Source organism: Peromyscus leucopus, chromosome 13 (genome assembly GCF_004664715.2).
Source record: "Peromyscus leucopus breed LL Stock chromosome 13, UCI_PerLeu_2.1, whole genome shotgun sequence".
In the NCBI taxonomy this organism is placed as follows: domain Eukaryota; kingdom Metazoa; phylum Chordata; class Mammalia; order Rodentia; family Cricetidae; genus Peromyscus; species Peromyscus leucopus.
The window spans coordinates 29,415,109-29,487,197 of record NC_051074.1 but is presented as its reverse complement, the minus strand read 5'-3'; the positions used below and the strand labels follow the sequence as shown (position 1 = coordinate 29,487,197).

At 39.4% G+C, this 72,089-nt stretch overlaps 1 protein-coding gene across 2 annotated transcripts; it reads right to left on the bottom strand.

The window, feature by feature from the left end:
- Positions 1 to 37,071: 37,071 nt before the first annotated feature.
- On the bottom strand, positions 37,072 to 64,825 carry LOC114696426 (zinc finger protein 431-like). Of its 2 annotated transcripts, XM_028874097.2 has the most exons (4): positions 64,674 to 64,824; positions 40,146 to 40,272; positions 39,861 to 39,921; positions 37,072 to 38,716 (listed from the first exon to the last, which is right to left on the bottom strand). In XM_028874097.2, the coding sequence occupies exons 1-4, from the start codon at positions 64,722 to 64,724 to the stop codon at positions 37,420 to 37,422; spliced, it is 1,536 nt and encodes a 511-aa protein (XP_028729930.2). In that variant the 5' UTR covers positions 64,725 to 64,824; the 3' UTR covers positions 37,072 to 37,419. The 2 variants fall into 2 exon arrangements, with proteins under 2 accessions (XP_028729930.2, XP_037066095.1); XM_037210200.1 differs by lacking the exon at positions 39,861 to 39,921 and having other exon boundaries at positions 38,366 to 38,716; positions 64,674 to 64,825.
- Positions 64,826 to 72,089: the final 7,264 nt, after the last annotated feature.

The window sequence follows — 72,089 nt, the reverse complement described above, 5'->3', positions numbered from 1 at the left end:
CATATGGATTTTTAAAAATTTGTCATATCTTAAAATCCTTTTACTCTTTGAATTATACACCACAGATATATGAACATTTTACACAATGTTGTGTCACAAAATAACTGCTACGTTTAATAAATTCTTTCCAGTGCTTCAAAAATCCTTACTTTTCATAGGTGCTCACAGATAGGGCACTATGCCCTCAGAGAACAAAAGGAGTTTATTTCAGATTCGAATGTCAACTCTTCACAGAGAGTTAGCGTTTTCTTATGACTTTTCCCTTTCCCCGTGCAAAGCTTTCCACTATCGTTCTCCCTGTCCATTTGTTATCCTTTCCTGAGCATGTTGCACTCATGGAGAAAACACATGGGGAAACATCAGTCAGGCTGTATTGTCGCACTCCACTGACAGATGTGCACGCAGCTCAGAGGGCTGTTATAAGCATCACGTGCTGGGATGAATAATTTCCCTTCCTTTCTGCTCTTCAGAATCTTCCATGAGAGCCAAGAAAACAGAAACCCTAGTTGTAAGATTTGAATCTCTTGTAATTAAAAAAAAAAAAAAAAAAAAAAAAGGAAAATTGGGCTGGAGAGATAGCTCAGCGGTTAAGGGCACTGGCTGCTCTTCCAGAGGTCCTGAGTTCAGTTCCCAGCAACCACAAGGTGGCTCACAACCATCTGTAATGAGATCGATCGGTGCCCTCTTCTGGCCTGTGGGTAAACAAGCAGGCATAACACTGTATACATAATAAATAAATAAATCTTAAAAAGATAATAAAAAAGGAAGATTATCTTTAGTATCAGAAGATGAGAGAGAGAGAGAGAGAGAGAGAGAGAGAGAGAGAGAGAGAGAGAGATGGGTGGGGTGGGGTTGGGGGAGATATATTTCCTATACTTCCAACCTGCTCTTGGTGTCTTCTCCATAGCAATTGCTAACAAAAAAATTGAAATTGGAAGAGTCACAAATACATGCTTTCTATTTGTGTTGTCTGGGCCCCTGGTGTTAGACTATTTATTTTCTGAGGGGTTTTTTTTATAGCCAATTTAACAGTTTCTTACCCACATGGTATTTTTTTTCTTTTCATTTTGTTTCACTGCTAATCAATCCTCAGGCTTCCTTGTGCTCCTTTGTAAGAAAATAGCAAACAAGATTGCTCCCAGGGAACAAAAGTAATGGATGGTTGTAGCAAATATGAGCAGAAAAAATAAAATCAGCTCTAAACTGAGGCATTTTTAGCAGTTTTAGCCTACATGATTTTATTTCACATTTTTCATTACACAAATATAGTATGGATTCAGAACAGCTAGTTTTACCTGTCTACAAATCAAAATAATTTGGACAGAAAGAAAAAATAATTTAAAACTACATTTCCTGAAATAGCTAGTTACCAGTCAGGGCAGTGTGCAAAATTGGTGACAAATATAGCTAGAGGTCTTTGGAGAAGTGTGTGTGTGTGTGTGTGTGTGTGTGTGTGTGTGTGTGTGTATCAGTGTGTAACAGCAAGTGTGTGATGGTGTGTGCATATAAAATGCATGTTTATATGATGAATTTGCATGTGAGAGCTGTGTATAATGGTGTGCATGTGTGCATGTGAGATGTGTGTGTGTGTGTGTGGTATGTGTGTGTACAGGTGTGTGCCAGCATATTGGTGTGATAGAGTATGTATGTGCAATGTGAGGGGTGTATGTGTATCTGCAAATGCTCACTCTAATATTCTGCAAAATATATAAGCACAACTATATACGGCCATCTGCATTTAACAATCTTCAGAACGCAGCAAGGCTTTCACACAAGTAGAACGGCAAACTCAAATATAAACTGATGTGTATCAGGGCAAGAAAATATCCAGACTGTCAGTGGGAACAATAGTGTGATGTGACGATTTAGGGCTTATGTGAATGTAAGAATGATAGGGATTTTATTTTTTTAAAGAAAAGAAGCTAAATATAATTTTTAAATTTGGAATGTGTATGTATATCATTTTTAACTTTCTATTTATTCTTTGTGTCATTTGCATCGTGCCTCCTGATCCCACCCATCCCCCCCCCACCCCAGAAAAAAATAAAATTTAAGAGAAAAAAGGAAGGAAGAGAAAATCTTGTCATGGGAACAGCAGTGTGACACAGTGAGTCACCCAGTATAACTCTTTATCTATACATTTTCACATGCAGGCCAAGGATTTTACATGCATTGCAAAGGATCTTTGGTCTGGTTTGAGGTCCCTGGTCTCTGCTACACCACCGACACTGGGTCCTCACTGGGTCACTTCCTGCACATCCTGTTGCTGCCTCATGTTGTGGTGATCCTGCAGCCCTGGGTCCACAGAACCAACTCCCCCATAGCACTCCAGGAGGTCATAGAGTTTGTAGATATCGGGGTGAGCCAACATGTAACCCTGGTTCTGTGCCTGAATAGTTGCAGGGTCGGTCAGCCCACCAGCTCTCCCCCCCGTCTTCACCACTAGGGTGAGCTCTCCAACATTGTCCTGACTAGTTCATCCCTTGCAGGCATGAGCAACGGGCAGGGCCAGTTCTGCTTTCATGTCCTCAGGGTCTCAGGGTCGGCTCTCCCACACTAACACCTTCAGGGCCAGCTCTACTGTGCTGTCCAGTTGAGGCATAGGGGCCGCTCTCCCAAGTGCTGCAGCTGATGAGGGGCAGGGACAGCTCTCCCGCTCTTACGACCTTAGGGCCGGCTCTCCCACCTGTCTCAGGCGTGGGTAGCGGCGCATCTCTCCCCTACCCATGTCACCACAAGAAAAACGAGTGGGGACAGTTTCCCCCCATGTTCACAACTCCGGGGCTGGCTCACCAGCCAACAGGGTCAGCTCTACTGTGCAGGTGAAGTTCAGGGTCGAGTGCTGCCGCTAGTAAAGGGTAGGGTCAGCTCCCTCACCCACCATAGGCGGTAGGGGCAAGGAGGGAGAGCATCTTTCCTTTGTCCTCACCACCACATGACAGATGAGGGGTGCGTGGCCAGCTAGCCCACTCTCGCACACTCAGGGCTATATCACCTGTGCCTCTGCCGACATGGTCAGCTCTACTGCATTGCCCAGGTGGTGAGCAGGGCCGGCTTTCCTGAGTGCTGAAGACGGCAAGGGGGAGGGTCCGCTCTCTCGGCTGTCACAGGTAGTGAGGGGTGGAGGAGTAAGGGGGCATTTTTCCTCCACCCACACATGACAGGCACATAGTGGGCACAGCTCTCCCATGCTTGCAACTTTCGGGGCTGGCTCCCTCACACCTCCACCAACAGGGTTGGCTCTCTCGTGCTGCCCAGGTGAGGTGCAGGGCCTGCTTTCCTGAACGTTGCAGCTAGTGGGGGACAGGGGCAGCAATCTCTTATGACCTGAAGCATTGATGAAAGCAGGGGAGGGCATCCCTCCCCTGCCCATGCCTCCATGTGGCAGATGAGGGGTGGGGCTAAGTCTCCCAGGCTAATGTTCTCAGGGATGGCTCACCTGTGCCCTCATCAACAGGTTCAGGTCCGCTGTGCTGCCCAGAGAAGGTGCAGGGCCGCTTTCCTGAGTGTTGCACCTGATAAAGGCGTCTACTCCCTGGCCAGCTGGAGGTGAGAAGGGCAAGGGCATCTTTCCCTCGTCCCCACCACCACACCACAGACAAGGGATGCGGTACCACCTATGCCCCTCTCAAGCCCTCAGGGCTGACTCACCCACTCAGGGTCAACTCTACTCTACTGCTCACGTGAGGTGGAAGGCTCATTCTCCCGAGGGATGCAGCTGATGAAGGGCTGAATCAAGTCCCCCACCTGCTGCAGATGTCCAGGGGTGAGTGGAGGAGGGCATCTTTCCCTCACCCATGCTACCACACGGCAGAGGAGAGGGTTGCGACCTGCTCTCCCATTCTGACACCCTCAGGGCCAGCTCACCTATGCCCCTGCGAACAGGGTCAGCTCTATTGTGCTGCTCAGGTGAGGTGTAGGGCTTTCTTTCCTGAGTGCTTCAGCTGGTAAGGGGTGGTGCCAACTCTGTACATCCCTGTCCTTTCTGCCTTCATCATAGTCACGGACCAAGTCATGGTTCTTGGCAGGAGCTCAGACACAGACATCTAGCCCTGGTTGTCAATAGCGCATCTGCATCAGCCCATTCCTTAACCGCCTTCGCATCTTCAGATCTGCCTTTCTCCTATACACATGACTCATTCTCTCTCTCTCTCTCTCTCTCTCTCTCTCTCTCTCTCTCTCTCTCTCTCTCTCTCTCTCTCCTATATCACCATCCTGTACTCACTCACTCCTAGTTGAGTCTTGCCCCTGCCAGCTACATGGTATGGTGTGGAGCTGTTGCTGTATGCTAGCCCTGGGCTTGGTTGAGAACTTCCCCCCCAGCAGCCACATGACATGGTAGAAGGCTGTTGCTATTATTGTGTCGCAGCCTGGAGCTGGAGTCCCTGGGCCAAGCTAAACACTATTAAAGGATCATTTATTTACTGAACACTATCGTACAAAAATATCCAGAACAAATTTTTTTTTCTGCTCAGAATGAAAATAGCAAGGTCTGTGACCTTTTTCATTGTGTGTGCTGGACCAGAGCATCTTGTGAAATGCATTCGAGGAAAGGCTGGAGGAACAGAAAGCAGTTTAATGGAAAGCCCTCCAGACTGGTGTGTGTGCTCTGTGTTCTAGGTCAGTAGAGCCCAGGGTGAGAACTGAGTCATGACAAAGAACAGAGTCCTCAAGGGTCAGGAGTCACTGATTCTCACAATGCCAGCAGCTCAGATTGGGGAGCAGCCTCAGAGCAGCATGGATGCCTGTGATCTCAGCATGGGCAGCTGGGATGTTAGGTGCTCTTTTCACTTAGGATGAAACAAACATTTTCTTAGGCGTGCCAAAGCAAAATGAGAACCTGCAATGAAAATGCTTCTGAAGAGTGACAGCAGCCGTCCCTGACGTCCACGGGGAAGAACCCATGCTATAAAAAAATACTTTGCAGTCGGAGAGATAAAATTATAATCAGTATTATGATTACCACAATATTATGATTTGCTGATATACATTTTGGGGACAGCCAAAGCCTCCCAAAATCTCCAGGGACTTTGGGTCAAATGTGGCCCAGGAAATTATACACAGCAGGCTGATAATAAAAAGAAAGAAGAGGCTCATTTTCCATATGATGCAGAGAGAGGAGCTTGGGGACAACTCTATTAAACTTAATAAGATGGTTAATCCAGAGAAACATAGCGGCATCCTCTGTGGCCCACGGTTGTCATGTTTTGGTGTTAATAACTGGCCTGGTTGTAACAGCTATCCCATGTTGTACTCTTTTTGGAAGTAAGTAATCTCAATAAGTATCACATCAGGCAAGCCCACTCTACAACTGTGATAAAGTGAATCAAAAAGGGACCACAAACAAACCCAGGTTATGCACTCTGCAGACCACCAAAGCACCAATTACCCATTTCTACTGACTACCATGAGTCGTAGTCTTCGCCTTGCTAAAGTCTGTCCCTGTGAATATCATTTATCAAGGTTTCTAATCATAGAACTCTCCATTTTCTGACATCAGCTGATTGGTACAAAAATCTTTGCTTCCCTATACTGGCCACAAAATGACCCATCACCTGTTTGAATCCAATAGTTAATCTGTCCTGAAGAAGACCCTCTCTTATAACATTTATGGGCACCCATTTCCTTCACTGCGTCAAATAGCAAACTCAACTTATTAACTCACATGGAGTCCAGGTGGGCTAAGGTTTGTGTACATGACTGACATTCTTACACCAGTGATGAAGATGGTACTGCTAGGTGCACAAGCAACCTCAGAAGGAACTTCCCTGAGTTGATGTTAAGAGAGTCTAGTGCATAAGCTAGTCCTCAATAAATGTCCTTTGAAAGAATGAAGCTGCTTTCAGTCTAATGATGTTTACAGAAAGTAATGCATGCACAGCTCTCAGTAGAGAATGCACGGTGTTCACATCCAACAATAACCCCCTTATCAGGTGGTACTTAAGGAATAATATCGTACACCTGTGTAGGTTGAGTGTTTACCCTCTGAGGCTGACACAAACCTTTGCATTCAGTCTTTACAACATCTTCGTACCCAAGGCTCTTTAATTCTTCAACATGTTATAAGGTCACATTTTAGTGCAGGGAGTCTCAAATCTTCCCTCTGGGTTCTGACTGTACTCTGGATTTCCTGGGGGTTTAGAATTATTTACCACTGAGCCCACTTTTCCATGCACTTGAAATAACATCCATCCCCTTCTTGGTTATGTTTAGGAATCATGGTTATAATTGCCCTTCTGGGTAGACTTCCTCCTAAGCAAAATAAATCACCCTTTCTTCTCTTGACTGAGGAAAATGTATTCATATGTTTTCTGCTTCAGTAAGCATGTTATGTTATGGTAACTAGTGTACCTCTTTACCATCCACAGCAACACAAGTTTGACATGAAATGGAAGTGAGTTCTTCTATTTCTGTTTCTATTACTATCAATTTGGAGTCATGTTTGTGTTCAACTTATGGTAAATAAATTTTTAGTCTTATGATTGTGGTTAACTAACTCTACCCCTTGACCTTCTCAAACTTTTAATGAGTTCCTCATTATAAGATAAAATACACTTTTTTCTGCTTGGCCTCTGAGCTAGGTAAAATACTCTCTTTAATTGCATTTCAATTACATTTCCTCTTACTCCTTTTTTGAATGAACTGCTTTTTAAGAAATTAGATTCCATATATTTATTTGCTCAGTTATTCATCATTGTTTGCTTGTCCAGCATGCTTTTATTTCCTTCTACTTAGCCATGACATATTTCATCTAAATTTCTCAACACATCATCACCTGGAATATTAGTTGCCATAATTATTGATATATCTTCACCTATATGAGGGTAGAGTATGTATCTTGTAATACAAATTCTTAATAAAAGTCTTGTGGTAATGATGTTGAGATCAGTGCCCACAAAGAACTCCGAGGGTGAAGAAAGGAAGTTTCTATACAAAATCAGAACCTATGCTACTAGGTGAGACAGAAAGGAAACTGACTGACAGGTAGTGTGGTAAGTCCCTGGACACTGCATGGGAAGGAAATTTCAATTCGTGACCCAGTAGAGGGAACCAAATGGACATTCACTTACTGTAAAATTTGAAGCACCAGACAGTGGATAAAAATATTCTATCCACAGGATGGAGGTTACTACAAACAAAAAATAGCATTTTGATACTTTCTGAGATAGACTCAATGGGCGTCCACCCTAGAAGGAACAAATCTAATACAGATCAAAATGTTAAACTAGAAATAAGGATGCCATGTAAGAAAAGTGCCCTGAAAAGATATTGGTTCCACATGAGAAGACAGAAGTTAGAATTCTGATAAAGAAAATTTAATGCTACCTTCAGAATGAGATGGAAGAGGGAAGTCCAGATGTATCCTTTAGCCTAAATCTCTCGAAGGAAATTGCGACTCTTATCTACAAGAGCTTTATGAAGGCCTGTCATCATTTTAACATGTGGCAAGCTAATTGGGCATGTACTGTTACATCTCTCACCTAGATGTTTGCTGAGGTGGTGGAATGATGCAGGCAGCAAGTGTTTCAATGTGTTAAGCTTGTTCCTCAGCTCATGTTAATAAATCCAAACAACTTTTGTTTGAATATTTCCATGTCACTTTTTAGGAAAATGCTGATCTTTCAAATTATCCTCACAGTAGCAAAGGCGAATATAGAAATGGGTTTTTAAATATTGCTTCATGTGAGTGGCAGAGCATGGGAAATAATTCTTTTCTGAGGAAAGAGTAAACAAAATGATATTAACATTTCTCCAAACTAGAAACAGTGTAATAGAACTTAAAGGATAGTATCAGGTACATGTGAAAACACAGATGTCACACCTATATTTTATACCTGAAAAGCCTTCCATGACTCATCTTCCTAACTGCAGTACTGTTTCTCTTGATTGTCTGCCTTTAATTCTCCTTTAATTTTCCTTATGTTTCTGGAAACAGATGATGTTACTAGAAAACACAGTGCTGTCTCCTGACAAAATTCCCTGTTTTAATCACATTGGTAAATAGAGTTCAAAGAGAAGATACCCCTTTATTGAAAACACAGTGTGTTTCTTGTAAGTGAACTCACTATTATATTTACATTCTTAAGCACAGTTGAAAAAAGATGTTCCTTCTTTCCTTAGAAACAATAGTATATCGTTTGACTGCTACAGTGACTTTGCTTCTGAGAAGAGCGGCCCTATTTCTAGGCAAAGATGCAAAATGTCTTTCAACTGCATTTATGAATGTGAAATACAACTTGCCTCTGTTACTAGCAAGTACAGTGCACTGGATTTAAGAAAAACCATTGTTCTTCTCACATTCCTAAGCAAAGTTGAAAGAGTAATGGCCCCTATGTTACCAGAAAACAGAGTGATTTTTTCCTGAGCAAGTCCCTGTTCTAGTCACACTCATAAATGCAGTTAAAAGAGAAGACACCTGTTTATTGAAAACAGTGTGTTTCTTGCACGAGAAATCACTGTTGTATTCACAACCATAAAACAAGTTGAAAGACATATTGACTCTTTTTTTTATAAACAACAGTGTTTTTCATTTAAGCAAAGTCGCTGTTCCAGTCACATTCATATACACAGTTGAAAGAAAATTTACCTCTGTTACTAGCAAGTAGAGTACATTGGATCAAATGAAATCTACTGTTCTTATCACATTCCTAAGAAAAGTTGAAAGAGAATTCACATCTCTTAGTAGAAACCACGTTGCTTTCTCCTGAGCACACTACCTGTTTAGTTACATTGTAAATGCAGATAAAAGAAAAGTCACCTGTTTATTGAAAACACAGTGTGTTTCTTATAAATGAACAAACTATTGTATGTACAATCATAAAAGCAGTTGAAAGACATGTTGCCTTCTTTCTTAGAAATATCACTGCTTTTGCTAGAAACAAGGAGACTGCTCTAGTGACATTCACATAAACAATTGAAAGAAAACTTGCCTGTTACTAGCAAGTAAGTACAGGGCATTGGATGTAAGAAAACCCACTGTTTTTATGATGTTCATAAGCAAAGTTGAAAGTGAAATCACCTTTGTTTATAGAAAACACAGTGCTTTTCTCTTGAGCATACTTTCTGTTCCAGTCACATTGGGAAATAGAATTGAAACAGAAGTCACCTCTTTATTGAAAACACAGTGTGCTTGTTGGAAGGGAACTCTGTTGTATTCACATTCACAAATGCAGTTGAAAGACACATTATTTCTTTGCTTAGAAACAATAGTACTTTTCCTTGAAGCCAAGTCACTGTTGCAGTAACATTCATATACACAGTTGAAAGACAACTTAACTCTGTTAATAGCAAGTACAGTGTATTGGATCTAAGAAAACCCAATGTTCTTATCACGTTCCTATGCAAAGTTGAAAGAAAAATCACATCAAGCCGGGCGGTGGTGGCACACGCCTTTAATCCCAGCACTTGGGAGGCAGAGCCAGGTGGATATCTATGAGTTCGAGGCCAGCCTGGGCTACCAAGTGAGTTCCAGGAGAGGCACAAAGCTACACAGAGAAACCCTGTCTCAAAAAAAAAAAAAAAAAATCACATCAATTACTTGAAAACACAGTGCTTTCCTCCTGAGCAAACACACTTTTCTAGTCACATTGGTAAATGGAGTTAAAAGAGTAATCACCTATTTATTGAAAACACAGTGTGATACTTGGAAGGGAACTCACTATTTTATTCATATTCACAAAAAGCAGTTGAAAGAGATGTCACCTTTTTTCTTATATACAACAGTGCTTTTCTTGGAAACAAAGTCACTATTCTAGTCACATTCATATACACAGTTAAAAACAACTCCCCTCTGTTACTAGCAAGTATAGGGTATTGGAACTAAGAAAACCAACTATTCTTATGTTCCTAAGCAAAGTAGAAAGAGAAGTAATCTCTGTTACTAGAAAACACACTGTTTTTCTTCTGAGCTAACTCCCTGTTCTAGTCACATTGTAAATTCAATAAAAAGTATAGTCACCTCTTTATTGAAAACACAGTATGTTTCTTGTAAGGAAACTCACTGTTTTATTCAAATTCAAAAATGCAGATGAAAGAGATGTTGCCTCTTTACTTAGAAACAACACTGGTTTTATTGAAAGCAAAGACACTGTTTTAGTCACAGTCATAAACACAGTAGAAGCCAACTCGCCTCTATTACTAGCAATTACAGGGAATTTGGATCTAAGAAAACCCATTGTTCTTATCACATTCCTAAGCATAGTTGAAAGAGAAATCACCTCTGTTAATAGAAATAACAGTGCTCCTCTCCTGAGCAAAATTTCTGTTCAAGTCACATTGTTAACTGTAGTTGAAACAGAAGATGCCTCCTTATTGCAAACACAGTGTGTTTCTTGTAAGGGAACTTACTGTTGTATTCACATAGAGAAATGCAGTTGATGGAGATGTTGCTTCTTTGTTTTAGAAACAACAGTGCCATTCTTGGAAGCAAAGACACTGTTGAAATCACATTCATATACACATTTGAAAGATAGATCACCTGTTACTAGCAAGTACAGTGCACTGGATCTCAGAAAATTCATTGTTCTTATCACATTCCTAAGCAAAGTTGAAAGACAAATCTCCTCTTTTACTAAAAAACACAGTGCTTCCCTCCTGAGTAAATTCCTTGTTCATGTAACATTGGTAAATGCTGTTGAAACATAAGTCACCTCTTTAGTGAAAACACAGTGTGTTTACTGTAAGGGAACTCACTGTTGTATTGACTTTCATAGACGAAGTTGATAGAGATATTTCCTTTTTCTTAGAAACAATGGTGCTTTTTTGGATTCAAAGTCACTGACTTTGATCAGTCAGTGACTGATCCACTTTCATATACAAAGCTGAAAACAACTTGCCTTTGTAACTAGCAAGTACAGGGATCTAAGAAAACCAAATGCTCTTATCATGTTCCTAAAAAAATTTAAAAGAGAAACTACTTCTGTTAATAGAAAACACAATGTTTTCCTCCTAAGGAAACTCCCTGTTTAAATCACATTGTAATTACAGTTAAAAGAGAAGTAGCCTCTTTATTGAAAACATAGTGTTCTTGTAATGGAACTGAGTCTTGTATTCACATTCATAAACACTGTTGATAGATATTTTGCTGCTTTTCTTAGAAAGAACAGTGTTTTCTTGGAATCAAAGTCACTTTTCTAGTCACATTCATATACACAGTTGAAAGACTATTTGCCTCTGTTAATACTATGTAAACTGTACTGGATCTAAGAAAACCCATTGTTCTTATCCTGTTCCTTAGCCAGGTTGCAAGAGAAATCAATCCTGTTACTCGAAAATACAGGGCTTTTCTTCTCAGGCAACTCCATGTTCAAGACAAACTCATATATACAGTTGAAAACAACTCCCCTCTGTTACTAGCAAGTATAGGGCATTGGACCTTAGAAAACTGACACTTCTTATCATATTCCAAAGCAAAGTTGAAAGAGAAATCACCTCTGTTAATAAAAAACACTCTGCTTTTCTCCTGAGCAATGTTCTAGTAACATTGGTAAAAGCAGTTGAAATGGAAGTTGCCTTTTTATTGAAAACACAGAGTGTTTGTTGTAAGGAACTCTGTTGTATTCATATCCATAAATGCAGTTGAAAGACATGTTGCTTCTTTGCTTGGAAACAATAGTAAATTTCTTGGGAGCAAAGTCACTGTTCTAGTCACATTTATATACACAGCTGAAAACATCTAGCCTCTGTTACTAGCAATTACAGGGCATTGAATCTAAGAACACCAACTATTCTTACCATGTTCCTAAGCAAAATTAAAGAGAAATTGTCTCTGTTACTAGAAAACACAGTGTTTTTCTCCTGAGCTAACTCCCTGTTCTAGTCACATTGTAAATGCAATTAAAAGAGAAGTTGCCTCTTTACTGAAAAAACAGTGTCTTTCTTGTAAGGGAACTCACTGTTTTATTCACACTCATAAAATGCAGTTGAAAGAGAACTTTCTACTTAGAAATAAAAGTGCTTTTCTTGGAAGCAAAGTCCCTGTTCCAGTCACATTTTTCTTAATCACAGTAGAAAACAACTCTCCTCCGAAACTAGCAAGTATAGGGCACTGGATTTAAGTAAACCAACTGTTCTTATGATGTTCATAAGCAATATTAAAAGAGATATTAACTTCTTAATAGAAAACACCGTGCTTTTCTCCCGAGCAAACTCCCTGACCTGCTAACATTGGAAATGCAGTCGGAAGAGAAGTAGCCTCTTTATTGAGAACACATTGTTTGTTGTAAGGGAACTCTGTTGCATTCACATTCATAAACACAGTTGAAAGACATGATACTTCTTTGCTCTGAGAAAATAGCACTTTTCTTGGAAGCAAAGTCACTGTTCTAGGCACATTCATATACAGAGTTGAAAACAAGCCTCTGTTACTAGCAATTACAGGGCATTGAATCTAAGAACACCAACTATTCTTACCACATTCCTAAGCAAAATTGAAAGAGAAATTGCCTCTTTTACTTCAAAACACAGTACTTTTCTCTGAGTAAATTAACTGTTCTAGTCACATTGATACATGAAGTTGTAACAGTGGTCACCCCTTTATGGAAAACTGTGTTTCTTGTAAGGGAACTCACTGTTGCGTTCACATTCATAAACACGGTTGATTAGATGTTGTCACTTTTCTTAGAATCAACAGTGCTTTTCTTGGAAAGCAATATGACTGTTGCCATCCATTCATATACACAGTTGAAAGACAACTCACCTCTGTTGCTAGCAAGTACAGTGAACTGTATCTAAAAAAACCTGCTGCTCTTACCGTGTTTCTAAGCAAAGTAGAAAGAGAAATCACCTCTGCCACTAGAAAACACATTTCTTTTCTCCTGAACAAATTCCTTGTTCTAGACACATTGGTAAATGCAGTTTAGAATAATCACTTTTTTTATTGAAAACAGTGTGTTTCTTGTAAGGAAATTCACTGTTGTATTCACATTCCTAAATGAGTTGTTGCCTCTTTTCTTAACAACAGGGCTTTTCTTACAAGTGAAGTCAATGTTCCAGGCACACTCATATACCCAGTTGATAACAACTCCCTTCTGTTACTAGCAAGCACAGGGCATTGGATCTGAGAAAACCATCTGTTCTTATCACATTCCTAAGCAAAGATGAAAGGAAATCGGTTCTGATAAAAGAAAACAATGTGCTTTTCTCCTGAACAAACTCTCTGTTCAATTGGTAAATGCAGGTGAAACAGAAGTCACCACTTCATTGAAAACACAGTGTGTTTCTTGTAATGGAACTTACTGTTGTATTCACATTCATGAATGCAGTTTGATGCAGATGTGGTCTCTTAGAAACAGCAGTGCTTTTGTTGGAAGCAAAGTCACTGTTGCAGTGACATTCATATACACCATTGAAAGACAACTTGCCTCTGTTAATAGTACAGTGCATTGGATCTAAGAAAATCAACTGTTCTAATCTTTTTTCTAAGCAAAGTTGAAAGATTAACCACCTCTGTTACCAGAAAAAAAAAACAGTGTTTTTCTCCTGATCTAACTCCCTGTTCTAGTCATACTGTAAATTCAATTAAAAGAGAAATTGTCACTCTATTGCAAACACAGTATGTTTCTTGTAAGGGAACTCAGTGTTGTGTTCAAAATCATAAAATGTAGCTGAAAGAGATGTTACCTATTTACTTTTAAACAACACTGGTTTTATTGAAGGCAAAGTCACTGTTCTAGTCACAGTCATATACACAGTTGAAAGCAAACTCTCCTGCCTTACTAGCAAGTACATGGCATTGGATCTAAGAAAAATCCCTGTTCTTTTCATGTTTCTTGGCAGAATTGAAAGAGAAATCACCTGTTAATGGAAAACACAGTGCTTTTCTCCTGAGAAAACTCCCTGTTCAAGTCACCTTGTTAAATGCAGTTGAAACAGAATTTTCAGCTCTTTATTGAAAATATACTGTGTTTCTTGTAAGGGAACTCACTGATGTATTCACAATCATAAAAGCAGTTCAAAGAAATGTTGCCTCTTTTCTTAGAAACAAGGGTGTTTTTCTAGCTACATTCATATACAAAGTTCAAATACACTTGCCTTTGTTACAAGCAAGTACAGTGTTCTAGACTTGAGAAAACCAACTGTTATTATCCCATTCCTAAGGAAAGACAAAAGAGAAATTGCATCTGTTACTAGAAAACACAGTTCTATTCTCCTGAGCAAACTCCCTGTTCTAGTCTCATTATAAATAAATGTGAAAGAGAAGTCACCTCTTTATTGAAAACACAGTGTGTTTCTTGTAAGGGAACTCATTCTTGTATTCATATTCATAAAACGCAGTTGAAAGAGTTCTTTTTGTAGCTGAAGTTTTCTCCAGTCCTGCCCAGCCCCATGAACCCCCGTTAACTGCTTATAAAATAATCACTCAGAAGCTTATATTAATTAAACTGCTCGGCCATTAGCTCATGCCTACCACTGTCTAGCTCTTACACTTAAACTCAGCCCATTTCTGTTCATCTGTATGTCGCCATGTACTCCATGGCTTTACCTGTTGCCTTTACATGCTGCTCCCTAAACAGCAAGCTGGTGTCTCCTCTCAGCCTTCCTGTTCCCACAATTCTCTTCTCTGCTTGTCCCAACTATACTTCCTGCCTGGCTACTGGCCAATCAGTATTTTATTTATACAGAGTGATATCCATAGAAACAACTATACTTTTCTTAGAAGCAAGATCCCTGATCCAGGCACAATCACACACACAACTGAAAACAGCTCAGCTCTGCAACTAGCAAATATGTGGCATTGGATCTAAGAAAACCCACTGTACTCACCATGATCCTTAGCAATGTTGAATAAGAAATTGCCTCTTTTAATAGGAAACACAGTGCTTTTCTCTGGAGCAAACTCTGTTCAAGTCACATTGTTAAATACAGTTGAAACAGAAGTCACCTCTTTATTGAAAACATGGCATGACCTTGTAAGGGAACTCACTCTTGTATTCACATTCACAAACCCTGTTGATAGAGATATTGCCTCTTAGAAACAACAGTGCTTTCTTGCAAACAAAATCACTGTTGTGGCCATATTCATATACACAGTCGAAAGAATATTCACCTCTGTTACTAATAAGTACAGTGTACTAGATCAAAGAAAACCCACTGTTCTTATCATGTTACATAGCAGAGTTGAATGAGAAATAACAGAAAACAGAGTGATTTTCTCCTGAGCAAATTCCCTGTTCAAGTCACATTATTAAATACCGTTGAAACAGAAGTTACCTTTTTATTGAAAACACAGTGTGTTTGTTGTAAGGGAACCCTGTTGTATTCAATTCACAAAAGCAGTTGACAGATACATTCCTTCTTTTCTTAGAAACAACTGTGATTTTCTTGTAAACAAAGTTTCTGTTCTAATCACATTAGTAAATGCAGTTAAACGAGTTATCATCTATTTATTGAAAACACAGTGTGTTTCTTATAAGGGATCCCAGTGTTGTATTCACATTCATAAAAGCAGTTGAAAGTGATGTTGCCTCTTTTCTTAAAAACAACAGCACTTTTCTTGGAAACAAAGTCATTGTTCTAGACAAGTTCATAAACACAGTTCAAAGACAACTCCTCTCTTTTACTAGAAAGTACAGTGTATTGGATCTGAGAAAACTGACATTCTTATGAAGTTCATAAGAAAAGTCGAAAGAGAAATTGCCTATTTTACTAGAAAACATAGTGTTTTTCTCTTGAGCTAACTCCCTTTCTAGTCATATTGAAAATTCAATTAAAAAGAAGTTGTCTCTTTATTGAAAACATAGTGTTTATTATAAGGGAATTCACACTTGTATTCACATTCATAAAATGCAGTTGAAGAAGATGTTACCTGTTTTCTTAGAAACACTTGTTTTATTGGAAGCAAAGTCACTGTTCTAGACACAGCCATATACACAGTTGAAAGCCAACTTTCTACTGTTACTAGCAAGTACAGAGCACTGGATCTAAGAAAACCCACTGTTCTTATCATGTTCCTTAGCAAAGTTGAAAGAAAAATTGACTCTGTTAATAGAAAACAGTGCTTTTCTCCTGAGCAAACTCCATGTTCAAGTCACATTGTTAAATGCAGTTGAAAGAGAAGTCACCTCTTTACTAAAAACACAGTGTGTTTCTTATAAGGTAACTGACTAATGTATTCACAGGCTTAAATGCAGTTGAAAGAGTTGCCACTTTTCTTAGAAATAATTGCCATTTTCTCAGAAGGTTGTCACTGTTCTAGTCACATTCATACACAGAGTTGAAATACAATTTTCCTCTGTTACAAACATGTACAGTGCATTAGACTTTAGAAAACCCACTGTTCTTTTCAGGTTCCTAAGGAAAGTTGAAAAAGAAATTGCCTCTGTTCCTAGAAAACACAGTTCTTTTCTCCTGACCAAACTCCCTGTTCTAGTCACATTGGTAAATGCAAATAAAAGAGTAATCACCTTATTTTTTTAAAACACAGTGTTTATCTTGGAATGGAACTCACTGTTGTATTCACATTCATAAACAGAGTTGATAGAGAGGTTGCCTATTTTCTTAGAAACAGCACCGGTTTACTTGGAAGCAAAGTCACTGTTCTAGTCTCAGTCATATACACAGTTGAAAGACAACTTGCCCCTGTAACCAGCAAGTAGAGGGCATTTGATCTAAGAAAACCAACAGTTCTTATCATGTTCCTAAGCAAATTTGAAAGAAAAATTGCCTCTGTTAATCAAAAACAGTGCTTTTCTCCTGAGCAACTCCCTGTTGTAGTAACATTGGAAATGCAGGTAAAGAGAAGTCACCTCTTCGTTGAAAACACAGTGTGTTTGTTGTAAGGGAACTCTGTTGTATTCACATTCATAAACACAATTGAAAGACACTTTGTTTCTTTGCTTAGACAAGAAGTACTTTCTTGGAAGAAAAGTCATTGTTCTATTCACTTTCATATACACAGTTGAAAACAACATATCTCTGTTACTAGCATGTATAGTGCACTGTATCTAAGAAACCCCACTGTTCTTATCTCGTTCCTAAGCAAAGTTGAAAGAGAAATCGCCTCTTTTACTAGAAAACACAGTGGCTTTCTCCTGAGCCAACTCCCTGTCCTAGTCACATTGAAAATGCAGTTAAAAGGGAAGTTGTCCTTTATTGAAAACACAGTATGTTTCTTTAAACATAGAACTCACTGTTGAATTCACAATCATTAACACAGTTGAAAGACATATTGCCTCTTTCCTTGGAAACAACAGTGCTTTTCTTAGAAACAATGTCACTGTTCTAGTCACATTTATATACACAGCTGAAAACTACTCACTTCGGTTACTAGCAGGTACAGGGCATTGCCTACCCTTTTTCTTCTCTTTCCCAAGCCCACACCTTTTTAAAATATATTATAACCCATTTAGAGGCCTTTTTGTCTGAATTTGTTTTTATTGTATATTTTTAATCCTTTTTGTCTGTATGAGCAAAAGCCCTAAACTTGCTGCATGCTCTGTATCACAGACTGTGTGTGACTGCAGAAATTTGTGCTGTGGCAGCAAGGGGGTGAGTCTCTGCATTGTGGCCCACCTGAGGGACATGAACTATGAAGCTGCTCTTGGCTCCATTTCTTTGTGTCTAGAACCCCCATTTAAAGCTTTCTCAGTTTTTATGTGGATGTGTGTGTGGCTTTTGGAATGTCATATGAAGTTTGCTTTCAATTTGTGGCGAGGCTAGTCATGTGGGCAAGAAACTGCTCTTGCCTGGACTGCTTGACAGTATGCTCTATCAACTGGACCTACAGGACCCACAGGAAAGTGACCACTAAACTTTGCCAGAACAAGGCAAGATGGTCCTTCAGGGTTACTGCTCCATAGATGAAACTGCCAGACATTCTGCAGGACCCAGAGGAAAGCAACTGATGGACTTTCACAATATAAGTGGGACAGTCTTTCAAATTTCCTGCTTCAATAAAAGTCTGCCAGATACTCTTAGGCCTATAGCCTGAAGATGGATGCCCCAACATTACAGAAGAACTTTGGGTTCCAGGCAGCCACATGTCTCTGTCATTTCTAGAGTTTTAGAAGTTGCTTGAATTGCACTTCCTGTTTACTCAGGTAATATTATATCCTTCTTGGGTCTTTGATAGAGTTGAAGACTAGATAGTTATAGTTTTCTATAGTCATGATAAAAGGTAAATTAGGTAGATATAAAACTTTAAACTCACAAAGATAGGATGGATGATAGAGTATTTTCTTTAATTTTGCCAAATAAGAATAGAATGGCTATTGTAACTGATTCTTACTTGGTAACTGTTTTTGTAACTGTATATAATTTTACTATGTTAAAGTTAAAACCTTCCTTTTTGATTAGACAGAAAAGGGAAATGCTGTGGGATGTTCTTCTGTATGTTATGAATGTGTGTTGCTCTCATTGGTTGATAATAGAGCTTTGGCCTATGGCAATGGAAGATATGGTTGGGCAGTAGAATCAAACTAAGGATGGGAAGAAGAAGGGCAGAGTCAGGGCAGATGCCAGCAGCTGCCCAAGGAGCAAGATGCCAGTGCACTGGTAAGCCATGGGCCATGTGGTGATGCAGAGATTAATAGAAATGGGTTAATTTAAATGTAAGAGCTAGTTAGTAAAGAGCCTGAGCCATTGGCCAAACATTCATAGTTAATATAAGTCTCTGTGTGGTAATTTGAGAAATGACTGCTGGGTATAATCAGGTGGATGGGGCAGACAGCTCTATCTCCATTTACAGTCTACAATTCCTGAATCACAATGAAGACTCTGATCCCAAAGGCAGAAAATAAAAGGTCCCATTAACTTTTATGGGATATTATTTCCAGATCCTGAATTGAAAAACATAACATAGGCTTACACAGAACTTTTGGCCCTATGCAAACTGATAAATGATAAGCTCTCAGGTGATTAATGGAAGATCAACTTTCAATCTTGTATAACACACTAAGATGTCTCAAGAGAACGTTTGATGTCAACATCTGTAGTAAACAACTAAATGAAAAGAGGTTTTTTTGTTTTTGTTTTTCTGTTTCTTTTACAATTAATGTTTCTTATGGATCTGGAAGTAAAAACACAGAAAAAGAAAAGGGCATTTTTGGGGCATATAATCAGAATTCATGGGAAATCAAGACTATGTGTAAAATATTTCCTAAAATATTTTCCACAAGTAATGTCAGTGTATGATATCTTGGAAACCTTTAAAATTATGTATGTATGCATGTATACAGAGCACATGTGCACCTGGTGGACACAGAGCCAAGAAGAGGCTGTGATATCCCCTGGATTTAGAGTTGGGGAAGTTTGAAAGCCATTAGGCTGAGAATGGAACCAGGGTCATCAGAAAGAGGAGCCAGAGATCCTAACCACTGAATCATCTCTCCAGACACATGCAATATATAATTTAATATGAATATATGTTACATTCCTGTGATGGTCTAGAATGTAGTGAGCAGAAAACACACTGGTGAAACTAGACCATGCACTTATAAAGGTCTCTAATGAGAAGGCAGAGATGCTGGGCTCATGGCTAGTAATGAGAGTTCAAAGTTCCTGTGTTACTTAAAAAAGTCATTGTATTTGTGAACTGGAAAATGACTCATAGACATGAAAGCTAAACCTGACCCAGGCTACTCTGCCTTCTTATAGTTGAGAATAATGAATTCAGACAGCTTTATGGAAATACCAATGTCATATATTCAGTAGGTGAAGTATCATTAACTATTCCATGATAATATGTTAGGACAGAAATAACCCACAGGCATAACACACACACACACACACACACACACACACACACACACACACACACACACACACTTCTTATGACTGGTATCATGCAGAAACTCAAGCTGTATTCTATGCTAGCTTGGACACAATGATGTAGCTGAGGCTTTCTTCCAAGCCATGGCTATTAAACTGTTCCAGCCATCCAAGTGGAGGGATTATAGACATGAGGCAACACACGTGAGAAGTGCTTCTGCTTATAAAGTGACTCTACATGTAAGAAATGAAGAAGCTTCTGGTCACAAGTCATCATTTCAGTGGATAATCTCATAAAGACAAGATAATATACCTCTCCTAATATATTGCCTTTTCTGCTGTTTCCCAAATGATCAGGGTATCATTACCTTTGGATAGTACATGGTTTTTTGCCCTGAAATCTTTGATCAGGAATATCAAACCATTTTTCATATAGATTAGAGCAGAGTAAGCTTCCTTGAATATTTTGAAGAAAATCCTTAAATACATTAAAAAACAAGAATTATAATGGTCAATATATATTAGAGATATTATTGAGAAGTGTTTTTGCTGAACAATATCAGTTTAGACTCCACTTCCTTCAACATTGCACAAGCTATCACCCATCCATAATCTAGCTTAAACACTACTGACCTTGGCACTCAGAAGTAGGAGCTTTGATTTTCCTACCTAAAACTGGAGTCAAAGGAACAGAGTTCTGGACATAGCAGGGAAGGAGTAAACTAACTCTCTATTCAATACAATCTTCCTGGACATAATAAACTACCAAAATCAGACAGGGCCAGAGAATACCTCATGCTAATTCTACATCATATTGAAGGCACAGTTGGAGTAGGGCCAAATATTTTCACATGGAATTCCTGAGTTAAACGTGAGGAATTCTCAGTTTCACATTCATTCTCTCAACTGTGGGAAAATTCAGCTCTAAATTGTTAGCAGTAGCTAGATGGGTGGACATGTAAATCCCTGTATTTGACATCTTCAAACCCCATTGTTTGATCACATACACACATACACTTGAATTTCAAAAGTCTAGACCTTTTGAAATGTGTGCAGTTTAGTATATACCAGGAATATCAAAACTCAATATTATGCAATAAAGTCTGAGTTCAGAGGATAGAGTAGATTTCAAATACAAAGAAGTCTCAAAATAAAAATATATAAATAAGAATAATTATAAAAGGTATTTTGTCAAGAAAAATAGCAAGATGTCAAATTACCTTATTTTCTTCAAATGCACATTTTCTATTTTGAAACAGAAACAGTTTGAAACAGTTCAGTATTAACTAGTTCAGGAGGTACTACAATCAACTTTCATGTTTATAACCTCATAAAGGTTGGCTTCTTTCAATAATTTCTCAGCTGCTGTAAGTAAGGGTCAGGCATGGCTTGAAGCATCAAGGACAGAGAAATGTGAAAAGTGAAACAAGCCAAGTCTTGTAAAATTAAGTGCTACTGTTACATATGGCAGCCTTCAGTTTGTTCCTTATGGTGTGGTCCCAATTTTCTAGCAACAGAGCAAGCAAGACTTGGCAAGCTCCCAGAGTCAAGGAGGATCAAGTGATACATTTACCTGATGTCACAGAGCTCTGGTCTCAGAGCACTGTCTCTTCTCTGCATGTCTGGGACCACAGCTCCACAATCTACTGCATGGTGAACTCAGAGAACATGCCCCAAGTAAACCTATGGAATTTTCTGTAAAGCCACTGCTTATACATAGCTTCCTGGCAAATTCAATGTGGTAGACAATTTATGAGTGGGTCAGGCTAACTGTTGATTATTTGATTATTTGCAAGCCAACATCTGGAAAATGTAAAAGCATTTAAGTTTATTTTTTGCTACAAAATGAAATCGATTTCATCGGTGTACTGGACAGATGGTAATATCTAACTCTCCTTTAACCCATAACATGTCAGTGGTAGACTAGCCGTGCTGAACCCTTATTATTTATGGATAATATTTGCTTGGGTATTCATCCATTAAGCCATGTGTTTTGCACTTCACATTTTTAACACTATTGTACTTTAATTTTGTTATTACTCTACACAGTGTAGTCAGAGGTGAAATCAATTAAGTGGTTTGCAATGGCAAACCAAATCACACATAACATACAGGTATGTTAACTTCCAGACTTTTATCTACCATGCCTCATCTCATCAGATTGTCATGTTGAAGGAAAATATTATCAGTTTAGCTCAAGGAAGGAAATGACTCATGCATTGCTACAGGGATGTGAAATATGGATTATGCCAAACTCTCTCTGCCTTTAAGACAGATTCCTTGCACAAATTCAGTTCTTCTCCAGAATCGAGCTTTGTTTTTAGAGATCCATGTGATATATTGGCTGCTGATCTAAAAATTCCCTGTTTCTGGTCCTTTTTTATTGATAATAGACAGAATATTTTATGTGGGAGTAAGACAAGCTTCTATCTTTACAATTCTATACGTTTGAAGCACACCAGTATGCCTCTTACTGTGAAACAGAGCAATGGCAAATTAAGGAAACTCAGAATTTTTTTTCTTTTTTTCCCACCTCTAATATATTTTCTTCCCTAAACTACTTTTCCCAGTTTGAACACTAGAGTTTTATTTGGATCAGACACTCCTCAGCAGTGAGTTGATTTAAAATCATACTCCTGTGTCTTTTAGATAATGATCTTCTCTTACTACTTCCTTCTCTACAATGAATATCTTCCCAAGCATTCTCAGTTGCTGTTGGAATACCACCTTTTCAGTGACCCAAATGCTATTCATATCTCCTCTCTGTCCTGAAATCTTTTATTAGTTTTTAAATCTGTGTTCTCTAGGAAGGTTTTTCTAATTTACTTTTTTGAAAGTAACTTTCATATCCTTCTGCTCTGACCTCTTATTTTCAACTTTCCGTGTAGAAAGATGCTGTCAGAGTCAAGAACCAACACATGGAAATTGCACTCCCTCTTCCATTTTTGCACTATATAAAAATGACTACCATGCACAAGCTAAGAATAATTTTCTTTATTTCATTTGACGAGTGGGTTGATGATAATTTTGGTCACCAGAAAATTTGCTATAAAATATCAAGTTATTGGCAGTAATTATCATATATATGACTTGCTTTTTTTCTCTCCAAACACACATTTCATTACTTTTTGCCCTACTTGTTGCTCTTTTTACTGTAGATCCATATGAATCATAAGTACTAACTGTATCACTGACTCAATGTTTTGTCAAAGAAGCCATTACTTTTTAATAGTGCCTAAGTTTCTCAAGTCACAGCCAGAATACAGACAGATTTCTTTGCCAAAATATTACACAGATGACCTGTCTAAATTACTGTTTTACTTCTGTGAAGAGAAATCTGCCCAATCAACTACTATAATAGAAGGCTTTTAATTGGGGGCTCCTTACACTTCTCAGAGGATTAGTCCATTGTCTTCATGGCAGGAAAGATGGCAGTAAGAAAGTGTGGAGCTGAGAGTTTACACACTTGGCAGGCAGAAAGGAAGAGCCCATTTCTAATGACACATCTCCAGCTACACCATATCCCCTAATATTCTCAATCAGTTCCACTAATTGGGGAATAAGCATTCAGATATATAACCTTATAGGGACCATTCTCATTCAAACTACCACATGACCTCTAGCCTAGTTTTTTTTATGCAGTTTGTTTCCCACTGAATCCTCATGACCTTGACCTCCACTATCTAAATTAGCACTGTCATCTTCCAGTTTTTCCTGGAATGGCCCTTTAAGAACTGTATAGAGCTTGCAATGGCTTTTGATATCCATTGTCCTGCTATCTTTTGCATTCTTCCAAAATACAACATTTGCAGATTCTCATAGCAACAACCTCGTTTTAAGGCTACCAACTTTTGTTCTGAATTTCTTTTCTGTTTCTATGATTAAATCCTTTTACCAAAAGCAAATGAGGTTATGAACAGGCTTATTGTCTGAAACTGCCAGGACACATTCAATCATTTGAGAGAACTCAAGGAAAAAAAATTCAGGCTAGCAAATGAAGGTTAAAAAACCATGGTAGAACACTGTTTGCTGGCACCTTCTTTTACCTGGTCAATGTCTCTTGCTCAGCTCACTCTCTTATCCAGTCTGACCTCTATACTGAGCACAAAACTACAACAATCAAGAAAGGGTGACATATTTGTGAACAAATAAACTGATAGAAAGAAAAAGTCAAGAAAAAAAGCACAAAAGAATAGTGAAGTTTTAAACAAAGCACCCAAGGAAACTCAGCCCGGAAAAGTGTGATATTGGCAGATGTTATCCAACTGCGTATGGTTCTATATGTATAGAGATTAAGTACACAAAGACTTCGCAACTCCCCCCAAACTGACCTAAGGTGAACTCTAATCTTTTAGGTTATTGACTCTCCAGCTGCTGATCTTACAGCCAACAGAGAGGCCCCACTCTCTAGAGCTATCTCTGGATATGGAGGCGATGAGAGAAGATGTCTCTCTTTGGTGTCAACAAATGCAGACACAGTGATATAAGAAATATCCAATATATCTTTTCTATCAAATAGTATCAAACTTGAGGTTAAGATATGGAATTCAAATATCAATACTTCCTCCACCCGGTAAAATATTATTTATTCCCAGGCCCAAGTCTGAGTTCTAGGAATTTGATGGCCTGGAGCAGTTCCTCCCTCCCCCTTTATTTCCTATGCACCAATCACTTTCACAGAAAAGACAGAGTCACCACTTGCCTCAGGATAAAATTAAGTGCAGTTCCTGACTAGGTAAATTCCCTTTTCAAGAGCACACCCTTTAGGGCAAAAGAAGAGTTTGCTTTGCCCAGACACTTATTTGTAGCAATTAACAGGTTAGTCTAAGAATTTTGCTCACCCGAGGAACTACCTCAGACGGCCTCACAGGATAAATGCTCTCCACCAGCTTCTGTTGTGGCCCTGTGCCTCTGGAACTCTGCAGGTGATCAAAAGAACCCCAGGGATGGAAGCCTCTGGACATCATAATGACAGTGGTACAAGGAAATTACCGGGGCAACAAGGACCAATCTGTACACAGACCAAAGGTAAGACATGCTATGGGGAAGAGGAAAGTGTCCCTTTGGTAGTCAGGTCTTAGGGATGGGGATGGGGGGTTGAGACATGTTATTTGACATGAAACTTGGATGCAAGAAATCTCCATAAATGGACACTAGGTGCAATGTAAACCAAGGTGGGAAAACAACCTAGGTAGAACGAGCTCTAAAGAAAAAGAGAAACAAAGAAATTGAAGAAAGAAAATATTTCTCTTAAGCAGAAGTAAGCCAAGTCTTCTGCTTGAGCTACAGGCTTCCATAATATAACTTGCCCTGCCCTGACTAAAGAGAGTAAACAATGGGAGGTCTCAAACTCAGGTTTGTGTCTCTATCTTTCTTCCGCATGCATGGCACTTTCCATTGTATCCCTCCCCACCCAACTCACTGAGAGAATCTGGGAAACCTTGGATCAGGTCTGGTGGAAGGATCAAAGTCAGTCTCTTGGTGTGGCTATGTCTGACTGTCTTAGAAAATACCATGAGGCAATGTTTTTCTTCTGAGAAAAAGTGCCAAAAAAGCTACCAAGGTTTTAATTAGGATGAACTCTTTCAAAGGGTTTCCAAAAGTTTTAAATTCCAGCTCATATGGAGGGACACAGATTCATCTCATCTCAGGCCACAGCATGCTCAACTGGGATGAACTGGGCCAAGCAACATCTTGTATTTGGGGACTGAGAAGTTAAAACCCCTGGATGACAATGCTTAGCTTCCACAGTTACAATTCCTATGTAAAGACATATGGATTCAACTGTCTCTGATGGAGACCATGGATTCCTTCCTCTGTATTCCTTTGCTATTTAAGGTCTATCTGTCTAGGCCATAGGCATCATCTCCTCCTATAGCTACACTATACTAACTGGAGTGAATTTTCAAAGAAAATAGTGTAACAGTACACACTTAATCTGTGAGATGTGTGTGTCCTACATGGCCTTGTACCCAACTGGGGGATGGGCTCACCCTCACACAGGGTTGAACTAACCGTGAGCAGAAAGGAACAATGTGGTTTGTTCCTATCTTGGCTGTTGACCTTATCCCAATGAAAGCAGCCTTGGCCCTCTTCTTTGCTAATGGATTCATAAATGTAAATCCCATGTGACTTCTTTGTTACTATGGCATAAAACAAAACACTCAGCCCTCAGGGGATTACCTCATTTATACGAAAGAGGTGACACCAGACTTCCACGGTGTGTGTTAGTTGTGATGTGTTATTGACACTTACTGCACATGTTTATTGGCTTCCAGAGGAGATTTAAGAATTTTCTTAAAACAAGCAAGGCATTAAAGGAATCTGGCACTTTTAAATGGTCAGACTTGGAAGACTCCTGTAAATTTGCATCAGCCTAGAGCCTGTCTTGAGAAAGCACAAGAACCAAAATAACAGAACACCAGGTGCCAGGAAAGTCATTGCCAGCAGGTAGCTATGACAGCTGCAGGCTGGTGAGATAAGCTATGCTGGGTCTTAATGCTCCCACATGAAATCTCCAAGACTTCTGCTCTAAGAACTCCCTTGCTCCACATTTGTTGTCCACATGTGCCCCATCATGCACAAGAACATCATGCACTGAACAATGCTTTTGTTTTCACTTTCTAGCCTCCTCCTGTCAATAGAAAATTGGCAACTAAGACAAAGATCAAAACTCAGTCTCTCGCCTCCACACATATGGGTACAAACAATACGCCTCCACACATGTAGACATGCATAAAACACGATGTACTATTATGCCCAGATTGTGACCCCCAAAGAGACCACTGAAGACCTTGGATGTCCAGAATGCAACAGCAAAGTTTATTCTGTAGATACAAGTCTAGACAGGGAACTCATTCCTACACCCAATACAGTGAGGCAGGGAGGAGTTCCTCTTTCTTTGTGTGGCTAGCTATTTAAAGGCAAAAACCACAAACCCTTCAGGGGGGTTAGGCGGGTTTGCACGGGTGCAACTCGGATTGGTTTATTTTTATCTCTGTTCTCTTTTAATTGGGTGAGGGTATGTAACCTTTGAATTTACTGGTTGGTGGTTACAATTATCACTTTGGGGGCAGTCCAGCACAAGTCCCAGGCTTTGTCCTTGAGCTGCCATGGGGGCTGGCTGGCCTAGCACATCATGCACATAACTCTAAGTTGTTGAGGGGCCCTAGACAGTAAACATCTGGCTGAACTTTTAGCAGTCAGAGTACGTGTAGAAAGTGAGCAAGGACTATGTCTTTGTTCACAGCCCTCCCAGAGACTGCTTTTCAGTCTCAGGAAATTGAAAATGAGGCCTGATCTCTGAGACAAGACTGAGCAACCTGTTATGGCATCTGCTTGGTCCTTTCAGTACATTACAGACAAATGAATGAAAAGGAGGAAGAGGATGTCAATGAGGACTTAGGTGGTCAGGAGTTTTTGTGTTTCTTTTCCCAGTAACCAACTTCTACCCACCAGAGGGCCTTTTACTTTCTCAATAAATTAACAATACTTCTATTACTAACCATTTGTCTCTATCCCAATTCATTTTTTATTTATTTATTTATTTATTTATTTATTTATTTATTTATTTATTTATTTATTTATTTTTGGTCAATAGCTAGCTAGCTGGAGAACAGCTAGCCAGCAAGGATGCATGAAATGTTTACTGTTCAAGAAACATTTCTAAAATAGCATTGGTACCAATTCTGTTATTCATATACTACTCTCACAAAAGAGATATTGTTTCCAAAAAAAAAAAAGCCTCAGGGATTTTTATACTCATGTATTTGTCATGACTAAATTGAACCTTTATCAGAATATAAAATTAAAATGTAGCCTATGAAAACATCTGCACCATTCTAAATGGTAACTACAAGAAGGTGTTGCCAATGGAAAAGTAAATCTGCAATCAGAAACAGTGGCTCATGCCTGTAACTGCAGCCACGTGGGAAGCTGAGCCTAGTACAGCACCTGTAGCACAGGTGTGAGTTCTAGACTGTGTACTGCAAAGAAGCTGGCATCTTTGTAAGGTGATTCTCCTGCCCAATGCCAGAGTCCATGAAAAAATATATCCTAGAGGAAACTAAAGGGCTAAATTATGAAACAGTTGGACTTCAGATTCTCAGGAAATATAACCTACCAATTTGTCACGTTTTTCCGTTATTACACACCTAGGAAAGAATTTTATAAATACCTATTTTATCATCTATGTGAAATGAGCTGCTGTGAGTTCTGAGTTCTAACTGGCAAATACCATAATCTCCCACTGTTATTTGCTCACTTACCAGCTGAAGGAAGACTTAATTTTGTCAATGACAATTGTCCTCTGGCTGGGCATGGTGGCCCATGTTGATTAAAATTCTGGTAGTTAAAGAGGCTGAGATGGGAGAATCCCAGCAACTTACACACCAGTCTGGGCTCTAGCCACAGATTGCAAACCAGGTAGTCTCTACTCCTCCATTGTAGTTGCGCTGCCTGCTGGTTCTATTTTACCCTGACAGCTTACTGAATTTGAGGAGTGCACTGGACTGGGTGAAATCAAGGGGAAAGGAAGAGAGCGGAAAGAAACTGAAAGGGATAAGAGGAAGGCTTGTGTGGCCCCAGCATGCAGGGAGCAGGGAGCAGATGTGTGGCCCATGGAGTCCTGAGGCAGTGATGCCTTTACTCTGCCCACCCTTTAGCCACACAAAGAAAACCTAGTGCCAAGTCTCAGTTTCTGTCCCAGGTAAGCAGGGTCTGCTCATCACCGCATGAGCTTGGGCTCCTAAGTTAACTTAGACCTGCAACATCCTCCCCTGGCTCTGTGATTCAGCCTCTAGGGTGTGGGTGCGGATGAGGCAGAGGAACAACCATCCTAGCCAATGGGCTGCTCTAGGTACTTCTCTCCTTGCCCAGCCACATGCACATATAAAGAGACACCCTTTAGTTGATAGGAATGCTATGGGTAGGAATACAAAAGGAGTGGGACTCCCACTTCCCAGAGCTGCCCAACTGGCCTCTTACACTGCAGGGAAGAAGGCACTGGTGAGGGGACAGAACCCCAAAGCTAACACTTGTTGGTGCCATACCCCCTGAAGTTCTGGAGTTTCAAGGAAGACTATGGACATTGGCCTGGCACAGTCTTCATTTCCCTTATTCTGTGGGTCTCCCACCATACTCCATCAATCACTCTCAACTTGAATGACTTTGAAATCCTGAAACTCCTGCTGGCACTTTCTAAGTACCATGATTATAGTCTTATGCCACTATGTTTGACTTAGGTGGCATCTTTTCAACTTCATTTATAATGAGCAGTTACACTTAACTATATTAAAAATCCATGTATCTCTGTGAGCCTGGGATTCACCATCTGTAGAATAAAGACAGAAATCTGCCCAGGTCCTTTGATGAATTGTAACAGACTTAATGATAAAGAAAAGCACTATTGTTCATAGTTGGAAGACTTTCAGGTAGGAGGGCTGATGGGACTCTTCTGTTACAGGAGTTAGAAACTGAGCTTGAGTCCTAGCTACCCTTAACCAGCCCAGCTCAGCCACTCAATTCTCAATAAGTGAATTAAAAGAGCTAAATCAGTTCATTGTGATGTGCCCAACTACAATACAGGTCCTCTGCAGGCAAGGCGGGTAAATCTCTCTGATGTTTTGGAATCCAAGTTTCCTCTGCAAAGCTGGAGCATCAGTCTTCACCCTACAGGCCTAGAATATCTGACAGACTTATCTGTGAAGCAGGATTTTTGAAGGGCCGTCCTGCCTTGTCTTGGCAAAGTTCAGCAGTCACTTTCTTTTCTTTCCTGCTCATCCAACTTGGACAGCATGCTGTCAGCATTCAATTCAAGGCAATGGCAGTTCCTTGCCAAGTGGATAACTTTTGCCACAAGGGAAGTAAACTCCATATGGACTTTCTTCAATGCCCATCATCTTCTCCGAAGTAGATCAGTGCTGCCAGCAGCAGACATGTCTCACTGTCATTAAAAAAAACTGTTACTAAACACCTTAAATGTCATATTCTGTAGATCTCTAAAGTATTTGAAGATCACTTGCCTATCTAAAATATATTTCTGTTTGACCTACCTAACATGACTACAAGTTTGATTATAATAAATGACTAACTACTAACCTGCATTTCTTTATTATCATAAATAATTTGTAATAATAACCTGAGAAATTTACATGTCAGATGAGCTGTATAGGTACAATACCTTGAATAAGAGTAGAAATGTATGTACAGTATTTTATAAACAAAATAATTTTAAATTTGTATCAATATACAAAAATCCATATCAATGTAAAATATTTAAATTAGTTGTTTTTTTTGCTTTAAACGTAGATTCAAAAATCTACCATTTTATCTTATTTCTATATCCCCCTTTTTCCTTTTAGAAAAAGATCCCTGAATCTAATCTCCTTTATTCAGCTTTTTTCCTGACCATTCCCAATAACAACTTGTAACCAACCTTCCTAACCAATAATAAATATCCATAATCCACTGAATGCCCCAAAACCACCCACATCACTTCTTGGGAATTTGGGTATCATGTTCTTAAAATTACTTCTGGCTGTCTGGGGTAAGGGCACCTTTAGGAGACCCTGAAAAAAATATGGATAATTGTCAAGTACTGGGACAGCTAGCTATATCATTTGTTGTCCAGTCTTTGTGTAAAATGAAGAGCTTGTCTCAAGTATTGGCTAGAGTAGACTGTGAGGCTGGATCATTTCAGCCAGTCAACTTGAAATTCTCATGAGCAGTTTGTAGTCCAAAGCAGATCTTTAGATGGTGTTTGTCAGCTTAGTGTCATTACCACAGTCCAGGTGGAATCATTGTAGTGGGGCCCCATCCTCCTTTTGGAGCATTAAAAGGTTGCTTTTAGGTATGGTCATAGTTCCCTTCAGAAAACTTAAACATTTTAAATGTCATATGCAGTATATTTCAAAGAATTTAAAGGACTATAATATGTTATATACATCCAAACGTACAAAAACTTAATTCCTAGTTACCTGATAGAGACTCAAACCCCAAATCATGTACAGGAAGCTGGATGAAGCCCTTTTCTAGAATTAGTTAGTACTCTATATGACCATAAATATCATGACAAAAAGTTTAATATATATTAATCTTATAAATTTTGATATATTTATACCTTAATGTGGTGATATATTGTGTACCCTAATAAACTTTTCTGATGATCAGAGAACAGAGCCAGCCACTAGATTAGACATTGAGGTCAAGCTGTGGTGAAACACACCTTTAATCCCATCACTTGGGAGGCAGAGATTTATCTGGATCTCTGTGAGTTCAAGGCCACACTGGAAACAGATCCAGGCAGTGGTGGCACACACCTTTAATCCCAGTACTAGGAAGAACACGTGCATTTAATCCCAGGAAGTTGTATCTGAGCAGAGAAAGATATATAAGGCACAAGGAAACAGGAAATCATTCTCTTTAGGCTTAGGATTTCATAGAGTTAAGAGCTAGTGACTGGCTGTTCTGCTTCTCTGATCTTTCAGCTTTCACCCTGATACCTAGCTCTGGGTTTTTTATTGTAAGACCACTTAAGATTCAAACAACACCAAGAAAATTTTATGAGACAAAATGTAACCAAAGGATTATGGGATTAATGTCAACAGAATAGTCCCTTAATTTTGGCTTCTCTTCTGTCCCATATCAGGTGGCTCTTGTAACATAAGACTGAGATTTTGGATTTTCCTTTTAACAAGAATGCTTGGGTTTAGAGGAGAGAGCTACACTACAAATTGAAAGCCAACTTTAATTTCTAATTGAACTGGGAATATAAAAAGACCATTTGCATTATGCATCTGTAAAGAACAACAGAAACTAACACTTGGGAAGATTTATAAAATTTTATCCTGTTGGAAATGTGATATATCAATAGGTCAATTTGCTCTTTTTCTTGGGACATTTTTTCTGGATGATCTGACCTTTTTCTTCAGATATCTCATTAGTCCAGTGGTCTTCCAATTCCTTGGCTGATTACCTCCATTCTCCTGGAAAGACAAAAACAAAACCCTGCTCTAACCCTAACTTTGGGGATTCTCCCTTTTGGCAAGCTATAGCTGATCAAATGAAAAGCATGTTAGTCTTATAAGTTAGTTTAGATTGAATGGTTATGCTGGTTGATGACTATCATCTTTTCTAATCAAGAGGTCATTCTTGTTCAAATCTAATCTTTATCAGTGTTGATGGTTCCTTTGATAGCATTTCTTCTCCTGGAGAAACAAAAGCAAAACCTCTTCCCCAGTGTAATACATATCCTGATTTCCATTCTGAGGTCAACACATCTTTAAAGTATATATGCTGATTTAATTCTGTAGGTTTTTTCTATTATCCAATATCCTTCTGCAGCTGTTGTTCCTTTCTCATTACCATCTAGAAAATTAAGTTAATACAGCATTATGCAATCTATCTCTGTGAGTCTTTATTAACCCTGTTTATTTAGCATATCCTTTACAGTTCAATTAGATCTTTCTATAACTGCTTGCCATTTAGGATTGTGTGGTATACCTGTAGTATACTTTATGTTGTAATATGCAAAAAAATTTCATTTCACTAAAGACAAATGATGGAGCATTGTCAGTGTTAATTTGTACAGGTATACCCATGATGGCCATAAGTTCTAACAACTATGTGATTATAGAATCAGCTTTTCCAGAACTCAAAGCAGGTGTCCATTGAAATCCTGAATATGTATCTATGATGTGGTGAACATATTTTAATTTTCCAAACTCTGCAAAAGGAGACATACCTATTTGCCAAATTTTATTTCTTTGAGTACCCTTTGGGACACTTCCTGCAGATACTGGAGTTTAGTTATACAAGTACCAAGTAGGGCATTTTTTTTTATCATTTCCTTGATTTTTTGCCAAGTGATGGAAAAATCCTTTTTCAGGCCTTTGCTATTGACATGGTGCACTCAATGAAATTCTGAGGCCTCCAGCACATTTCCTACTAATAAGTGATCAATGTCATCATTGCCTTGTGCTAGAGGCCTGCCTGGCAGACCTGTGTGGGATCTGATATGTGTCATATATATGGGATGATTCCTATTCCTTACTAGTTCCTGTAATCATACACATAATGAAGTTAATTCGGATTCATCAGTAAGAAGTTCATCAGTTTTGATGTATAAAACAACTCTTTCTGCAGATTGAGAGTTAGCAACTATATTGAGGTTCTATAAAATCCATTAATACCATCAGAATAGCATATAATTTTTACTTTTGGACAAAATCATAAGGGCTTTGAGCCACTTTAATCTCCTGATTTATAACCTGCTTTTCCTGATTTGTTTGCATCAGTATAGAATATAGGGGCTCCAAAAATTGGTGTTCCCTGCACAATGTGAGGGAGGATCTAGTTAGGCCTACTGATAAAGAGGAAATTTCAACATTAACAAAAGGTACTACAATTTCTGCTGGGTCCATTCCTTGTCAATTGACAAAGTTTTAATTTTCCTTTTTGAATCAACTCAAAAACCTTTTCCAAATATATCTTTAACTTTTTATTTTGTTTGTGTGATTAAAAAAAAAATTCATTCTAAGATACTATCTTCTCGATGCATTAAAATACCTGTAGGGAAATGCATAGAGGGTAAAATAACCAGGATGCAATAAAGTTCCAGATCCATAAGATCCACATGTGCATCTTGTAATTTCTTTTCCACCAAAACCAATTCTCTCTCAGCTTCAGCTGATAATTTTCTTGGACTATTTAAGTTTTTGTCATCTTGTAAGGTTTCAAACAAATTACTCAGTTCTTGAGTTGTTACTCCAATAGTTAGCTGTAAATAGGTAATGTCTCCCAGCAATTTTTGAAAGTCATTAAGAGTTCTCAATTGATCTCTCCTGATTTGTACCTTTTTGGGTTGAATTTTTGTAAACTTATATCCTAAATAATTAGTAGAATCTCTTTGTATTTTTTCAGGAACAATTTTGTAATTCCCAACAAGGCAAAATTTTCTTTAGTTCTTCAAACATTTTCTCTAAAGTATCTACATTTCAATCAGCTAGTAAGATGTTATCCATATAATGCTAAACTATAGATTGAGGATACTGTACATAAATTATTTCCAATTTAAACAGGGTAGGGCTGTTTGAAATCTCTTGTGGGAGAACTTTTAATTGATATCTCTTAACAGACTGAGAATCATTTTAATTAGGCATCAGAATGGCAAATTGTTCTCTGTCCTTTTTCTTGTAAATGTATAGTGAAGAATCAATAACTATAATAGACCATACTTTAGGCAACAGAGAAGGCAGGGGAATTCCAGGCTGTAAAGAGCCAATTGGCTGAATCACCTTATTAACAGCTCTTAGATCTATTATCATTCTCCATTTTCCAGATTTCTTTTCAATAATATGGAGAATTCCAAGGAATGTTCAATTCCCCAACATGTTGAGCATTTAGCTGCTCCTGTACCAGCTGTTCTAAGACCTGTAATTTCTCTGATGTCAAAGGCCATTGTTCCATCCAAGCAGGTCTATCAATCAACTAAAAGTAGGACTGTTGGTACCTTTGAAAGATCAACGGCTGTTGTGCCGTTTTTGTACAACTTGAATGGGCAATGACTATTCTTTATAATACCTTCTAACAGTTTCCCCAGAAACATACGTTAATTTATGATTTCCTCTCTTTCTGACCCTATACATTTGAGTCACACTTTGTTTTACTCAAGATAAAGTTTCAATTCCTAAAAGCTGAACATTTACTTCCTGAAGAGGCCAATTTGGATGCCAAGATTATGTCGCAATTATTGTTACATCTGCCCCTATCTACATGCCTTCAATTACACAGTCATTTATTCATATTTTTAGCTTTGATCTTTGATCAATTATAGAAATCTGCCAAAATACTTGCTTTATGGTTTCTCCTGAAATTTTTGTTTTATCTTCTAAAGCTATTCTATCATCCAGAGCATTATGGTCTTTTACAATAAGCATTACATCCTTTAATTGCTCTGGGGAGGAGTTTCCCCCATGGTAACCAGGAATGAGTGAAACAAATTTGACACGGGGGCCTGTGAGAGGCCCCCCAAGGCATTTTCTGACTGCAAAGGGTTATCCTGTCTGTCCCTTATTGATCTGCATTCATTGGTCCAATGTTAGCCTTTGTCACACCTTCTGCATGGTCCAGAAGGGAGGGGCCTTCTCTTTTTTTTCCCAGAGAAAACATTGTTTCTAGGACTGCCCTGTCTACAATCCCTTTTTAGGTGATCTTGTTTGCCACAATTAAAAGACGTGACATTTTGGTTTTTCTTCAAGCTTCTGGAAATCATCTCTCCCATTCAAGCATCATCATGGTTATGAGATATTGACTGTATCTCACATCCATTCCTCTATAGGTACTGATCTTGCCTTTAAAGGCATAATTACCCTTTTGCATTGTGAATTAGCATTTTCAAAAGCCAAAGATTTCAGTTAGTATTTGTCTAGCTTCCTGATTTGGTATCATTCTATTTACAGCTGAAATCAATCTTCGTTAAAAAAAAAATAAGTGAAGGTTTCTTTTGGGCCCTATATAACTTTAGCAAATGAATCAGTTCTCTTTCTGACTTCAATTCTGTCCCAAGCATTCAAAGCTGTTTCATGGCATAGAGCTAGGGAGTGGTCATTTATATAGACTGACTTTGTGCATCAACACATTTGCCCTCTCCACAAAGTTGGTCTTGGGAGATTTCAATACCTCTAGCCCTACTTCATGTTTAATAGTCCTAGTCTCATCTTTCCACCAGGTCCTCCACTGGAATTGAGGACAAGGCTCCAATACTGCTGTAACCAAGTCTTTCCAGTCTTGTGGGACATTTCTGTTACTACTGGACCATGAATTTAATGCCTGCTTTACAAAAAGGAAATTCATACCATGAGACTATTGCTTCCTTAAATCCAGTCAGCTCTTACACAGCATTGGGGATATATGTTATTTCACAGTTAAGGTTGATTGTTAACCTTGGGCTGTTTCTCTCTAATTTTTTAATGTAATGGTGTGGTTAGATTTCCCTTAAATCCCTTTGACTGGGCCTGAATATCTCTATGGTCTATTTTAATAAGCTTTTCTAAGACCTATATCTTGGCACTCATTATCAACCAACTTCTTTAGGGATAAGCCAAGAATTATCAAACCAAAAATAAAAATAAAATGATAAGTAACATTATGTCAATCTCAGTTGTTGATCATCCCTTCATTTAATTGTTCCCATTTTTTAATGTGGGGAAAGAACTTTTTTTAAACTAATTTCCTCCTTTAAGAACTCCCAATTCTCTCACCAATTCTGCTGATGACAGTGAAGATGATGGTGAAGTGTGAGGCGGACTGCTGCTGCATAGAACAGTAGAAGCCTGACCACCTGTCAAGGCAGCTACCTAGTGTGGCAGCAGCCTGAGGAGGGGGCCCAGAGAAATCCCACAACCCACCAGGAGAGTGAGCTGGCTCTCTGAAAAACACACGGGGAATGGTGGGAAAGAATCGTGTACAGTGGAAGCTGCCTGGAGGCAGAGCTGGCCAGTGGTAAGGGGCTAACTTCAGAGGGATTTGGAGCCCAAGCACCTATAGAGCTTGCTGCAGAGAGCCTGCAACAGAAAAACCCCAAACTTGCTCAGAGGGCTTAGGGGGAAAAAAAGAAAACCTAGCCCATGAAGCAGTGACTCTGGCAGGAGCAGTGGCTACAAAGCCAACAGCAAGTAGCTTTTTCATGAACTCATGTCCCGAAAGTTAGACACCAGATGAAGTGTGATCCTGATTCATCTTATCAATAAAAACCAGGAGTCAAGTATTGGGGTAATAACCTGAAAGATCAGAGACACAAAGGAGCAGCCACTAGTGACTTCTTACCTATCCAGATCCTCAGACAGAATGGGGGCTGAGATCCTGTCTGCACCCACCTTAGACTCCTATCTCTACCTCCTGATTGCTGGGATTAAAGGTGTGAGCCTCCCAATTGCTGGGATTAAAGTGTGACATACCACAGACTGGCCTCTACGGTTAACTTGTGGCTAGCTCTACCCTCTGATCTCCAGGCAAGCTTTATTTATCAGAACACACACACACACACACACAATCATACAACAATGTCCTGCTGAAGGAAATATGTAACTGGAGGTTTGTTTTCATAATTTACATCTGCACACTTTTTCCAGTTCCCACTCCCTGGTCCATGCTGTGGGTTGAGGATTTGAGATCTTAGCCTCCTGCTATAGATGACATGTCTAACACCTGTTGCCATGCCACTTTCATGGTGATCCTGTATCCTTCTGGAACCAAGAGTCAAACTCTTTCATAAGTTGAAGCAGACATTATGTTTTATCACAACAGAAAAGGAACAAATACACATTCATACATGAATTAGTTATTTCATGTCACTGAAGAGATGTATGAAATTTAAAGAGTTACTTTATTATTTAAATGTGTAGGGCTTCGTCCATATGAGTTTGCAGGTACAAACAAAATGGAGGCAATATAGTGCTTGAATAGATTGTTGACATTGTCAGATTTTTTTTTCTCCAGAATACTCTGTATAATGTAAATGTGTTGGGTAAAGATATTACCAAATCCTTTATAGCCAGACTCCCTTCGGTATGAGTTTTTCTACATCCTCAAAGACTATTGTGATAAGTACAGGCTTTAACAGAATGATTGCATTTAAAAGAATGCTTTAGAGTAAAACTTTACTCTTGTTTAAAGACTACCATGAAGTGCAAAACCCTACCACAATGACCTCATTCATAGGGTTTCTCTGCAGTTTGATTTTTTTCTCATGATTTCAAAGACCGCAGTTATGTCCAAAGGCTTTAGCAGATTGATTACATTCACATGGTTCCCTCCAGTATAAGTTTTTTTGTGTATTTGGAGTCTACTGTTACATGTAAAGACTTTCTGACATTGATTACAATCATAGGGTTTCTCTCCTGTATGTGTTTTTTTATGCCTTAGAAGATGACTGTGATGTGCAAAGGCTTTACTACATTGATTACATTCGTAGGGTTTCTCTCCAGTATGTGTTCTTTTATGCATTAGAACTTGACTATAACGCGCAAAGGCTTTACCACACTGATTGCACTCATAGGGTTTCTCTCCGGTATGTGTTCTTTTATGCATTAAGAGATGACTGTAACGTGCAAAGGCTTTACCACACTGATTACATTCATAGGGTTTCTCTCCAGTATGTGATCTTTTATGTACTCGGAGACTACTGTCACATGCAAAGGCTTTACCACACTGATTACATTCATAAGGTTTCTCTCCAGTATGTGTTCTTTTATGCGTTAGAAGATGACCATGACATGCAAAGGCTTTCCCACATTGATTACATTCATAGGGTTTCTCTCCAGTATGAGTTCTTTTATGAATTTGGAGATGGCACTTTTGTGAAAAAGCTTTCCCACATTGATTACATTCATAGGGTTTCTCCCCAGTATGTGTGCTTTTATGTTTTTGGAGACTACTACTAAATGCAAAGGTTTTACCACATTGACTACATTCATAGGGTTTCTCTCCAGTATGTATTCTTTTATGGGTTAGAAGATTACTCTGTCGTGAAAAGGCTTTACCACATTGATTACATTCATAGGGTTTCTCTCCAGTATGTATTCTTTTATGTATTTGGAGATATCTGTGTTGTGAAAAGACTTTACCACATTGATTACATTCATGGGGTTTTTCTCCAGTATGTGTTCTTTTATGGGTTAGAAGATTACTCTGTCGTGAAAAGGCTTTACCACATTGGTTACATTCATAGGGCTTCTCTCCAGTATGTATTCTTGTATGTGTTAGAAGATGATTGTGACGTCCAAAAACTTTACCACATTGATTACATCCATAGGGTTTCTCTCCAGCATGTGTTCTTTTATGTGTTTGGAGACTACTGTCCTGTAAAAAGACTTTACCATACTGATTACATGCATAGAGTTTCTCTCCGGTATGGATTCTTTCATGTCTTTGAAGATGATTATGATATTCATAGACTTTAACACTTTGAATGTATTCAGAAGGTTTCTCTCCAGTATGACTTCTTTCATGCCTGCAATGATAATTGGCACATGTAAAAGCTATACCACATTCATTACTCTTTTGAATATATCTGTATGAATTAATTTTACAATTTGGTTTAATTGTAAAGAAGAATCACATCTGAAGGTTTTATCACTTTGTTTACACTCATGTTGTTTCCCTTCATTAAGGGTTGTTTTGCATCTTTGAATATGCATGTGATGGTAAGATCCTTTATTACATGGTTTACATTTATAGCACCTTTTTTCTATATGAGATTTTTCACACATTTGAAGAGAACTGGAAAAACTCAGACCTTTACCACACATAATGCATTCACAAATCTTCCTATAATGTGAGTCATACTACATTTGCAAACTGAACCAGGACAAGCAGAAGTATTTACACATTCCTGGTACTCATAGGGCTTTTCTGCAGTGTGAGTTTGTTGATGTATTTCCAATGAAGCTTGAAAAGCAATTACTTGAATCACATTCAACAAGTCTTTTCAAAGTAGGGACTGCTACATATTTTCTAATTGTTCTGAGAGGGAGAGGGGTATATGGCTTCTTTTGATATCCCTATGTTCTTATGGCTTATATCCAGAGTGACATATGATATACTTATTAAAGGGAGAATAACAAATAAAAGTTTTCCACATTGCATTCACACAGTTTGACTTTCTGTTCCTCATAGACATACGGTATAGGGATTAAGGTTTCTCCACAACAATCCCCCATTGGCTCTTAACTCTAACTAACCCTCCTCTCACTGAACTTAAACTACAAAAAATATATGAGTAACACAAGCTTCACTGTGGACTATTTGCTTATTAGAAGATTTTGGACATATACTTATCACCTATTCAATGTGCAAACCTTTTGTAATATGAGTGGTATGAAACTAAAAAGATTGGCAATTCTACAGCATTGTTCTCATGAGATTATAATTCAAATGGTAATATTTGTTAAGGCATTGTTTCCTTGTCTTCTTAAAGTAAATCCTTGCAACACAATTCACCTACTTCATATTGAGGTATATGATTTTGTGAAAAATTAATAATCATCAATGCACTTTAAGCTGTGTATATTTACAGGGTTGCTTTCTTTAAAACTTTCAGATACATTAAAATTTCCTCAGAGGCATATTTGTATTAGCTTGCACATGAAAATTACCTTCCATGTCTTCTAGAACTTTTACAATGTTCTTCAATATTATGATCTTCCCATTTGTACCCTAAAATACAGTACCAAAAAATGTGTATTATTGGAAATTGTGCAAAATTTAACTTTTAATTTAATTTAATTTGTGCAAAAATTATCTTCAGTGAACCTTAGCAGCATACCTCATTTATTCACATCATTCTTTCTCGGTTTCAATTGTAATTACAGAAAAGCATCAATAACCAAGAAAAAGTCACCTATTTATTATAAAATGTGAAGGAAAATTCACTGTATTACCTATAGCAGTGAGGTTCCAATAGGTCTCCAGCATCACATCTTTGTAGAGACTCTTCTGGGAAAGATCCAGCAAAGCCCACTCTTCCCGACTGAAGTCAACATGCACATCATCATAGGTCACTGCATTCTATAATATCCCATAAGTGTATACAAAAGAAAGTGATACTGACAACATTGTAAATGTATACTTTTTTGAAAATACAGTCATATAATTCTCATGCTTCCCACACTATTCCATGACACAGAAGTTCTAATGTAATACCAAGTCACTTTAGAAGGAAACTGAATAGGAGGGTCACCCCTGTTATTTCTGCACCTGAGAAATGCCTATTAACAGACATGGAGAGACAAGCAAACAGATCAACAGTACTGAGTACACATCAAAGAAATGCTATGAACAATTACTAACTACAACAACAAAAAAGAAGGGCAAGCTAGGTGTACTTGCTAATGCCTCTAATCCTAGAACTCAGAAAGCAGAGGTATGTCTGCCTCTGAGTTGAATGCTAGCCTCATTTATGCAATCAGTTCCACACAACCAGAAGTACATATTAAGAATCTGTCTCCCCTGCAAAAAATCAAACAAACAAAAAAAGATAAAAGAACTCAGAGGATTTTTTTTTACTGAAATTCCTACCAAGAGTTATGCATTCACTTCAGTTCTATAATTCATCTTCCAGAAACCTGAAGTGCCTACCTAAACTGTAACATTAATAAGATTTTCCTAAAAGGTACTGCATGTTTGAATAGGTAAAAATGGACAGATGAAAACATGAGCAATGTAAATACTGATCACAAATAATCAACATATGGCAGGAGAAATGACTCAGCAGTAAAGAGCTCTTGCTGCTCTTGTATATAGGTGGCCTCAATTGCCAGTACTTACATGGGGGGATCACAACTATCCATTATTCCAAGCTCAGGGGTTCTGAGACCATCATTTGACTACTGTGAGATCAGGCACCCATGGGGTACAAATCCATGCATACAGACAAAAGACGCATTTTCATTTAAGAAAAAATTCAAAACAAACGGAATAGGCAAGAAGAAATGTCACACACCTGCAATCCAATGACTCAGAATGCTCAGTCAGTATTAGCACCATGAATACATGCCATTCTGGGAAAGAGAATGATATTCTCTGCGAAATTTCAAAACTCACAATGCTGGTAAAGCTCAACACATCAGCACATACTCCACATATACAAGAACCTACATTTTAGGCCCATCACCCAATAATATAAGAACAAAACAAAACCCTGGAATGTTGGCTCACCTTTAATCCCAGCACTTGGGAGCTAAAGTCAGGTGAAGTCTGAGTTTGAGGCCAGCCTGGTCTACAGAGCTACTTTCAGGATAGCCAAGGCTACATAGACAAACAATGTCGGAAAAAAAACAAACAAACCAGCAGGCTAGCAACATTATGTATTTTCTTCTACCATATCTTATGTGATTTAGGGATAGAGTCTATAATGGTGGTGAAGTTATGACAACACAAGAAGGAAGCTAGCTGATCAGTTTCAACTACAACACAGTAAACACAAAGAACAGGAAATGGGTTGAGGCTATAGACACCCTTCTCCCATCCCCAATGAGGAATTTCATTCAGAAAGGTTACTCCTACTAAAGGTTCTATAATAACCCAAAGAGACCCACCTTATGGAATCTACTTTTAAGGAACTACTTGTTTTAAATAAGATAAGTAATGAAAATTTTTTGGTCTGAGTTTATCAGATGTTACTGGACTGGACATTGTTAATATATATAATGGAGTTTTTATCTGAATCTGTCAAATGTTAATGGACTAGACATCATTAATGTAATTTTTGGCTGTATATATTGTATATACTTATTGGATAGTTTTTCTTGTATTAGTTATAAGCTTTCTTTAATTTTAGACAAAAAGAGAGGAAATGTGGTGATATTGTGTTCCCCAAAATATCGTGTACCTTAATAAACTTATCTGGGGTCAGAGAACAGAAAAGCCACTAGTTAGGCAGTGATAGCACACACCTTTAATCCTAGCATTCCAGAGGTAGAAATCCCTCTGGATCTCTGTGAGTTCAAGGCCACATTGGAAACAGCCAAGCATGGTGACACACGCCTTTAATCCCAGAAAGCCAGCCTTTAATCCCAGGGAGTGGTAGTAGAAAGCAGAAAGATATATAAGGCGTGAGGACGAGAAACTAGAAGCATTTGGCTGGTTAAGCATGTGGCTGGTTAAGCATTCGGCTGGTTAAGCTTTCAGGCTTTGAAGCAGCACAGTTCAGCTGAGAGTCATTCGGATATGAGGACACAGAAGCTTCCAGTCTGAGCTTCTAGTCTGAGGAAACAGGACCAGCTGAGGAACTGGTGAGGTGAAATAGCTGTGGCTTGTTCTGTCTCTCTGACCTTCCAGTATTCACCCTAATAACTGGCCTCGGGTTTGATTTTATCAATAAGAACTTTTAAGATTCATCCTATACCCACCAAAGAGAGACACATGCTCAAATACATCATCTATTTGGGAGGTTTTTCATTCAATCAAATAGATCTTGACCCAAGTCACTATAGGCTCATGGTCATCCATGAAAGAAATGTGTTTAGTCACTTCAATGATCCTCAAAGTCTACAACAGCCCCTATGCTGTCCAAATATCCAAAGTCTCTTATGACACTCAAGATAAGCTCTCGACTGTGACAGCTTGTAAAATCAGAAAACAAGTCCTATCTTTCCAATATACAACAGCACAAAATACCCATTCCCATTTCAAAAGAGAAGAATGGGTACATAATGAAAGATGATTGGGCTAAGGCAAGACTGAAATCCAGCAGGACAACCATCAAATCCTATAGCCCTGTCTCAGACACATGGGGATTCAGTTATAGAAGGCTTAGATAGCCCTATCCCTGCAACTTCTCACACATCTCTCTCTTTGGTTATTTCCACTCCATATACGCAGCTCTCCATGGCAGATGTTTCATAGCTTGGCTAGCTCAACATTTTTTGGTCTCAAAATATAGCCCAGGCTCATCTTAACAGCATCATGCAATGAACTCTCACAATCTCCTCACTGGGACTCTGACTTTGCCAAACACAGATGTCTACAACAGTGCTGAACTGAAACCACAGACTAGGATTCATGACCTGAAATTTTGCATCTTTTTTGTTTCCAGAATCAGTACAACATTGATGATTCCTCCAAATTTGGCTTCTAAGTTGTGATGGACCCTGTCATGCCTGGACCAGAGTTGCAGCAGGTTTTGTATGAAGTTGCTTCCTGGGACTAGGAAACACATTGCCTAATCCTGCCATTAATTGAGGGCATAGAAGGATGGATTCTTACCTTAAGCCACCTTGCTAGACTTCCAACATAGAGCAGGGTCATCTCTTTAATGGTGATAATCTCCCTGAAATTTCCTGCCTCTGTTTCAGCACTTGGCTGCCATCTGAAACTACCTACTACTGTTTTTCCCTACAACTCACAGATTTTCATTTATTTCTTCTTGTTGCTCCCCACCCCCACCCCCCGTAGTCCTGAATGAGTCATCAGTAATAGCCATCTAAGAGATTCAATATTCCATATAAGAAATCAGCCCATTCTTTTTTTTTTCTTTTTGGTTTTCAAGACAGGGTTTTTCTGTGTAATGGCTCTGGCTGTCCTGGAACTTGCTTTGTAGATCAGACTGGCCTCAAACTCACAAAGATCCCCCTGCTTTTGCCTCCTGAATGCTGGGATTAAAGTTGTATGCCACCCAGTTCAGTCCATTATTTTTTAATTCTGCCTTCCTCAATTTCTCAGGCCATGGACATAAGAGAGGTTTGGGGCCAAAATATCACACAAATGACCTCTAGCTTAATTTACCATAGAGTCTGTTTCCCACTGAAATTCTATGACCTGGACCACTACTGTCTGTCATTACTCTCAACACTCATCTTCCAGGTCCTACAAGAGCAGCTAATTGAGCTCTGCATACAGTATTCTATGGCTTTCCCCATCCAATGTTCTGATATCTTCCACATCCCTCTAAAAGATAACATTCTCAGGTTCTGCCCAGCAACAGAATCACTTTTTGTGCACTATTTTTGTTCCAACTTGCTTCTCTGGTGCTATGATTAAATTCTCTAACCAAAAGCATATCAGGTAGTGAATGGGTTTATTTGGCTGATTCTGTCAGATCACAAATTGTGGGAGCTTAGGACAGAAACTCAAGTTAGCAACTGAAGGCAAAAAGAACGGGGAAACTTTGTTTCCTGGATTTCTCTCTTACTTGGCCATTGTATCAAGCTGTGATGGCTCTCTCTCTCTTTTTTTAAGATTTATTTATTTATTATGTATACAGAGTTCTGCCTACATGCATACGTGCAGGCCAGAAGAGGGCACCAGATCTCATTACAGATGGTTGTGAGCCACCATGTGGGTGCTGGGAATTGAACTCAGGACCTCTGGAAGAACAGCCAGTGCTCTTAACTGCTGAGCCATCTCTCCAGCCCTGTGGTAGTTCTCTTATCCAGCCCAGGCCTACTTTCTTAGGGATATTGCTCAGTGGAAGGGACTTCACATATCCATCATCAATCAACACAACCTCTCAAAGACATAGCAATCAGCCATTTTGATGGGGGTACATCCTCAATTGATAGTCTATCAGATGACTACAGGGTATGACATGTTGACAGATGGAGCTAACTAGGACACAGAGACAATAATATATAAGAAAGTTTTAAAAACCTAAAACTAATATACTAGCCACATCAATAATTTAAATAGCAAAAATACAAATATTGATGATGGTAACAACTGGAAAACAAAGATATGCCAAGAAATGAGGAGAGGCAAGCCTCTAAGATCAAGAAGAGAAAACTAAAATTGTTTCTCCCCAACCCAACAAAAACTCAAGGAACTGAAAACATAATATAGCAATTTTTCAGAATACAAAAATAGGTAAAGGCCTATCATTTTCTAGAGAAACATCAATATAGTTACATTACAACTAATAAAATCAGCAACATAGATGGCACCACTGATTAAAAAGGGACACAAAGACAGACCTACAAATTTAACGTGATCCCTTAAACAAGAACTCCAAGATTCTAGCCAAATTCAAAATAAAAAGAAAAATCACCGACCACCAGTCACCCTGTGCACTTCAGTGCCCTCCTTTGCAATAATAGAAAATGGGCTGGGTGAGGAGGGCTGTTCCACCAAAATTGGATAGATTCACTTGAAGCCTTCTGATGTTTCTGCACTATAGAAAATAATTTTGACTACTAAAAACATCTCATTCTCTTTTGATAAAGAAAATAATGTCTGTTAGGATAACTTAGAAATCATTTTGTTTCCTATGATTGAAGATTGGGTGTAAGTCTGCATCAGAGTGAGGAACTGAAAATGTTTTCAAACCAAATGCAAGGTAACAGATTTCTAAATAAACACTGTATGGTTTGTATTATGCACCTAAAGCAACTTGCTTTGCTCTAGTTGCCTTTTAAGTCACAAGAACTTTTGAAAACAAGTTTATTCCCATTTTATGTGAATGTGTGTGTGTATGTGAAGGGATGTTTTCCACATGTGTACAGGTGACGTAACAAAGAAGAGGGTGTCAGATCCCCTGGATCTGGAGTAGCAGGTATTTATGAGCCTCCCTACTTAGGTGTTGGTATATGAACTCAGGTCTATCCAAAGAAGAATACTAGTTGAGTGACATGCCCAACCCACATAGTACTTTTGATCCAATAAACTATAAGTCTTTCACAGATTAACAACAAAAACCTAAATAAGTAAGTAAATAAATGATCCCTGGGAATCTGACGAATCAGTGTTAAGATGTTGGGTAGGGGACCACGTAGGCTGCCCATAGACCTTCCCACTCTCTGTTACCCAAGACCCAATACTTTGGGTTGCCCCTAAGGCTGTAACAGAACGCCAGCTGGAGCTTCCTCTCCCCCTGTCTATGTCTCCTGTAGATTCTACAGACCATCCCCACATGCCCTTGCCTTCTTGCCTCATCTCTGTATCCCAGCCCCCAACTCAGGCAGACAACCCCTGCTCAACTACTTACCCCATCTGTGAGAAGACCAGGTAGGCTCTCCAGTCTACTACATTATCTATTACCCCAAACCTGATTTGCACAGTTGCCCTAGAGCTGGAACAGAGTACCAGAGGCAGATTCCCCTCGCCTCCAAACCTCCTGTGGATCCCTAGGATAATCCCCACTGGCCTCCCATTCCCCTAGCCTCCAACACCAGCAAGCATTCTCCCCTGACCAAACCAGCCAAGAGGGCTAGTAAAAAAGGCAACACTTAGCCAACACACACTCTGAAACTCCAGACAGCAAACAAAAACCCAGGAACAAAACTCCCGTCCAACAAAGATGAAGCCAGAAATCAGCACCTAGACTTATAATCACCCAAACCCAGATGCCTAGAAACCAGCATAGGAACATAATCCATAACAGACAAGGAAATATGTCACAACCAGAGCCCAACTATACTATCACAGTAGCTACTGCCTATGCCAACATAGCTGAAACAGAAGCAAAAGACCTTAAAACCAACTCTATGGAGATAACAGAGATATTTAAATAGAAAATGAATAAATTCCTTAATTCCAGAAAACACAAACAATTGGAGGAAATCAATAAATCCCTCAAAGAGAGTCAGGAAAACACAAACAGTTGGGGAACACCAATAAACTCCCAAAATAAAGCCAAGGGGGGAAAAAAAACAGTTAAAAGGAAACTATTAAAACTGTTCAAGACCTGAAAATGGAAATAGAAGCAGTAAAGTAAACACAAACTGCAGGAATCCTGGAAATGAAACAAGCCTGGAAGGAGTGTCAGGACTGTCTTCCCAGCACTGGGCAGCAAGGTCAGGATTAGTTAGTTGTTCAAGGCAATTCTCAAATACATTCTATGAGCAAGCTTGAGGTACAAGAAACATTGCTCTAAGCTAGTCATTCTCAACCTTCCTAATGCTGCAACCTTTTAATACAGTTTGTAATCCTGAGGTGACTAGCAACTATAATTATTCTAAATTATTTCTACTGCTATTTCATAACCGTAATCTCACACTGTAATGAATTATAATATAAACTTCTGTGTTTGCTAATGGCCTTAGGCAACCTTTGTGTTAGAGTCTTTGACCCAAGGAGTTATAAACCACAGGATAAGAAACACTGCTCTAAACTGATATAGACGAAAGAAAGAAAGAGAGAAAGAGAGAGGGAGAGGGAGAGGGAGAGGGAGGGAGGGAGGGAGGGAAGGAAAGAAAGAAAGAAAGAAAGAAAGAAAGAAAGAAAGAAAGAAAGAAAGAAAGAAAGAAAGAAAGAAAGAAAGAAAGACAGAAAGAAAGACAGAAAGAAAGACAGACAGAGAGAGAGAGAAAAGAAAGAAAGCAAAGAAACAAAGAGCACTTAAGAAAAAATGGAATGAAATTCTTAATGACTAGGAAATGTTGGAAAACAAATAGAGATTAGAGTAGGAACACATTTAAAGAAAACAAAATTTAAAAAGTGATAACAATAATTGACTTATTAAATAGATAAAAGTAATTGGAAGAACACTTACCTATACTGACTTTAAGAAAGACCAGGCCCTTTCCTGGTAGAGAGAATGCTATTAATAAGATATTGTATGACTTAGTCCCATGTAAAATGTTACCCACCAATCATGTCTGTCTTCATACACATGGAAGGAACTAATACATGCTGGGAAATTACACAGAAAACCACTTACCATGCCCCATCAGAGCCTTCTTTATGATGGAGACCCATGCAGCTCACTGCCTTAACCTTCAGTCTATGATTTAGCTATTGTCTACTCTACTTCCCCAAGCAGTGTAGACAGTACACCGTTCCTCCTCTTCTGGTCTAAAGGGAGAAGCCATGCTACACACACAAATCCTTTTCCTGTTCTACAATGGAAAGTCCACAATGTGACTGAAACTGATAGTTTTAGAACTCTGTGGTGCTGCAGACCTGTAATCCAAGAATTTAGGGTGGTTGGTCAGAAGGATAGCAAGGGCAATGCCCTGTAAGGCTACAGACAAACTTGAAGTCCACCTCAATCAACATCAGAGACTTTGACTCAAAACCACTTTTCAAAAAGGCTAGGGAATATAGCTGTTCAAGAATACTTTTATGACACACAGGACTTAATGGTGGTTGTGACCCTACAATGGTCCCTGGAGCAGCATGTTAGAGGCATGTTCTCTGATGGGGAGGGGGCTTTTGGCTGATTGTAAATCAAGGTTTTCTCTGTTATGGGAATGTAGCTTAATGGCTGATTGATCCTGGTGGACAAATATTTATATCCTAGCATCCTAATTTCTAATAGGTCTGGTTAGCCTAATACTTTTTTATCTTTGGGGTATTTGGGAGGCAACCCTCTCTGCTAAATTCTACTTTATGTGACTTAATGTCTCCTACAGATTGGAAAATCCTTATACTATCAGTTTTATTACCAACAAGTCTACTCCTCTAAAGCATAGTTTAGCAGTGGAGTGCTACTCTACACAGGAGATACTGTTTACAAGCTGAACAAAATTAACTCCAGAGAGATCCTAAACCTAAATGTTAAAAGTCAAAAGTGAAGAACTTCTGGAAGATACTTTAGAGACCAAGACTCTCCAAGTTTGGCAAGTCTGCCTTCCACAGCTACAATATAAGCACTACAGGTGCCTCAGTTTCACAAGTGAGCTCAAGAACAAGGTCGATTTCTAAGCACAGTCCCTTCCCAATGCTCTGCACAGATGCAAACCCAGGAATAAAGTTATTCAGAGGGTGCCATCCTGGCCCAGGGAGTTGCAAGAATGATGCAGGGCATGCAGAACCACACAGGACTCTGCCTCTGGCTGCTGGCTCCCACCCAGCCCCAGGGAGGACCAACCAAACCAGCTCTAATGGCTCAGCCAGCTGCTCCTCCCTGTCTGGAGACAGTGGCCCCTTGCTCACCAGGGTATCTGCTGAGCACCTGCACTCTCCCCACAAACATTATAAACAAAGTCCATGGTGTCCAAAGATTGCAAATAGATCCATATCTGTCACCATGCATAAAACTCAAGTCCAAGTCGATCAAAGACCTCAACATAAATCCAGTTACACTGAGCCTGATAGAAAAGAAAATAAGAAGTAGTCTTGAATGCACTGGCACAGGAGACCACTTCCTAAATATAACACCAGTATGCTGTGGGATGGTCTGTATGTCAAATCTGTTGCTCTGATTGGTCAATAAATAAAACACTGATTGGCCAGTGGCCAGGCAGGAAGTAGGTGGGACAAGGAGAGAGGAGAATACTGGGAAGCAGAAGGCTGAGGCAGAGACACTGCAGCCACCGCCAGGACAAGCAGCATGTGAAGACGCCGGTAAGCCACCAGCCACATGGCAAGGTATAGATTTATGGAAATGGATTAATTTAAGCTATAAGAACGGTTAGCAAGAAGCCTGCCATGGCCATACAGTTTATAAGTGATATAAGCGTCTGAGTGATTATTTTATAAGTGGATTGTGGGACTGCGGGGCTTGGAGAACCTGGAGAGAAGCCCTCCAGCAACACCAGTAGCACAGACACTGAGAGCAACAATTAATAAATGGGACCTCTTGAAACAGAGAAGCTTTTGTAGAGCAAAATACAGTCAATAAGACAAAACGACAGCCTACAGTATGGGAAAAGATCTTCATCAACCCCGTATCTGACAGAGGGCTGATCTCCAGAATATATAAAGAATTCAAGAAACCTGACATCAGAATACCTAACAATCCAATTAAAAAAAAAAAATGGGCTACAGAGCTAAACAGAGAATTCTCAACAGATTAATCTCAAATGACTGAAGGATATTTAAGGAATTGCTCAACACTCTTAGTTATCAGGGAAATGTAAATCAAAACGACTCTGAGATATCTTACACCTGTCAGAATGGCTAAGATCAAAAACACTGAAGACAGCTAATATTGGAGAGGATGTGGAGCAAGGGGAACACTCCTCCACTGTTGGTGGGAATGCAAACTTGTACAGCTACTTTGGAAGTCAGTATGGCAGTTTCTCAGAAAACTAGGAATCAATCTTCCTCAAGACCCAGCTATAACACTCTTGGACATATACCCAAGGAATGCTCAATTATACCACAAGGACACATGCTCAACTATGTTCATAGCAGCATTATTTGTAAGAGCCAGAACCTAGAAATAGCCTAGATGCCCTTCAACTGAAGAATGGATAAAGAAAATGTGATACTTTTACACAACTGAGTTTTACTCAGCAGAGAAAAACAATGACATCATGAAATTTGCAGGAAAATGGATGGAACTAGAAAAAAATCATCCTGAGTGAGGTAACTCAGACTCAAAAAGACAAACATGGTATGTGCTCACTTATTAGTGGATATTATCTGTAAAGTAAAGAATAACCTGGCTACAACTCACAGACCCAGAGAGGCTAGGTAACAAGGAAGGCACAAAGGGGGATGCATGGATTTCCCTGAGAAGGGAAAATAGAAGAGATCTCTTAGGTAAACTGGGGGAAGGAGGAGGTGGGAACATGAGGGATCAGGCTGGGCAGATTGGTGAGCAGGAAGGAGAAGGGGGTAATAAAACAGATGTCTTGATATGGGGGGGTGGCATTTAGGGTTAGGGAGAAACCTGGTGCCAGGGAAACTCACAGGAATCCACAAGGATGACCCCAGCTAGGACTCCTAGCCATAATGGAGAGGGTACCTGAACTGGCCATCTCCTGTAATCAGATTGGTGACTACCCTAATTGTCATCAGAGAGCCTTTATCCAGTAACTGATGGAAGCGGATGCAGAGATCCATGGCCAAGCACTGGGCTGAGCTCCAGGAATCCTGTTGAAGAGAAGGAGGAAGGACTGTATGAGCTGGGGTAGGGGGAGAAGTGCGTGTGTAAAGGTCATCACAAGAGAACCCACAGAAACAACTAACCTGGGCTCATAGGAGCTCACATCTCTGGACCAACAACTAAGGAGCCTGCATAGGATGTGTGTGTGTGTGTGTGTGTGTGATAGTTGTGTAGCATGGTCTATTTGTGGGACTCCTAGCAGTAGAATCAGAGCCTGTCCCTAATGTATGAGCTGGCTTTTGGGAACCTATTCCCCATACTGGTCACCTCACCAAGCCCTAATACAAAGGGAGGAGCACAGTCCTACCTCAACTTGATATGCCATGCTTTGTTGACACCCATTGGAGGTCTGACCCTTTCTTAATAGAAACTGAGGAGGAACAGATGGGAGGAGGGGAGGCAGAGGGAGGGAAAGGAAGAAGAGGAGGGAGAGGAAACTGCGTTGGGATGTTCAATAAATGAAAAAAAAAATAATTAAAAAAAAGTAAGTGTTCATGTAGCAGATTGCTTCCAGGGACTGGAGACTCAAACAAGAACACCTGTGTGGTGAATCCACCCAGCTCTGCCACCACTTGTATAGCTTAACCATACAAAAGCTGCGTCACGTGAGCTGTCACTCAAAGTTCCCTAGAGAAACAAATAACTCATTCCCGCCAGGCAGTGGAAAGCTGTGTCTTACGGCCACCAAAGCCAAACCAGGCTGCTCTGCTGTATGTGCCAAGGGTGTGGGTATGGAAAGAAGGACCCCGCACTCCAGTAGTGATGGATCCCTGCCCTAAGTCCCTGGGCCACTGTTGTCCTCCTCCCTTCTCAGACACAACCTTCAGGAACTTAAATTTCTGGATGAAGTTGCATTTAGGTGAACACTCTACACCAAAAAAATGTCCAATGTAAATCGTAAGATCTACCTTAAGATGTAAAAGGAAAAAGAATGTAAAGGGAAAGTTATGGTGAGTGAGTTCCTGCCATTTCTATGACCCTATTCTGAACTGTAAAGTGTCTTAGTTGGTAAAAAAGTTAATAATTGAGCTGAATTCAGTACACTATGGATAAATGGAAATATTACAGAAAAAAATATGGGTCCCCCTTTTGTGTGTGTGTGTGTGTGTGTGTGTGTGTGCGCGCGCACGCTCGCGCGCGCGCGCACACATAGTCAATTACTCAAATTCACTATATCCACTGGTCTATGCAGTTGCTAACACCAGTTAGAAACTTCTCTAGTGCCAGACATCAGAAAGATGTCTTTGCCACAGGACAAAGTTGGCAATTTAAGATGGATACAAATGAGATTACCATCCATTGGTATAGGCAGGTGACAGGGAATTCCATAAACTTTAAAAAATACAGAGTACATATACTAGCAAATCATCCCTCTAGTATGAAGATTCCACATGATGCCAAATTGAGAGTTCCTCCTTCTTTGAAACTCTGTCGAGCTGCAGATTACAAATACCTACATTAAACCAGTTTTATTTAAAATTCCATTTTCTAGGTTCCATCTCCTACCTGCTATGATTCAGACTAACTCAGATGTTGTTGAGTAAGCTGTAGCAAGCTCTTGCAAACCTGACAAGCAGCCAAATTTGATTATCATTACTCACTCCACTGTAGCCAAAGTTTCTCCAGTCCCACCCAGCCCCATGGTCACGTAGCTGTTTATAAAACGATCACTCAGGGGCTTATATTAATTACAAACTGTATGGCCAATGGCTTAAGTTTCTTGCTAGCTAGCTCTATCATCTCAAATTGAGCCATTTCTATTCATCTATGTTTTGCCACATGGCTGTGGCGTTACCAGTCTGCTGGCATGTTGTTCCTTGGGCAGTAGGCTTGTGTCTCTCCCGCCTCTGCCTTTCTTCTTCCTGTCTCTCTCTTGGATTTCCCACCTAGCTATAACCTGACTTGCCATAGGCCACAGCAGCTTCTTTATTAATCAGTCATAGCAACACATATTCACAGCATACAGAAAGACCATCCCACAGCACTCCACACTTGTTGAGATTTTGTTTTTAAATCCCCCATATCAACCCCACAGACACAAATGTGTGAATGGCACAATGGATGTGAAAAAAATGCACTCAGTCTCTGAAGCCTCTGCTATATAGCTCTCATTAGCTCAACCACTTTCCTTTCTAACTCTATAAGAAGCAGTAAATCCAGCTCTTTGAATCGACACTAACTTTTAACTATTCAGAGGAGTACTCAGAAGCTGGGAAGAAACTGCCATGAATCAATGGCCAACTTGGGCTCGATAACAAAACAATAACAAAATTACATTCAGGATAGTAAGAGCAGGCCTAAGAATTTCAAGTCACTGAAAAATTCTTTAATCTCAGAGTGGCATGAGCTGCACAACACTTTAAGTAGATCACTCTGGTTCCTGTATGGGAAATAACTATGTAGCAAAAAAAGGGGGGGGGGTACCCAAGGGGCTCTTACAGAATCACTATAGGAGGTGGCAATGAGATGAAAACCATCTCTTCTAGGTACTAGTAAGCATTTGACCTGAAGTACAATCCAAGGGCAGAAATAAAGGTTTATGTACAGTGAAGATTCTAGTTTGATAATTTCAACAGTAGTGAACTAAAGATGTTGAATGATTTTACCAGTAGACCAGGACAAGCAATAAAATGATTTCAAAGGTGGCTACGTGAGCAGATGAGAGTGAAAAGGGACTTTGCAAACAGCAGTTGCAACAGAAACCCTTAAAGGAGACTGGCTATATAAACTAGAAATATCAGGCCTGTCATGATTGAGAATTAGTGTCACACCACTTGTTGTAGTTTCTCAAAGGTACCAGCTTAGTGTCATCCTCACTCTGGCATCAGTCAAATGATATTCTACCCAAGCATCACATTGCATACACACACAAGAAGAGTTAGGTTTTAGGCAAATACAACAATCATAACTTTCCTGTGACTTATAGAGCAGAAGCCCTTAAGTACATTACGCTAATACTTTTTTAACCTAGTTAAATAGAAATTAGTTTCAGATTGTCTTAAACAGTCAAAGTAGACCATCCAAATGTTTGTATTACAAAATAGAAATTCAATAAAATCACTCACTGGCAAATTCTCTAAAAATAAAGCAGAATTGTAAAAATAATGACTTGACAAAAACCTATAAAACAAATGACTTGTTATAATTGTTCAAATATCAAAACTGACAAGCACACATGCTTAGACCATGTGTGTGCCTATGTGTTTTCTAAATTAAGAAAAAGTACCAGAATTGAAACATTAAGGCACTAAGAATGCAGATTGTGGATATGGTTCCTGTACTTCAAAGCTATGGGCAGAATGGGATCAAAATTCAAGGCCAGCATGGGCCACTGTTTCAAAAAGATGAAAAAATAAAAGCATTACTGAGCAGCTGGGGAGAAAGCTCAGAGGGTAGAGGTGCTTGCTGCCAAGACTGTCCTGAGTTTGATTCCCAGGCACCACATGATAGGAGGGAGAAATAACTTCTGACCTCTACACATGCCCCCTACACACAAATATGAAACTGCAATTGTTAAAAAAGGAAAGAAGTAGTATAGCATGAATCTTAAAAGTTCTTATTAATAAAATCAAACCCGAGGCCAGTTATTGGGGTCAATGCTGGTAGATCAGAGAGACAAAACAAGCCACAGCTAACCTCACCTGGCCAACTTCTCAGCTGATCTTGTTTCCTCAGACTGGAAGCCTCTGTGTCCTCATATTCGAATGGTTCTCAGCTGAACTGTGCTGTTCAAAACCTAAAAGCTTAACCAGCCAAATGCTTCTAGTTTCTGGTCTTCACACCCTATATACCTTTCTGCTTTCTACCACCACTCCTTGGGTTTAAAGACTCCGATTTCTGGGATTAAAGGCATGATGAGTCACCACGCCTGATAAAATAAGATATGAGATAGATCATTGAATCTACTCTGAGAAAAAAAGATAAAGAAATAATAGGATAAATAGGTAGATCACTGAATCTACACTGAAGAAAAGGGGGAAGATATAAAAATGACAAAAGGTAGAGTACTGAATGTATTATGAAAAGAAAAAAGAGAATATGGATATGATAAGATAAAAAAGGGAGATTATGGAATCTACTTTTAAAAAGGAACTACTTGTTTTAAATTAGATAAGTAATGAAAATTTTTTGGTCTGAGTTTATCAGATGTTACTGGACTGGACATTGTTAATATATAAAATGGAGGTTTTATCTGAATCTATCAAATGTTAATGGACTAGACATAGTTAATGTAATCTTGACTGTGTATATTGTATATACTTACTGGATATAATTTTTCTTGTATTAGTTATAAGCTTTTTTAAATTTTAGACAAAAAGAGAGGAAATGTGGTATTGTATTCCCCCAAATATTGTGCATGTTAATAAACGTATGTGGGGTCAGAGCCAGAGCAGCCACAATATTAAACATAAAGGATAGGCAGTGGTAGCACACGCCTTTAATCTTAGCATTCCAGAGGCAGAAATCCATGTGTTCCAGGATACAGACAGGCATGGTGACTCATCACACCTTTAATCCCAGAAAGCGAGCCTTTAATCCCAGGGAGTGATGATAGAAAGCAGAAAGGTATATAAGGCGTGAAGACCAGAAACTAGAAGCATTTGGCCTTGTTAAGCATTTGGCTGGTTAAGCATTCAGGCTTTTGAGCAGCAATTCAGCTGAGACCTATTCTGGATGAGGACTCAGAGGCTTCCAGTCTGAGGAAACAGGACCAGCTGAGGATCCGGCGAGGTGAGGTAGCTGTGGCTTATTCTGTCTCTCTGATCTTCCAGTGTTCACCCCACTAACTGCCCCCGGGTTTGATTTTATTAATAAGAACTTTTAAGATTCATGCTACAAAGTAGGGACATTGAGGCAAGGGGATACTCGGTAAAGCTACTACAATAAAACCGTGTCAACAGAAACCAAAACAAAAAAATCAGACTACTTATATTTCAGCCTCACTCTGTTGATGACAAAATATTTACTGTGATTTTTTTAACTCAAATGTGAAGATTTAATGAATATAATTCTGTGTTGTTTTAAAGCATGATTTTTTTAAAGAAAGAAAAATATTTCTGTTTTCACTAGACCAAAAATACTTACTAGTCAATCAAATTATTGAAATATAATTATTAGTATATTAAATTCTGTACCAAATTTTCAACAATTTTTGTTAAAATGTAATAAAGAAGCTTTATCATAAGAAGGGCAAGGGTTGAAACATCTCTTTAAATAGCAAACACTAGCATGTAACAACTTGGTCTAGAACTATACGTGTATACCATACTATAATGTCCACTGTCCTAAATTTGACATAGGTAAAAACTTACCACTGAGGAAAGTTTAATGAAAGTATTATGAGTATCAAAGCCAAGTTTGAAACTAATTTATCCCATAGTAAACAGTACCAAATAAGTTTTCAGTTTGTCTCACTTCTGAGTTTAGAACTTAGCACCATAGAGAGAATTTTCAGACTCCCCTACCAATAGTTTTCCATTTTATTTCCTTCTTTGTAAAATTGTAACAATAAATATACTATATATGCTACTTACCAATGTTAACATGAGGGTCAGTTGTATCTCAGCAGTTTTCTATTGTTAAATCAAAACACTCTTTAAAAGTACCTCAATGAGCATAAGACCACACTGAATATCATCTATTAAAAAAGACTCAGACATAATTAAATTATATCTAGAAAACTTAAATTATTTCCAATGATCAGTGATGAATAATTCTCCAAGATGCTAGTGTATTATGTAAAAGTTTTCAGTACCTTTTGATGTGTGAGGCGTCTCTTTAGACTTGACCAGCTAAGTTTGTATCATCCATAAGGCCTTTTAACATTTTGACAGAATTACAGATTTTCCAATGCTCAACATACCCACTGAATATATTAGAAGATGAGAACACATTTCCAGAATGGATGGGATTAAAAAAAAATCATATATGAAGAAACTTGAAACCTTTAGAAGCAATACTTACTCTTTAAAACATGAAGTTTCCCTACCTCCTAAAAACAATTTTAAGTGTTGAAATGTGTAATTTATTGAAGTTCCAAAAATTCAGGAACTCATATTTAACTCAAACATTGCTCAACATTAAAAAAATGGCATCCACCACATACTCCAAAAATACTTATTTACACTTAATTCCTGGAGGATGAGACTCGATATTCCAAAACGGAAGTTCTGTGATTCATGGGATCCCTACAGAGACACCACAGCTTTCTTTCCTATGCTATTTGTACCATTCTTAAGTTTCTTGTTTAAGTTTTCAAAAATTGTAAGGATCCTCTCAAGACTTTCTTTTCTTTTCTGTTTGAACACAGTGAAAATAAAAATAGATTCAGAAACTGTGGATCATTCCTCTAATCCCATAACTCAGTAGACTGAGACAGTAGGGTAATCACATAGTTAGGCCCTGTCCCCAAGAAAGACAAAGAAAAAGTAGACATTACATGTACATGTATAATGAACTTCAAAGATATACTGAGCTCTAGAATAAAGTTATTATATGAGAATCAGGTGGGTCTCTGTGGATTTGGGCCAGCCTAGTCTACAATATCAAGATCCATTCCAGCCAGTTCTATACTAAAAATCAAATTCTGAATTTAAAAAAAAAATATTAATTTTTGGTATGTTTCATTCCTGTTGTAAAGAATTATGAAGTAATGGAGTTTTGGTATCTGTTATATTCCAGGAGAAGACAGATACATGGTGGAAGTGAATTACAAAGTGAGGTGTAATTTAGCAAATGACTAAGTTTGAAAAATGACTAACAAACTGCTTGCAAACAGAAGTAATCAACAAGGATACACATGAAAAGGAAACAAAAGCCAACAAGTACTTATGAGTCCACTTAAGAAGGAAAATAAAAATTTTTTTAAATTACAAAAATATAAGCAGCTAAACCACCACCGGGCCCAAGTGTACAGCTCCTTTCCCAGGACAGGTAAACATGTCCAAGATCTCCAGCCCAACCCTCGAACAGAGACAGGTTTTTGACTCCGGTACCCTACATAATAATGAACCTGAAGATGACTTGCTACAAATGGCTAGGAAGCCATTAAGGACATTTCCACTGGTCTTTCAACATGCCTCAATGACAATCCATGGATTATGAGACAACTAGGGATATTGAGAGCCTGGGAGGACATAGAGAGAGAGTTCAACATTTATCAGCTGTACTCAAAGCAGACACCATTGCCTATACCCATAAAGTTACCAAGTTTAAAAAAAAAAATGCTCTTTATTTGGTGTGACTGGTAGGATATTTAGATTTGACTATCCTTGCTTCCCACATGGAACTTATTCCACTGGACAAAGGCAAGCACTTGGCATTTTGCATACATCGTGTTGGTTATTTTAGCATATAATTCCTTTGAGGAGGAATAATGATAACAAGCGCCAGAGACTATTATTACACCAGAAGGAACAAACCAACTATGCATGATTCTGGCACATACATCTGTACAAACTGACCGAAGAAACTTCTTCAGGAAATGTTCCATCTCCATGATGACACCTCAGGCCTGGAATACTGTATTCCAGATTCTTGGTTCATTCAGCCCCATAATGTCATTGCCATTTCTGCCAAAACACAGGGTCTATAGACATTGATCACAGATGAGGGATGGATGGCTCCAGAGACTCAACAGACTTCCTGATGCTTTATTTATCATTTGTTTTTTTCCAAAATGTTAACATACAGAAACCTGAGAAACAACAATGGAAGCTAATTATGAAGATTACTGGACTCTTAGTTTGTTTGTTTTTTTTCATTAATAAAAGAAGAAATACCTCTCCCATGGCCATGAAGCACATTCTCCTACTTGAAACTGATCAGGTTTGGGTGATGCTATACAATGATTGGCTTAGCTCAAAGTTCAACAGCTCCAACCCTACTATGACCCCATTTGCAACATTTTATTTGAAAGTGATTGCATTTCCTTTTATTTCTGAATGGGTTTTCAACTTGGTGGATACCAAAACTTGAAAAAATAAAAATTTGGGAAAATATGTATATGCCACAGGGATCACAACAATTTCCTGTGATCTATACTGTTTCAACCATTTTGCTTAATAATTGTATATTCTAGTGCCTAAGATTTATTTTCCGCCGGGCGGTGGTGGTGGTGGTGGTGGTGGTGGTGCACGCCTTTAATCCCAGTACTCAGGAGGCAGAGCCAGGCGGATCTTTGTGAGTTCGAGGCCAGCCTGGGCTACCAAGTGAGTTCCAGGAAAGGCGCAAAGCTACACAGAGAAACCCTGTCTCGAAAAACCAAAAAAAAAGATTTATTTTCCTGCATTTATTTGCCTATGAGTAATTTGAGTATATAATGTATATTTTCCTTTCCTTTCGTGGTCTAAATTTGAAAATTGCTGTGAAATTTTTAATAATTCCTATATGTGGTCACCATCACTGTGGATGCCTCAAAGGACTAGGTGATGGAATGTAATAAACATGGGGAGAAGCCTTTTGGTTTTGCTTTTTATTTTATTAAAAGTTTTTATTTATTTTACATACTGACCACAGTTTCCCCTCTCTCTTCTCCTCCTGTTCTCTCCTCCTACCTCCTATCTATCCCCCATCCACTCCTCCTCCATCTCCATTCAGAAAAAGGCAGGCCTCCCCATGGGAGTCAACAAAGTATGGTACATCAAGTTAAGGCAAGACCAAGCTCCTCCCCCTGCATCAAGGCTGGACAAGGCAACCTAGCATGGGGAATAGGTTCCAAAAAGCCCAGCTCAAGTGCCAGGGAAAGGTCCTGATCTCACTGCTAGGAGCCCTACAAATACACCAAGCTATGCAGCTATCACACACATGCAGAGAGAGGGCCCAGACCACGCAGGCTCCCTAGCAGTAAGTTCAGAGTCTGTGAGTTCCCATGAACCCAGGTCAGCTGTCTCTGTGGGTTCCCCTATCATGACCTTGACCCCCCTGGCTCCTCCTCCCTGTCTTCAACAGGATTCCCAGAGCTCCACCCAGTGCTTGGCCATGGATCTCTGCATCTGCTTCCATCAGTTACTGGATGAATGCTCTCTGATGACAATTAGGGTAGTCACTAATTTGATTACAGGAGGAGAAGGTCAGTTCAGGCACCCTCTCCACTACTACTAGGAGTCTTAGCCGGGGTCATCCTTGCGGATTCCTGTGAGTTTTCCTGGCACCGGGTTCCTCCCTAGTCCCAAAATGGCCCCCACATTAAGATATCTCTTTCTACCCACCCCCAACTTGCTCAACATGATCCCTCATTTTCCCACTCCCCCATTACCCTCAGCACCCCCAGTTTATGCAGATCTCTTCTACTATACCCAGCAAAACTTTCAATCACCATAGATGGAGAAAACAAGATATTTCATGACAAAACAAGAGTTAAACAATACCTATCAACAAATCCAGCCCTACAGAAAGTATTAGAAAAAAAACTCCAACCCAAGAAAGTTAGTTGCACCCATGAAAACATGAACAATAGATAATCTCAAACCAGGAAACCCAAAGAAAGGAAATACACATACCACCACCACCACCACCACCACCACCAAAAAATAACAAGAATTAACAATCACTAGGCATTAATATTTCTTAATATCAATAGACTCAATTTGCCAATAAAAAGACACAGATGAACAGAACAGATACGAAAAAAGGATCCATCCTTTTGCTGCATATAAGAAACAGACCTCAACATCAAAGACAGACATTACCTCAGAGTAAAGGGTTGGGAAAAGATTTTCAATCAAATGGACCTAAGAAGCAAGCCAATGTAGCTATCCTAATATCTAACAAAATAGACTTCAAACTAAAATTAATCAAAAGAGATGGAGGAGGATATTTCATATTCATCAAAGGAAAAATCCATCTAGAATAAGTGTAAATTCTCAACATCTATGCCCAAATACAATGGCACCCAACATTTCTAAAAGAAACATTACTAAAACTTAATCACATATCAAACCCCATACATTAATAGTGGGAAATTTCAACACTCTACTCTCACAAATGGACAAATCTGCCAGACAGAAACTTAATACAGAAACAAAGAACTAACAGATATTATGACTCAAATGGACTTAATAGAAATCTACAGAACATTTCACTCAGATACCAAAGAATATACCTTCTTCTTAGCACCTCATGGAACCTTCTCTAAAATTGACCACATACTCAGTCACAAAGCAAATCTCAACAGATACAAAAGAATTAGAATAACCCCCTGTATGTTATCAGATCATGATGGGTAAAAGTTAAAGTTCAACAACAATACAAACTACAGAAAGCCTAAAAACTCATGGAAACTGAACAACTCTCAACTGAATTACCACTAGGTCAAGGAAAAAAATAAAGAGAAAAATTAAAGATTTCTAGAATTCAATGAAGGGTCTATGGGAGGGCTTGGAGGCAGGAAAGAGTGGAAATGATGAAATTATAATCCCCAAAAATTATGTTAAAAAGTTGAAACAGGCTTTATGGCCATGTCCTCCAGAGACTAGAGATTTGTATTAGAGCACACCAAATGCCCATGACATTCTCTGGGGCTGTAGATCTTAAACCTGGAAAACACAGTCATATTAGGCAGGGTGACAACATTTTGGCCAGTTCTTCTATTTAGGTTGAACTGGTGTAACTACAGTAATTTGGTTTCATGACAAGTTCAGTTCTTTATCCAGATTCTTGATTGTCTGGTCTGTGGACCCAAGCAATGGCCAGCCAGGATATTTATGGAACATCTAACACTGATTACCTCACTACTCACTGCTAATGTCAACTACTGGCAAAGCATGAAAGTTTCCACCCTCCTTCTTGCCCATCCCTTTCTGTGCTGTGACTACACCTGTTTTATTTACAGTTGGTCAGTTACACAGGTCTCATTTCATTTGTAAATTCACAATAAAATCTAGAGAAGTTGAAGAGTACTCATTCACTGGTCTGTTTTTCCTTCCCACAGACCAGTCAAGGCCCAGCCTGGAAGGAGTTGCAGTACTATCTTTCCAGCACTGGGCAGCAGAGGCAGGATTAGGTGTTCAAAGCAATTCTTAATTACATAGTGTGAGGCAAGCCTGAGCTACAGAAAACATTGATCTAAGCCAATGGTTCTCACAATTCTCAATTACATAGTGTGAGGCAAGCCTAAGCTACAGAAAACATTGATCTAAGCCAGTGGTTCTCATTCTTCCTAATGCTGTGACTCTTTAATACATTTCCTCATGATGTGGTCACACACACACACACACACACACACACACACACACACACACCATGAAAACTATTTTGACTGCTACTTCACAACTATAATTTTGCTGTTATGAATTGTAATAGAAATATCCGTGGTTTCCTATGATCTTAGACTTGTCCTGTGATAGGGTCATTTGATCCCCCAAAGGTAGCTGTGACTCCCCAAGTTGAGAACCACTGCTCTAAATTGATATAAATCAATAAACAGCACTTAAGGAAAAAAATGGAATAAAATTCTTAAACTGGGAAACACTGGAAAATAGAAACAAAAAGAGCTAGGGCAGTAATGCATTAAAGAAAATGAAATTTAAACAATGATACCAATAATTGACTTTTTAAAATGACAAAAAAATAATTGGAAGAACACTTAGCTGTATAGACTTTGAAACGGAGTAGGCACTTCCTTGGTATGAGAATGCCATTAATAAGAGACTGTATGACTTTGTCCCGTGTAAAACGTTAGCCACTGAGTGCTGTAAGCTGACACATGGAGCAATGGCCTGTGTCTCAAACCTCTCAACTGACTTAACTGTGTCAACAGGATTGCACATACCTGCATAGGAGAGTTTGCTAATTGGAAACTGAATACTTAGTAGTTCAAGCTATCCTCCCTATACTGTATACCCACCAATTCCGTCTGTCTTCATTCACATGGAAGGAATTAATGCATGATGGAAAATTACACAGAAAGTCACTCACAGTGCCCCCATCAGGTCCTCCTTTGTAATGGAGACCCCTGCAACTCATTGCCTTAACCTCCAGTCTGTGATCTAGCTATTGTCTAGTCTGTTTCTCCCTGCAGTGTACCCAGTACGCTGTTCCTCCTCTTCTGGTCTGAAAGGAGAAGCCATGCTCTGCACACAAATCCTTTTCCTGTTACCTCAAAGTACAGCCCACTATGTGACGCAAACTGATAATTTTACAACTCTTTAGTGCTACAGACCTGTAGTCCAAGAATTTAGGATGGCTAGTCAGAAGAATAGCAAGGGCAATGACCTGTGGGGCTCCAGACAGTGTTTAAGAACACCTCAATCGACATCCCAGACATTAACTCAAAACCACTTCGCAAAAAGGCTGGAGATGCAGCTGTTCTGGAATTAATATGCCTTCATGGCAGACTGCTGTTTGAAACTTAAATGGTCTTTTAATTAAAAAAAAAAAAAAAAAAAAAAAAAAAAAAAAAAAAAAAAAAAAAAAAAAAACAACCAGAGCCGGGTATTAGAGTGAAAGCTGAAAGATCAGAGAATCAAAACACTAGTTCTTACCTCTATGAAACTCTCAGCCTAAAGAGAGTGAGGTCCTGTTTTCTCACTCCTTAAATACCTTTTTCTGCCCTGCCATATTACTTCCTGGGATTAAAGGCATGTGTGCTTCCCAAGCAAAGGCATGAGATCTCGAGTGCTGGGATTAAAGGTGTGTGCCACCACACCTGGGCTCTGTTTCTCTCTGATACTGGATCAATCTCATGTAGCCCAGTGTAGCCTTGAACTCACAGAGATCCAGAGAGATCTCTGCCTCCCGAGTGCTAGGATTGTATGCCACCACTGCCTGACCTCTATGTCTCATCTAGTGGCTGGTTCTGTCCTCTGAGCCTCAGGTAAGTTTATTAGGGTACACATATATCACCACAGCAGGCCAGGACTTAATATTGGTTGTGACCCTGTAATTGCCCCTTGAGCAGCATGATAGAGGCCTTGGATGGGGAGGTGGGCCTTTTGGCTTGTTGTAATAAAGGTTGTCTCATTTGTTATGGGAATGTAGCTTAATGGCTCATTAATCCTGGTGAACAAACATTTACATCTTATCATACCAATCTCTAACAGGCATGATTAGCATACTACTTATCTTTGGGGTATTTGGGAGGCAGCCCTCTCTTACCTAAATTCTACATTGTGTGACTTAATGTCTCATAAGAACTGATAAATCCTTATACCATCAATTCTACTTTTCTATATCACAGTTTAGTAGTGGAGTGCTACTTCACACAGGAAATACTGTTTACGACCTCCACAGAATTAACTCCGGATGGATCCTCAACCTAAACGTTAAATGTTCAAACTGCAGAACTTCTGGAAGATGCTAGAGAGACCAGTACTCTCCAAGTCTGGCAAATTTGGTGATGTTTCTCCACCTGTGGCAATATATGCACTACAGACACCAGCATTTCACAGTGATGTCAACAACAAGGATATTTCTAAGCACAGTTCTGCTCCCAATGCTCTGCGCAGACACAGTCCAGGGAGTGAAGTTGTTCAGTGGCTGTCAGCCTGGCCGAGGGAGTTGCAGGGATCACACAGGACCATGCTGGACTGGGCAGGACCAGACTTCAACACTCCCGAACTCTGTCTGGCCACTGGCTCGCACCCACACCCACCGGCTTTGGAGCCTCAGCCGGTCGCTCCACCTAGTCTGCGGACAGCGGCCCCTCACTCAGCAAGACCCGTCACTCCTCCCCGCAGGAGGACAGCAGCCCCTCGCTCACCATGGCCAGCCACTCCTCCCTGTCCGTGGAAAGCAACGCCTGGCTCACCATGGTGCCGCTGCTGAGCCGATCCGTGTTCTCCCCAGAAACCAAAGCACAGCACAGGCAACAACTTCCGACTTCCTTAGAAGAGCTAAGACATTAGCCTGGATCCCGGAAGAACCCTCCCATCTGACTGGCGGGTCCGCTGGAGGCTCTGATTGGCTAATGAGGTCTGAGTGACAGACCAGGTGAGCAGAAGGGACACAGCATAGTGGTTCCCAACCCTGGCTTCCAATCTAAGAACAAACCTATCCCACATTGGCCGGACATTTGTGCCAAATTCAACAGCAAGTCTCTTGTTAATGTAAATCAATGGGTTCAGTTTTAGAGGAAGTATACAAATTCAGAAGGAGGCTAATCAGCCAATGTTCCATAAGAGGAACACAGGGTAACTCAAGAATATTGTAAACAAAATCCACAATGGCTTTGGGACTGATAACCACAGCCCCTTGTGTGGAAAGTGGTGAGTTCTCTGGATCTGAAGCAACACTTTCCCAAAGGCCCCAGCCCCAGACCATTACAAGCTCTCCCAAGCACATTCCCAGTATTAGAGATAGAGCTCTGTTTTTACATCAGGGCCTTTGAGAAACCTCCCAAAGCCTAGGCAGGTTGACAGACTCAGAGAGGCCTAGTTTCAAGTATCTTCTAGAAGTTCTGCACTTTGCATTTGACATTTAGATGTAAGATCCATTTGGAGTTAATTTGTGGAGGTTGTCAATGGCATCTCGTGTACTGGATAGCACTCTACTATAAGCTGTGATGTAGAGAAGTAGAATCGGTGCTATAAACGATTTACCACTGATTAGGAGATACCAATTCACACAAAGTAGACTTTAGCTAAAAGAGAGCTGCCTCTAAAACACCAAAATAATAATAATAATAATAATAATAATAATAATAATAATAATAACAGGCCTGCTAGAGATTAGAACGTTAGGATGTAAATGTTTTTTCCACCTTTTATGTTTACTGGTATTGACCACATTCCTGTAGTAAAAACAGCTAATGGGATGCTCATCCATGCAGAGGACAGAGAGACCTTATGTGTAAAAATCTCATTATAGTAAGCTGAGGAATCATAGTTTTAAGAGGGATTTCTTAGTTGTGTTGTACTGGATAGTATAAACATCAAATTCATGATGTTTTGTTATGTACTTGCTGTTTTGGGCATTGACTATGCATGTTAAAATCCAAAAGCATGGTTAGAGTAGTGATGCTATGTATTTATTATATGAAGACTGTCTTGTGTTTTCTCTAAGGTTTAGTTTAACAGACTGTACCTAGGAAATATTAAATTATTACATTATCTTATATGCAGTTTTTATTCAGTTGTCTTTTATTTAATTGTTGCTCAGCACTAACTTAAGACAAACAATTGGTACCTTTCTATGATCAGCTGTGCCTGCTTACAAAGGATGCCCACCACCAGGTTTGCTGACTGTTGATATTCCATAATATAAGAAGATATCTGTTGTGTGAATCTTTGATGAATCTTTGCATCTTTAATTAAAAAAAAAAAACCCAGAGCCAGATATCACGGCGAAAGCTGAAAGATCAGGGAAGCAGAGCAAGCCACAGCCAAACTCACTTCACCAACTCCACAAATCCTCTGACTGAAAGCCTCTGAGTCCTTATCTGAAAAGATCTCATCTGGACTGTTTTAGTTCCTGTTTCCTCACACCTTGTATATCTTTCTCTGCCCAACCATGTCACTTCCTGGGATTAAAGGCAAGTGTTCGTCCCAGTACTAGGATTAAAGGTGTGTGCCACCACTGCCTGGCTCTGTTTTCAGCATGACCCTGAACTCACAGAGATTCAAAGGGATCTCTGCCTCCCCAGTGATAGGATTAAGGGTGTGTGTCACCACTGTCTGGCCTCTGTGTCTAATCTAGTGGCTGGCTCTGTCCTCCAATCACCAGGCAAGTTTATTAGGGTACACAATATATCACTACAGGTATCTCCTCCTTCTAAGTATACAGCCTCTTTCCCAGGCAACTGTATGCAATTCAGCCCTAATGATATGTGCCCTTGTAGTTTAGAGAAGGAATTAGAATACACAGCCTGAGAAAGACTTGAGATAGGGTGGATTCTGCATATACACCTATGAAAAGGCCATCTTTTAATGTGGGAATTTGCCTTGAGTGCCATCAGGCTTACTTTCTATGTTCACTGAGAAATGTAATGTAATGGGGAGTGTATAGGCAGTGGAAGAGCAGAGAAAAGGTGAGCTCCACATATGCAGCTATGGGAGAGTCATTGTACATACTAGGGGGAGACTTTCCTGTGTGGCTGCTTTTGGGTATCTTAGAGTTTCTATTGCTCTGAAGACACACCATGACTACAGCAACACTTATAAAGGAAAACATTTCATTGGGGCTGGCTTACAGTTCAGAGGTTTAATCCATTATCATCATAGTGGGAAGCATGGCGGCCTGAAGACATACATGGTACTAGAGAAAGAGCTGAGAGTTCACCAGGCAGCAGAAAACAACAGTGACACACTTCTTCCAACAAGGCCACACCTCCTTTAGTGACACTCTCTATGGGACTTGGGGTGGGGGGCATTTTGATGCAAATCACACATCAAAACCCTTGCAAGTATCTTTTCAACCATGCTCAGCAAGTAAGCTCAATAAACTCATTGGTTCCCCAGGGTAGATTTTGGTGCAATTGTACTTTGCAATGTCATTGGGACTTATGGGGATGGAATAGACATTTCTTCTTCTCCCTTCATCAGGGAGAAAATTCTCACAACAGATCATACACATATTTGTTTATGTTCCTATGTCTCATGGTATTAGAAAAAGGAAGCAGTACATAAAAGAACATGTTTCTAATATATTCTCCTAAAAATATAAATGTGGAAATAACCTTAGTAAAGAAGGACTTAGATATATGAAGATGATAATGACTGGATGGCTCCAGAATAAAGAAGACTGGAAAGGTTTTGCAAGTTATGAAAGTCTGAGTAAGTTGTTTAAGGTACATAAAGAATGAGACTTAGATATCATATATTTATTAAATTTGGCCCAGGTGGGTGGCCCTCCCCAATGAGGGACTCAGGGAAAGTTTAATAATCAGTAGTACTAGTGGGAAATAGCTTGCAGGTTCTTTCTGGGATTCTCCTCTGCTTATGCTATAGGGAGTTGTAAGGAAGACCACAAGTCATGCCATGGTGAGTGTGGAGTGTTCAGAGCAGATTTTCTGAGCTGTCATTTCTGCTGGGACTTAGAGGGACCATGAGCCAGATTGTGGTTCTGTTGGTCCATGTGGTGACCTGGGAAGTGGCCCTTGTCCTCTGAGCTTCACTGTGTGGAATTTCCTGGGGAGGGGGAGGTTCTTCAGCCCTGGCATGGGAGGACATGATGCTTGCAATATTGTCCAGTGTGCATACACAGGCTTTGCTCTTTGTGTGAAACAGGAACACAGATTGGAAAACTGAAGGTTTGGTTTCTAGAAGTTTGAATATTGCATTCCACTTTTATGTTTATCTTATGAATGTAACAAATAGTTTAGAAATTGGTAGAAGATAATGATGTAGATCATCCTTCAGCAATACATGACTATAATGCTTTTAACTTTCTTCCACCACAAGCCTCAATGGAGTGATTCAGTGAATTTCAGTTCCAGGAGACAAAAGGAGTTTCTGATCTGTAGAGGGTTCTCAGGTGTCCAGGGTATTGATTGTGCAGGTAGATAGGGTAGACTTCACATCTTGTGCCAAAATCCATGTGGCAGAAAACAGGTTTTAAATTATTCTTCTATGTTATTTTGGGATTGGGCATCAACAGGGCTGGGTTTATCAGAAGCCACAAGGAGGCATGAGGGGCTGCAGAGCCATAGCAGATCACCTCCACTTGCAGAGAGACTTCTAGAGTATGGGGCTTCTCTTTGGCAGAAATATCAGTAGCATAAGGGTCAGGAACACACAGTTCAAGGGTCATTTTGAGTTAATTTTGTGGAAGTTGTGAATCTGTGTTTATTTAATTTCTATACACATAGAATCACAGGTAGCTAGATAACATTGGTCAAGACCATACTTTCCTTGGCTAAGGTTCCTTTGGCCTTTTGATTAAAAGTTGACTATTTTTCTGGCTTTGCTCTTGGCTTTTTCTCTCTATCCCCACTATTCTTTCACAAATATTGTACATATCCTTGACTATTATAGTTTTCTGGTAAGTATAGAAGTCATACTGTGTCAGTTTGTGTACTATTTTTTCATGATCCCATTGAGCATTCTGAGTGTTTCCATTGTGAATATAGCTTTGTAATCAGCTTTCCTGTTACAAATTGTTGGGCATTGTTATTGGATTGTATTCAATTTATGGCACAAATTTACTACACACAACATCTTAATATTGATGCATCATGTTCCCAAGGATCATTTATTTACATTTTTTAAATTTAGGTTTTGTTGTTGTTTTTAATCTGTGAAAGACTTCTAGTTTATTGGATAAAAACTGCTATGGGTCTTGGCAGGTGGCTCAGCTCATATTCTTCTTGGGGATGGCCTGAGTTCAGATACCAACATTGAAGCTGAGAGGCTCATAACCAACTACTACTCCAGATCCACGATATCTGATACTCTTTTTGTGTGTGCATCACCTGTATACATATAGAAGACATTCTCTATCATGCACAAACATACACACAAAATAGCAATAAACTTGTTTTCAAAAGTGCTTGTAACTTACAAAGCAATTGGAGCAAAACAAGTTGCTTTAGGTATACAGAGTTTCTTTAAATATCTGTCATCTTGCATTTTGTTTTAAAAGTTTTTATTTCTTCACTCTGATGCAGACTTACGGCAATCATCATTTGTAGGAAACAAATGGTGTCTAAATGATCCTAATAGACATTCTTTTCTTTATAAGAGAATGAGATCTCTTTTCTACAAAATTAAAACATCAGAAGGCTTCAAGTGAATCCCTTCAATTTTGGTGGGACATTGTCTTCTCACAACCAATTTTCTATTATTGGCAAAGGATGCACAGGGTGAGTGCTGGCTAGTGATTTCTTGGAGTTTGGTTTTTATTAGAATCTTGTAGTTCTTGTTTAAGGCACCATTATATATATTTATAGGTCTGTTTTTGTGTCTTGTTTTGCAAGTGATGCCATCTATGTTGCTGTTTTTATTATTGACTAATTACATTGTTCATTTTCTGGAAAATGATGCACCTTCACCGATTTTTATTATTCAGAAATTTTATTATAAGATGAGTTCTTTGAGTTTTTGTGGCTTGGAAAGTTTCTGTGGAGAGACAGTTTTAATTTTCTCTTCTTGATCTTAGATACTTGCCTCTTTCCATTTCCTGGCATATCTGTTTTGCTATTTTCTTGTTTGGGTTTTTGTTGCTTAAGTGATTGATATGGTTAATACATTAACTTTGGTTCTTTAAAACCTCCTCATATATTATTGTCCCTTTTTCCCAATTAGCCTCAGCTGTCAACATGACATAACCTAGAGTCATTTGAAAAAACATCAATTGAGGCCATGTCTAAATCAGAATATCTGATTTCTGTGTCTGAGAGAGATTATGTTGATTAAAGGTTGATGTGGGAAGGCTTTTCCACTGTGTTGTCAATATCTCTAAGCAAGTGGACCTAGGCTGGACAAGAGAAATAGCTGAGCACAAGACAGTGACAAAGCAAGAGAGAAGCCAGGAAAAAAATGTTTCCCCATGGTTTGCCTTCAGTTATTACCTTGAGTTTCTATCCTAAGCTCCTACAATGATGGACTGTGACCTAGGGGCATCAACCAAATAAACCCATTAATTATCTGAGTTGCTTTTGTTGAGAGAAGAACAGCAACAGACAAGAAATTTAGAACAAAAAGTGGTACCTCGCCGGGCGGTGGTGGCGCACGCCTTTAATCCCAGCACTCGGGAGGCAGAGGCAGGCGGATCTCTATGAGTTCGAGGCCAGCCTGGACTACCAAGTGAGTTCCAGGAAAGGCGCAAAGCTACACAGAGAAACCCTGTCTCGAAAAACCAAAAAAAAAAAAAAAAAGTGGTACCTCAAAAGTGATTTTATTGCTACAAAGAACGTGGGAATGTTGAATTTTTTAGGAATATTGACGATATCAGAACTTTAGGTGGCAAAAGCCATAAAAAGCTGGACACAAAGCTTAACTGGCTGTTTTTGTAGGACCTAGAAGATGGGAATGTTGAGAGTAATAGAAGGCGGTGGAGGTCAGGTCATAGGATTTTAGTGGGAAATAGGCTCTGCAGGGAACCTTGGAGTTGGCCTGGCCTAGCTCCCTTGAGAGACATGTGCCATAGATTTTTCAGGTTAGAGTCCATAGCTCCTGGGGAAAATGTGTCTTCCAGTTCCTGAGAGATTGATGCACTCCCTCAGGCAGTGAAGTATTTAGACTATTTTTGTGTTTCTCTAAATATTCACTTAGAAATTAAGGAAACATGGAAGCTTAACAGGACAATTGATCTTAGTTTCTTCATGCTGGGGTTATATGCCATGTACTCCTCTGAATTGTTAAAAGTTAGTGTCAGCGGGGATCGCCCAATGACGAAGAAATGGCTGAGATCTACATGAACAACCTGTACATGAGTGGGAGTAATGAAGGGCGAGGGTCGAGGGAAAGAGAGCCTGTGGGAGCGGGAGATCCCAGCTGGATCAAGAACAGAGAGGGAGAACAAGTAATAGGAGACCATGGTAAATGAAGACCACATGTGCTAGAGAGGCCCACAGAAATCCACAAAGATACCCCCACAATAGACTGCTGGCAATGGTCGAGAGACAGCCAGAACTGACCTACTCTGGTGATGGGATGGCCAAACACCCTAATAGTCGTGCCAGAAACCCCATCCAATGACTGAGGGATCTGGATGGGATGCAGAGATCCACAGCTAGGCCCCGGGTGGAGCTCCAGGAGTCTAATTAGTGAGAAAGAGGAGGGTTTGTATGAGTGAGAATTGTTGAAACCAAGGTTGGATAAAGAACAGGGACAAATAGCCAAACGAATGGAAACACATGAACTATGAACCAAAGGCTGAGAGGCCCCCAACTGGATCAGACCCTCTGAATAGGTGAGACAGTTGATTGGCTTGATCTGTTTGGGAGGCATCTAGGCCGTGGAACCCGGTCCTGTGCTCATTGCATGAGTTGGCTGTTTGAAACCTGGGGCTTATGCAGGGATGCTTGGCTCAATCTGGGAGCAGGGGACTGGACCTGCCTGGACTGATTCTACCAGGTTGATCTCAGTCCTCGGGGAGGCTTTGCCCTGGAGGAAGTGGGAATGGGGGGTGGGCTGGGGGGAAGGGGAGGGAGGCAGGAGGGAGGAGAACAAGGGAATTCATGGCTGATATGTAGAACTGAATGGTATTGTAAAATAAAAGAAAAGAAAAAAGAAAGAAA

Excerpts from the sequence above, each read along its gene's own strand:
- LOC114696426 (XM_028874097.2), bottom strand. The coding sequence starts at position 64,724 with ATGGTGAGCCAGGCGTTGCTTTCCACGGACAGGGAGGAGTGGCTGGCC. Across the intron at positions 40,273-64,673 it reads GGGAGGAGTGGCTGGCCATG|AATGCAGTGACCTATGATGA; the intron begins GTGAGCGAGGGG and ends GGGATATTATAG. Across the intron at positions 39,922-40,145 it reads TTGGAACCTCACTGCTATAG|GGTACAAATGGGAAGATCAT; the intron begins GTAATACAGTGA and ends ACTGTATTTTAG.